We start from the raw sequence: 72,089 nt of genomic DNA on the forward strand, positions 1-72,089 counted from the left end.
AGTAAGCATAAAAGTAAGCATAGCACGCAAACAAGCATACCACGCAGACCAGGTCTGTTTGAACTACCACATAAGCTGAAAAGAATAAACGGCAGGGCGCAAGAATTACATGTACTATGTTACCATCAAGTTAGTGAAAGCCGATTTAAACACAGAATGGTCACTTATTTCGACGACCGATCGGGGAAGGTGATTCCATTGTGCCGATGTGCTGGGGATGAATGAGTTGTAAAAGTGGTTTGTTTGGCATGAAAGAATACCAACTTTATGACGATGATCGATCCGAGCTGAAACGTACCAAGGTGGCGTTATAAGTTTTCTCTTAAGGATGGGGTTATCGTAGTAAATCTTATGGAATAGACAAAGGCGGGATATATTTGTACGTTGCGACAGTAGTGGGAGTGCTGGGGATGAATGAGTTGTAAAAGTGGTTTGTTTGGCATGAAAGAATACCAACTTTATGACGATGATCGATCCGAGCTGAAACGTAGCAAGGTGGCGTTATAAGTTTTCTCTTAAGGATGGGGTTATCGTAGTAAATCTTATGGAATAGACAAAGGCGGGATATATTTGTACGTTGCGACAGTAGTGGGAGTGATAAGCTTGATTTCATGGCACTGACACTAGAGTTAAGGTGATAATTCGAGAGAATGAAACGGGCCGCACGGTTCTGTATAGATTCGAGTTGGGATATTAGTGTCTCTTGATAGGGGTCCCAGATAGATGCAGCATATTCTAGTTTACTACGAACCAAGGACTTGTAGAGAAGCAGTTTTACGGAGCTAGAAGAAAGATTAAAGTTACGGCGTATGTAGCCCAGCATGCGGTTAGCGTTATTGCTTACATAGTCTATGTGTACTTTCCAAGAAAGATTATGGGAAATGAAGACACCTAAATATTTGTAAAAAGGCACAGACTCAAGGCTGCAAGTATTAAGGCGATATGAAGGCAATGTGGTGTTACGACGAGAAACCCGCATGTACTTGCACTTCTTTATGTTTAGTTCCATGTTCCATTTGTTAGTCCATTCAAGAGCATGATCAATATCCGATTGAAGAAGAGCTATATTAGAGTCACTGTTAATTTCGCGGTATATGACGCAGTCATCAGCAAAAAGATTTATTGTTGAACATAGATTGTCAGGTAAGTCATTGATATATATATAAGAAAAAGCAGAGGCCCTTGAACAGAGCCTTGTGGTACTCCAGATCCAACTGGAGAAGTGAAGGAAGAAGCATTATTAGCGGTGACAAATTGTGAACGATTAGTGAGAAACGAATGCAGCCACCTAAGAACGTTAGGGTCGAGGTTAAGTTTACTAAGTTTAAAAAAAGCAGTTGATGAGAGACCTTGTCAAACGCCTTTGAGAAATCGAGAAATATGCAGTCGAGAACGGAACCCCTGTCGAGGAATGAGTTTAGATCATGTGTGAAGGTTAAAAGCTGTTTCGCAAGAAAACCACTCCCGAAATCCATGTTGACTGTCCGTAAAAAAGGCATTTGAATCAAGGAACGATGCAAGGTGAGAGTAAATAACATGCTCCATGATTTTACATTTTACACGGAATGGTGGTAAGTGAGATGGGTCGATAATTATGCGGGGAAAGTTGATCGCCAGATTTATGCAAGGGAATCACCTTCCCAACCTTCCAGTCATCAGGTATACATGCTGTTTCAAGAGATTGCTGAAATAGGTTAGAGAGTATTATTGCGCTCTATACTTTGGTTTTATTCAAGAACTTAGAACTAATGTTATCAACACTACATGATGAAAACACCTTTTGTTTTTCGACTATTTTTTCCACTCCAGCAGGATCAAAGACAATAGAATCCATCGGTAAAAAGTCAGCACTGTTATATGCAGGGATTACCGAACACTGATTTTTGGAAAAAGCTGAAACGAATACACTGTTTAGAACATTTGCACATTCATTAGGATGAATTACTTGGTCACTGGAGTCTTTAAGGCTGACGGATGAATTGTCTTTTTTGTTAACTACGCACCAAAATTGCCTAGGGTTATTTATCAAAAGGGAAGGTAATGTGTCATTGAAAAACAAATCTTTGGCATCCTTCAGTGCACTTTTATATTCAAGGGCCGCTGCCTGATAAGCAGTCCAACGTTCTTGGGAACCGGTTAGTTTTGCAGAGTGGAACATGCGTTTTTTCTTATTACAGAGTCGTTTTAACGATTTAGTGAACCATGGTGATTGACGGTTAGAGGTGATGACTAAGCGTGGAACATATTTTTCAGTGAGCGCAGCAACTTTTTCTTTAAACAGGCTCCAGTTAGCATTGACGCAGTGATCATGAAAGCTTAGCAAGTAATGGTCTAGAAAAACATACAGTTCAAGGTTAATAGCATAAAAATCAGCATTTTTGTAATCATGGATATATTTACAGTGGTTACGTTGATGGGGAACTGCGCAAGTCCCTCGCGCAGTGCTAATTGGTAACACGTTCGGTCGGTGGCGCGGAGGCGCTGTGGGTATCATTCGTAGGGTCCTCAGAACGGTCGGTTGGCAACGGGAAGGCGCTTGGGATTTCATGAACGGAGTCATCAGAGTAATTGTAGGAGTAGCATTGATTTTTTATGTAAAGCTTATTGAAGCGAAGCTTGATAGTGAGCGGCTGGGATTTGCCAAATTCGGCCAGTTTTTTCTAGCGTGACGGGTGGCGAAAGAAAAATCCTCGCTAAGCGTAATTTTTTCATCCTTGAGCTTAGAACAGTTAAGCAGTATTCTCTGCTTTACCTTGAAGGATGAAAATTTGGCAATAATTTGTCGACATTTTTCCGATGCGAACCCACCGAGCCTGTGCGCTCTATCGATCAAAATTTCAGAGGACGGAATTTCCAAGCAGGATGAAAGAACCTTGACTAGCTTTTCTTCTGACTGAGCCCAGGACTCTGATTGCGCGTCAGGTATGCAATAGAACAGAAGGTTATCGCGTCGCTGCCTGTCTTCAAGTTCAGAAAGGCGCGCGCGCAGCTGAGAGTTTTCACTAGAAAGTTGGTCAACTAACTGCTGAAAAGGATGTACTTCCTTCTCGGTTTCGTCAATGGTAACAGTTTTGCGCTCAACGTTAGTTAATCTTTTGTTCATTTCGCTCAAATCTTCTAACTTCAGCTGGGACTTCTTAAGATCATCAATAGACTTTATGAAAGCCTTTTGGTCCAGTTGCATTTTCGCAGTTCGCGTGTTCAAAGTCTCCAGTATTGCAAACATATCTTCCAACTGCTTAGACTGGACGTCAGGAAGAGAGTCCTGTACCTGATGCCTCGCGTTAGGCCCAGGGTTGAGCTCGACGTCCCCAGACAACGCCAGCAGTTGGTCTACAATATCAAAGCATTCACTGAACACACAAAGCAAAGCTCCCGGGCGTGGGAACAGCAACAGGCACATGCCATTAGATTTCTTAGCGTACAGGGAAGTAACAGAACTAACCTAGACGAAGAAGCAGAGCGGATTAGGTGGCCACATCCTGGTGCTGTTTTCACGCCCACTAAGGGCGCCGGGGGCCCGCCAGCTGTTCATATAGGCAGCAAATGATGTCGCTGTTGATCTGGATCTTTCATGCGATGGAGGGACGGCGATGAAAATGTGCCTGTCTTGCGGGAATGCGGCATCACAAGTGTCGTTGAAGTGGCAGGGCAGCTTGCTGATCTCATGGGTAGGTGACGATAGCGGCGCATTGCTGAACAGAGCCCATGCCGTAACCTGGACGAAGAAGCAGAATGGATTAGGTGGCCGCATCCTGGTGCTGTTCTAACGCCCACTAAGGGGGCCGGGGGCCTGCCAGCTGTTCATATAGGCAGCAAATGATGTCGCTGTTGATCTGGATCTTTCATGCGATGGGGAGACGGCGATGAAAATGTGCCTGTCTTGCGGGCATGCGGCATCACAAGTGTCGTTGAAGTGGCAGGGCAGCTTGCTGATCTCATGGGTAGGTGACGATAGCGGCGCATTGCTGAACAGAGCCCATGCCGTAACCTGGACGAAGAAGCAGAGCGGATTAGGTGGCCGCATCCTGGCGCTGTTCTCACGCCCACTAAGGGGGCCGGGGGCCTGCCAGCTGTTCATATAGGCAGCCAATGATGTCGCTGTTGATCTGGATCTTTCATGCGATGGAGGGACGGCGATGAAAATGTGCCTGTCTTGAGGGAATGCGGCATCACAAGTGTCGTTGAAGTGGCAGGGCAGCTTGCTGATCTCATGGGTAGGTGACGATAGCGGCGCATTGCTGAACAGAGCCCATGCCGTAACCTGGACGAAGAAGCAGAATGGATTAGGTGGCCGCATCCTGGTGCTGTTCTCACGCCCACTAAGGGGGCCGGGGGCCTGCCAGCTGTTCATATAGGCAGCAAATAATGTCGCTGTTGATCTGGATCTTTCATGCGATGGGGAGACGGCGATGAAAATGTGCCTGTCTTGCGGGAATGCGGCATCACAAGTGTCGTTGAAGTGGCAGGGCAGCTTGCTGATCTCATGGGTAGGTGACGATAGCGGCGCATTGCTGAACAGAGCCCATGCCGTAACCTGGACGAAGAAGCAGAGCGGATTAGGTGGCCGCATCCTGGTGCTGTTCTCACGCCCACTCTTCTTTCTCTGTTCTTTTTTTTACCTGAGAGCGGCTTGCTTGATGAACATAATTTGACTTTGTTCCTCGTTCCTTCTCTGTTTCACTTTTGAATATCCTGATCCCTCCTCCCCAGTGCTGGGTAGCCAACCGGAAGAACTGGTTAACAAACCTGCTTCCCTCTTACTCTATATATCTCTCTCTCGATATAAAACATTAGAATGCGGAAAAGAGGCATTCCACTCTGGGCTTCATCCCCAAGACACGTCAAAATTCAGCTGCATTTAAAAGTGCGCCGCAGTTATTACTGCCCATTGCTAAAAATTGAGTCAAGGAAGGCGTTCTTAAAAACCAAGAATGTCTATAGTTGCATGAAAATATTTTTCACGTGCTTCCATATTGATGCACTGTTGCTTTTTGAATGCAGTTCATTTGAAGTAGCATTCAAGTGCAACTATGAGCAGTAGTCTTGAAGAATCAAAATTCTGCACATTGTAAATTCTTAAGAAATTTAGGGCACTCACCTCTCTCACAATAAAACCCAACCGTTTTCTCTATGACGTTCATAATAACCGTGCCACTGCCACGCAGATAGCGTCATTCGCCAATTGGCCGCTGGTCACTTAAGAGAGTGCTGTGGGCAGAGGTGAGCATCCTCACGAGGGCGAAACCTTATGACGGCGTCCCTACCCTCACTTCAAAAGAATTTCATTCGGTGGGCGGAGAGTGAGGGCGGATGGGCGCATGAAAATTCGTCACGCTACCCGTCAGGTTACCCGTTACCCTTAAGGACCAGCGGTTTTCTTGCCTTCGCAGAACATGCCCTGCCGAAGCCCATTTCTTCCTCTTGATTTCGACTGGGATGTCATTAACGCGCGTTTGTTCACTCACCCACTCTGCCCGCTTCCGGTCTCTTAACGTTACACCTATCATTTTTCTTTAAGTGGCTCGCTGCGTTGTCCTTAACTTAAGCTGAATCCTTTTCGTTAGCCTTCATCTTTCTGCCTCGTAGGTGAGTACCGGTAAGATACAGCTGTTGTACATTGAGTAAAGCTGAAATTTGGGCGTGTTGGTAAGCATTCATGGTGGGTGAGCAGCGCCTTTGTTGCGCTGTTCACCCACCATGAAAGCTGTTGTACACTTTTTTCTTGATGGATATTGGTAACCTGCTATTCATGATCTGAGAGAACTTGCCATATGCGCTACTCCCCTTTTTCATGCTTCTAGTTATTTCCCTCCCATGATCCAGACCAGCTGTTACTACTTGCCCTAAGTGAACATATTCCTTTACCACTTCCAGCACCTCGCTGCCAATTTTGAACTGCTGTTCCCTTGCTAGACTGTTGAACATTACTTTGGTTTTCTGCATGTTAATTTTAAGACCCATCGTACCGCTCTGTCGGTCTATCTTATCGAGCATGATTTGCATTTCATCTCCTTAGTCACTCAGCAAGGCAATGTCATCAGCGAATTGCACATTATTTAGGTATTCTTCATTAACTCTTTTCCCCGACTGTTCCGAATTCAGGCCTCGGTATACCTCCTGTAAACAGACGGTGAATAGCTTTGGCGAAATCGTATCCTTGCCTGAATTTTATTCAGCAAGGCGGAAATTTGAGCGAGTTGGTAATTGTTCATTTTCGCTCTCAGCGCAACACGAACGGGACACAAGACGAAGGACTAGCACAAACCGGCGCTGACTATCATCTGGTTTTTTATTGAAGAACGAAAAGCGTATAAATACAAACAGTGAACTACTTATCAATCAACAAAAGTTATTTGGAAAGCATGTGGGAGGTTAGATAGCTGAATTCCTTCTCGGATAACGTTATGGAAGGGCTGCTTATACATTTTGCGCCGTTGTGGTAAATACAAAAAGCTTCCATTACTTCGCGTGTTAAATTATTGTTATGTCGGAACAGGATCCAGTGTTCTTGTAATCGGGAACACATTGGCACTTTTTGCACTGGAAAGACGCCTGGGCAAGGGGGTCCCCTTTAGCTCTCCTTTCTGCATCATCCTTTTCATGCCTGCATTGGCATTGCCTGCTGTGGGAACCTGTGTGAGCCGAGAAGAATCCGTTATCTGAGAGACCGTTATCCGAGCAGGAATTGAGCTATCTAACCTCCCACATGCCTTCCAGATAACTTTTGTTGATTGATAAGTAGTTCACTGTTTGTATTTATACGCTTTTCGTTCTTCAATAAAAAAACCAGTTGATAATCAGCAACTGTTTGTGCTAGTTCTTCGTCTTGTGTCCCGTTCGTGTTGCACTGAGAGCGAAAATGAATTTTATTGCTGTCTTTGCAATTTGATTGCTGTCTTTATGGAGGACTATTGCAGGTGTGGAGTTCCTATACAAAATTCTCGAATATTCGGAAATTCACGAATATAAATTTTCGAATACGAATACTAATCGAATATCTTCCAGTATTTAGACATAAGGCTCATCTGCACCTTGATTCCGCAATTTCTCTATGACTACTAAGGTTTCCACTCAGTCAAATGCTTCCTCGTAATCAATGAAGGCTATATATAGGGGTTAGTTATATTTTTACATTTCTCTATCACGTGATTGATGGTGTGAATATGATCTATTCTGGATTATTCTTTACGAGAGCCTGCCTGATCATTCGGGTGATTAAAGTCTAAGGTTTCCCTGACTCTATAAGCGATTACCTTAGTCAATACCTTGTAGGCATCAGGGAGCAAGCTGATCGGTCTCTAATATTTCCACTCCTTGGCTTCTCCTTTCTTATGGGATAAGATTATATTTACGTTTTTCCGAGCTTCTGTTAGAGTTGAGGTAAAAAGGTGCGTATACACGGTGGCTAGTTTTGCAAGCACAATCTCCCCTCCGTCCTTCTGCAGATGTCGGCTACCTTGCGCTTGTTTACTAACTTCGGTAGCTCTGCTAGTTCTATTCTGTCTATAAGGTTAGACGCACTCATGATTTCATGTTCCTTACCCCTACTTCTACTGTGCAGTCCGTAAATGATAGCTGTCGAATTATCGTCCATTCTAGAAATATTAAGATCGTCTTCCTGAGTTGAAGTTGAATATCTGTTCTGCAGAGATATCTGAATACCTCTATTTTCCCTCTTACCGCTAACTCGCTAATAGACTTCCTCTTCACTACCTTCGTCCCTTCCCTCTTCAAGTCTAAGCTAATTCAAAACCTTACCATTCTGTGGTCGCTACAACGCACCTTTCCGAGGACGTCCACATCCTGAACGATGCCAGGGTGAGCGCATTGTATGAAGTCGATTTCATTTTTAGTCTGGCTATTGGGGCTCTTCCAGGTCCACTTCCTGTTCTCACATTTTCAGAAGTTATTCGTGATCCTTAAATTATTTCTCTCAGCAAACTCTGCTAATCACTCACCGCTGCTATTCCTAGAACCTATCCAATAGTCTCCTACCACCTGGTCGCCAGCCTTTTTCTTGCCAACCTTCGCATTCAAATCGCCCATCAGTACAGTGTACTGTGATTTTACTTCGTTCATTAGCGATTTCACGTCTTCATAGATGCTTTCAACAGTCTGGTCATCGTGATTGGATGTAGGTGCGTAGGCATGCATCACCTTGAGCTTTTAAATCTTTTTAAGCCTAATTACGATAGCTGCTACCCTTTCGTTAATACTATAGAAAATCCTCTACGTTGCCAGCTGTAGCCTAATTAAGGAGGAATCTCACACCTAGTTCTCGCCTATCAGCTAATAAGCGATAGCACAGTATGTTCCCGTCCCTATGATATCCCATTTAATGCCCGCTAGTTCCTCGAACAGCACGCATAGGCTAGCCTCACTAGATAAGGTTCTAGCGTTAAACTTCACTAGGTGCAGATTTCAATCTCAGCCTGTCCGGAGCCAGAAATTCCTAGTCACTGGTCTGACCACCGCCTTGGACAGTCGTTCCGCAGCCGCTATGGACTGAGGGCCGAGGGTTAATTGGTTTGTTCATAGAAAGGTGTGGCCAAGTACTACACCAGGCTGGCCCATTCCTGTTCTGGTGGAAGAGTTCGTTGCTGGTTCTGGTCACCGAGATCAAGCCGCACCCCAGGTCTGCGTATGCAATTCTATCAACAGGCGGAGTTTTTTTCTTTTCGCGGCGTCGGGATTAGAGCCCCGGTACTCTTGCACGCGAGGCGGGCGCTCTATTTTTACGCCATCGCGCAATTTTGTAATAAGTAAGTCAAGTATATTAAAGCAGTATAGACGCCTAAATTTTGGATGCGTGTTTTCTTGTTCGTAATGATGCTTAAATCATTACTATACATGGATTGCCACCTGGTATTCTCCTACGACCGCTAAATAATTTATAACCACATTTCTTTCTCGGGATGTTTCGGTTTCGGTTTCAACAGCCAAATGAGCACTGTGACGTCAACGTGCACTTACAGGTCACGTGAGACATGAAAACCGTCCATATAATCGCTGCTGCCACATTCGCTTCCATTTTGGCTCTTGAGGAAGGCTGGCTTCAGCACTGCAGCAAATTAAAACGATAAAGCAGCGATTATATCGATGTTCTTATATTCTTAACGTTACGCAAAAACACTCTTTGACGTCACAGCCATCGTTGGCTGTTGAAATTGAAACAGCACGATAGGAAAAATTTGTTTATAAATTATTTAGCGGTCGTAGGAAAATATCACGTGGTTATTCAAGCGTAGTAATGTCCTCCGGATCATCATACAGAAGAAACATGCCACCAAAATTGGGTGCCTATATCCTTTTTAAGTAAGTGAAGAAGATATATTAAACCTGGCGTTGAAATTCTACATTAAGTAGTCTGCGCGACTTCACGGCATCCCGAACATGTTTTTGCTACGCAACTAAATATAGACTGGTCGCAACCTTACTGTATGTTTCGCAAGTCCATTTCCTCCTGTACAGTTTCCTTGTCCTGGAAAATGGCTCAAGTTCTTCTTTTATTCACAGCCAGTGACAAGAAAATGACATTTAATTGTAGATGCATACCATTAACCTTAGATGCGCGCAAATTTTAAAGCACTTTATTTATAGACAAATTATGAAATGCATTTTGTTGCATAAATTACAAATTATTCTTGTATTCTTAAGGGTAAGTGATGTGTTCTGTAATGTTAAAAGAACAGTGCGCGTGACTTCGAAGCCATACCCAAATAGTAAATCAAGCTGCTGAAAAGACTAAGTGACGTTACTGTGTCATGCTCTGAAGGCGGAGCTTAAATGTCCCATGAAAGTTTCCTTGTGTAGCCTGGAAGGTGAGCTTTCATGGTTCTGAAATGGATGCACACGAATTTCTTCTGGGCAACTTTAAAAAAAACTAACCAGCCAGAAGTCAACCAAATTTCGGCTGATCATGTTTAGCGATCTGACGGAAATGCGTTAGTACGCTTCTGCCTCCAGCGTTTCCCCTTCGTATTTTCCGGCCGTTGCAAGAGATGCATTAGTTTTCTGTACCGCTTCGATTCGGTTTCACCCGAAAAACGACGTCACCGTTAGTCCTCAGTTTCCACATCACACTTCAAGCGCCTGGCTTCTACTACTGTGGCTTCCACTACTAGCCAGAAGTCGCTTCCGGTCTTCTTCCGTCTCAGCTTCACGCCGCCGTCGCATAGACTTGGCCTTTTTTCGTCGATGGATTCTGGTTCGCTCATCCATCACATTCGTAGATTGAATCGCATCCATCGTTTCATTTAACCCACTACCTTCTAAAGCACTGCCAAAACCACTACGGAGCTCGCGAAACGTGTCCGCACTTTCCGAAGAGTAAAATCATCTGCTTACGCCTGATCACCGACTGTGCCCTCCTCACTCCTTCCAGCCGAGGCTTAGGCCCCTCTCCCATCTACGTCACGAGCCCTCTGCCACTGCGAACCTTCCCAGTCCACGGTTCTTCTTGTCTGACGTCGCGGAGCCTCTTCTCCTCCACCTCAGCGACATCACGAACGTCTTCATTACCTCGTTTCGATTTTGCTTTCCCCTCCTCCTGGCAACTAGAGACGGACAACTGGTTTTCGTTCGAATGAGAGTTATAATACTATTTCATTAGTAGGAACAAATGCGCTTGCGAGCACAGTCACTCGAATACGCAAGTGTTTTAGAGCGAAAGTTCTACTTCACGACCAAAGCTGCGAAAGCAGGGCCTTCGCAAACAGATCATCTTTGCTGGCTACTGCACGAGAGCATTAAGCTGGCACCACGGCTGATCCCGTCTGGTATGATGTCGTTGTTGTTGGGCTCATAAAATGGCACATGCCCACAAGGTGAATTACCTGCAACACACACTCGCGTTATGCAATGCACATCGCCATCTTCACCGACTTCCATCTGCGCGCGAACAGATCAGATCAGCTTAACCTCTGTCACAGCTTAAGCTGAGCCTAATATCATCGCCAAACGTGCCGACGGCCCAGCAAAGCAAATCCGGAAGCCAACCAGGCTGAACACATGCTTTCGCACGTCTGCTCGATCTAACCACGTTAACACGTTAGCGTTAACCCATAGAGTTTTTTAATAATTAGAAAGCATTATCAAGGGTGGCCAGATAGGCATAAACGAAGAGCCAGAAGAAAATAATCTTTTTTAGTGAAGAGCCGCATTGCAAAGAGGGGCGTAGCAATTCTTTTTTTTATTTTGGAACAAAGGTGGCGGTCACAGTGAATCCCACTCGGGTAGCAAGCGCCTTGAAGTTCGGCTCTCTTTAGAGGCTGAGATTGGGGGAGGGTGAGGGTACATACGGCAGAGAGTCACGGGCCGCTTTTTTTTCCTGAGATGCTGCAGTTTGGCCACTCCTGCATTATATGGCTCATCGGCAACGAAAACTGGAAATGTCGGCGTTGTCCAGCAGCGGTGGTCACAAAAATTTCCAAATGACGTCACCCTGGTCTGTTATGACATCAACATCAGACCGTTCGATAGTTACCGCTATACCATGGACAACAAAGGATGCACACTAGATATTGATTTCAGTTTATTTCATGGGGTTTAGCCTCCCAAAGTGACTCAGGCTATGAGAGACATCGTAGTGGGGGACTGCGGATAATTTTGACCACCTGGGGTTCTTAACCTGCACTGACATAGCACAGCACACAGGCCTCAAACATTCAGCCTCAATCGAAATGCGACCACCGCGGCCGGAATCAAACGCACGTCTTTCTGGTAAAAAGCCGAGTACCGTAACCACTAAGCCGCCACGGCGGCTTGCATGACAATATAGGCCTTTAGGGTGAAGTCCTTTAGGCTGAAGGCCTTAAGGGTAAGGTTCTTTCGGTTGAAGCCCTTGAGGGTAAAGACCTATTTACGTTGAAGGCATTTCACGAAGAAGGCCTTTAGGGTGAAGACCGTTATAGTAGAGTTTAACCTTTAGGTCAAAGTGCCTGTAGGACAACAGCCCACCATTCCCAATTGGTGGTCTGGTGCTCAAAAAAATGAAGGACACGAACACACAAGAAGGTGCAAATCAAATCTTTAATAAACCTCACTACAGAATTCGAATAAACAAAACCAACGGAATGACGCACACACAGAGAGATTGTGAACTGCGCTGGACTATGAACTGAATTTATTTCCGTGGATAGTCCAGCGTCCTGTGTGCCTCCCTGTGCATGCGTCCTTGCGCTGGTTTTATTTATTCGAACCGTGCACCAACTCGCCGAGATCGCAACTCTACGCGCCACAGAACTCGCGATGAGACATTAATGCTTTAGCATTAACAACCCGCAAGTAGACTTAAGGGCCCACCGTAACTTTTGCGAGCAGCAATGACGCTGAATCTAGATGTCTTTTGCGGGAGTGAGTCAGTGAATAACAACTTTATTGAGTGTCCGGCAGGGTTAAGCACGACCATGCCTAGGTCTCCCACGTGGGGACGTCGAGATCTTGGATGTTGTCTCTTCGCCGCCTCGAGGGCCTGCTGGACAGCCCAAAGTTGGTCATTGAGGATGAAGCTGCGCAGAGCGGCGGAACACTCCGACGAGAAGGTTTCGGGGTTAGCACAGGAATGCTGTGTTTTACACTCCCAGACTATGTGTTTAAGTATGTCCACGTCTGTCTTGCAGACTTTACAAGCGTTGGTGTTTTTTATTTATTTATTTTCGAATACTGCAAGCAGCAGCGCTGCCCACGCATGAGAGGGTGACATGTATTGCATTAACATTTCGGCAAAGATTTGCACATCTGATGATTCGGCAGCAAATGCAGGTAAACAGTTCCACTGGTGCGTTGTAAGGGGAAAATACGAATTCTGATATAGTTTGGTTCCGGAGAAATAAGGGCGTATTACCTTGGAGAGTTTCAGTCGACTTGATCTATGCGGTAGATCCTGTTGTATTGCAGCGGGTTCAGGTATGTGTTTGTTTGTAATTGCCTCCAGGCGGCTGCCTGAGCGCTGCATAATAAGTGACTAAGCGGAGGGACAAGACTAATATTTTTCGTGACCGCCATTCTCGTATCCACGGACTGGTACGTGCGTTTGGAAAATGTTGCTAATCAACTCTTGTTAGCCGCCATGATATAGTACGTCTTCTGCGCTTCAGTGTAATAATGACTGTTTTTTTTTTGAAACAGTGCATCGCGGGGTTGTGTGAGCTGGGTGTGTTTTACTGGCGTCTTGTTCTTTACTTTCAGCTGAAACGAATCTAGAAAAATTTAGTAGATAAGGTCGACATTGGACCCTGGTGTCGAGAAGCGAATACATGAAAAATGTTTTATATATTCAAGTCAAAGTATTTGATCCCCTGATAACTCCCCACTGTTGCATAAAAATTTTGTTCAAACCTTTTCCGCCATGTTGTAACTGTCGAGAATTAAGGAATAATAATAATAGGTGTTGGTGAGGCTGATATTTTGTATTCACATGCAAAATACGTACTGTACAAAAGAGGGAGATAATTTAAGGCTGAATGTTCAGCTGCCCAACTATTATTCTGCCAAAGCTACTTAGCCTACCGAGAATGCCTCTAAGCTTTGTAATGCAGAGCACGTACGTGTTTGGCGTAAAAACCTATACAACCACGGGCGCTGAAAGTCGCAAGAATATCCCAACTAACATTGACACAGCTTTAAGTGCATAACTAATACAGCTTAACCACGTTATACCGAGGTTGAAGGTGCCTGGCGATTACATCGTGATAGCCCATGTTTACCGAACTTCTAAAGGGCAATCGTGATTACTTCTTTATATCTATTATTTCGTTATTAACCGTTTCGTTATAAAGAGGTTCGACTGTAATGTATTTCCTCACATCCGCAGTCTTGTCTCCATTTATTTTACCATAAGCTGTGCGACGAGGCATTTTAATTGCAGAAAGAGAAAGCTGGAGTTCTCGTATGTTAGGCTAGTCCGCCCAAGCAGCAACATTCAGCACACTGAGGAGTCCTCTCGTATTGCATTAGCAAGAGCCAGCTTCCGCTACTTGTTTTATATGCTGCACAGCGCCGGAGGACCGTGGCCAAGGTGAAATGGTCGCTTAGCCCCTTGTCTCGGGGTGGAGTCACCATTCCCACTCGCCCCCGTTGCTTACATTGAGCAGGTTTACCCAGAACAAATATGTTATCTCAATGGTCCTGCCCCCAATGAAATGTTCAAATATTTTTATGATTCGGCAGTGTTATATCAGGAACTGCAACGCAAAATGTAAATTAGGACAGGGAAGCTTATGGAAAGCTGGCTGTGTACCAAAAGGGCGAATTGAAAGTAATTTTTCTTAAAGGTGAATTTAAAGAATTTAAAGCACGCGACAACTATGTCCTTTAACGGTCACAATAAATGCGGATTTTATTGTTTTATTCAAGGTTTCTACAAAAATAACCAAAGATGACTCTTGTGGCGGTGGCTTTCCACGATTTTCAAAAAATAATTCTATGTGCTGTAATATTAGATGGTTCGATAGAGCTCGTTGAAAAAAACTAAAAACATGCATGCAGCTTTTTGGTATAATCCGCTTCCACTTTTCTTCTAGGCTCTTAGCACTAATGAGTCAGTATACTTGTTTATGCGAAGTGACAAGAGCATGTCAAGGAACTGGACATGTGTGAATGTTACGCAGTACGAAGGACCTGAGAATCTGAAGTATTTCTTCCACATATCATACACAGACGGAAACAAAAAGTGAGTACAAGCCTTTCTTGCGAAAAATGAATGTAAAGAGCAGATTGAACGAGACAATGAATCGCAAAAGCCTTTTTTTCCTATCTCTGGATAGCTTAGGGAACGGATAAGTCCTCTAATATGGTTTAATAGATTTAGTTTCAATTAGCTCGACGATTCTTAACATGACCAGGCAAGTGAACGCACTGCAAATTTTTTTCGCATAAAAAACCGACGAAGTGACCTGAGAATGTGTTGAGCGGACGAAATTCAGAATAATGTTTTTCACAAAATCTATCGCGCCCGGAATGGCAAAAAAATGACCGAGAATGTTTACAGCTTTGTCGTCTGGGCGCGAGAACGGTTGTTTTTTTCTTTTTTTCAAAAGACTGTTTATACTGATTTTACATGCATGATGATTGAACTCAGGCATACATATCATGTCTGATTCAATTTTCTGTCTTTATTTCGTGTACAAGCAAAACACCATTTTGCTGGGATCCCATCTTGCGGTTTAGTCCTACGTAGAAGACAACGATCAGCGGTCAGTGCCCTGAGATGCAGCGCTCGCGCTACGCCAGCTGCAGACGCGCAAAATTTCCTTCAAGAAACACAGCGACACCCATTCTGATTTTTTTCCATCCCGCTCACAGTCAGTACGAAATTGAAACATTACAGGTGTTGTATAAGACTGTGCACATTAAGCCGCTGTCCCGTCTTCGATCGCGAAGTTAACAGGACCCCTGTCTTTGCGTCCTCCAATCTGTCAGCCTATATAACATTACTACTTTTCCCATTAAACATTCCTGATTCCAGCAATTAACCGCCAGTGTGTTAGCCACTCCCCCGTAGTGGGAATGTGCCAGCTTTATTTGAGGCCAACCAAACAACCAACCACGCAAGGGACAATTTTGCCCGTATGTGAACCACCAGATTAGTGCTGCGTAAAGACGGTGATAAGCGGGCAGTGCCGCGGTACGGAGCACTCGCGCTAGGCACATACACGCAGGAGACGATTTTGCTAGGCTCTTAATGCCCTGATAAGTGAGCTCTCGCTCTAAAAATGCACCCATGAGGAAGGTGATACGCTCTCTAGCTTGCCATTCTAACATTCTGCACTTCATTCTACGGAACCACACTTAAAACTTAGACACCGCCATCCCAGACTTGGTTGTCATCTGGAAACTGTCCACCGTTGTATTCGACTAAACTCCGCGTCTACCATCACCTTCCGATACCGCTTGGTCGAAACAACCAGTCCACATTGCGACAGACGCTGATGAATTGAAAATGTACCTCGCGTTTTTTTTTTTCTTTTTAGAATGGTCAGCTTCTGCTGACGAGCAAGCATATGACGAGCATCGAATGTACACTCTCCCGTAAGTTACATTATCAGTGAGCTGTGTTCCAGGTCAATCTGCCGGCCCTACGAAGCAGTGGGATGCGTTGAACATTTTCTCTGCCTTCTTGAAGGACACTATAGTCCAACTGACAAGCTAGGAAGCTTTTTGCTTGCCCTTTGATGCGCATTCGCCATGAACTGAACTTTTTTTCCGCCAGCCTGCAGGGCATTGCATTTTGAAACCTTAACGCATTTTCTTATGCAGTACATAGAACTCAATTACCACTAATGTTCAACACTTTTATTTTACACTGCTATTTTCGGCAGCCTTCTCATTCTGCATTTCTGTCCTAAAAACCTTCCCCAACGTACAGTAGCTGTCAGCGTTGTTTCCAAGCAGGCCAAACTTTCAGGATTTCATTAAATGGCTTCTCTCTCTCTCATTCTGTGCTATATTTGGGTCCACTGCTAATGTTGCATAGAGCACGTAAATGATACGCTCACCCACAGTGAACTTCTTGAATTTCTTGTAAATCGACCAACAAATTGCACTGCGAAAATTTCATATCATATCTTCTGGTACACAAAAGGTAACTGGAAAATTGAATACATATAGATATTTAGAAAATGTCTGGAGGATGCACAATGCACAGGTTTCATAAACAACGAAGCCTTGATGACAAAGGAGGAACCCGCAAACAGCTCCTGTCGATGCAGGCTTATTTTAAGCATATGACCCGTATGTGGGATGACATTTTTTTTCTACCAGGAATGTGAATACCGGCACATCTGAAATACCTCTCAGAACTATTGACCTTTACAGAATGGCGAAAGATGCCGCTTGATGTCATCTAGCAGTAATTATTGACAGAAACATAATATCATTTCATATGCTAGCAGTGGTGTCGTCAGGGGCACTAGCGCGTGATTGGGCTGTCTGGCTTCAAGTTCCTCTAACCGTCTTAAACAGCTGTGGATCTAAACACAGACATTTTATTTCAGTAATCGTTTGCAAGAGTCAAAGATTCAAATGCTCACTCTTGCGTGGTCCTCAACAGGTGGTTCGATTGGTCGGAGCGCGAATTGTAGACCCCCGAAGCAGGGCGCAGCCACGTCATGTAGCACTGTCCTATCCAACCCTAGTATTTAAATGTATTGCCGTTAGTCAAAACTAGTTTTCCGCATATATTTGCATGTACACACTCTAAGGAAGTTGAAAGAAAAGCAACACAGTGTCGTTGTCAAGAGTACAGCCCTTACAATCGAAATCTGGTCCACATGACAAGTTTTTACAAAGAGCATCTTTTATTTGTCAGAAAGGGACATGTTACTTTCCTGTGAAATATATAAGGGCGCAAACTGGCAACACGGACGAGGAAGGGAACAGGACGAGCGCTGCAATTTCAACAGGGTTTATTCAGGAAAGAGCGTATATATAGCCTCTGACCTTATTCATGTTCTTAATCTCAATTGACAAACATCTACCTTTCACAGATATGCCTCAAGAAACATCATTTCACTGTGCCGGATAATAACCGAGGTATCACTGATGCAATTGTCACCTCGTTTCTTGATATAAAAGGCTTCCACGAGCTCACGTTTGGTCTTATCTCGGCTTTTCAGTAGCACTTTGCATTCAGGCAGTCGGGGCTTGCAGACTATAGGTTTCTCTTTCGAGCATGCTTGACGGTGGTCTGGAAGATGGGCTCCTTTCTTATTCAATGAATTCTTGTGTTCAAGCAGGCGCTCATTAAGACACCGGCCGGTCTGTCCAACGTACACCTTCCCGCATGTGAGCGGGAACTATTACACCACTCCTTTCTTGCAACCAACAAGTGGCGTTCGGTGTCTGATGGCGCACTCTTGCATTTCCTTTCTCCCCATACATGAGCACATTCGGGCTAGTTTTCGCGGCGCTGAAAATACCACGTTGACGCCGTACTTACTGCCCACCTTCGTCAAATTATGAGAGGTGTGGTGTACGTAGGGTACAACATCCGGCCTTTCCAGCCTTTTTTCTTGAGGTTTGTTGTTTTCATTGCTGCCCTTCAGCTTTTTCAGCAAGGTCTGCGTCACGGAGAGAACCAGGGGAGCCGGGAAGCCTGCATTCTGCAACCTGGACACCTGAGATGCAAAGCTGGCGTGCATGGCATGGTGGCAGGACTTCTTAAGTGCGGAGGTTAGGCACTGGAAAGCGATAGCCCTCTTAACGGTCTTAGAATGGTTTGAATGAAATGGTAACAAATCTTTCTTGGCGCGTGGACAGTATCGCCAGCAAACATGTGAAGGGTGAAAGGTTAGGGTGAGGTCTAAAAACTGTAATTGGTTATTACTGCTAGGCAGTTCGTGAGTGAAGGTACTGCCTAGTTCGTGAGTGAACTGCCAAGCAGTAATAACCAATTACAGTTTTTTGACCTCACCCTAACCTTTCACCCTTCACATGTTTGCTGGCGATACTGTCTACGCGCCAAGAAAGTTTTGTTACCATTTCATTAAAACCATTCTAAGACCGTTAAGAGGGCTATCGCTTCCAAGTGCCTAGCGTCCGCACTAAAGAAGTCCTGCCACCATGCCATGCATGCCAGCTTTGCATCTCAGGTGTCCAGGTTGCAGAATGCAGGCTTCCCGGCTCCCCTGGTTCTCTCCGTGACGCAGACCTTGCTGAAAAAGCTGAAGGGCAGCAATGAAAACAACAAACCTCAAGAAAAAAGGCTGGAAAGGCCGGAAGTTGTACCCTACGTACACCACACCTCTCATAATCTGAAGAAGGTGAGCAATAAGTACGGCGTCAACGTGGTATTTTCAGCGCCGCGAAAACTAGCCGGAATGTGCTCTCGTATTGGGAGAAAGGAAATGCAAGAGTGCGCCATCAGACACCGAACGCCACTTGTTGGCTGCAAGAAAGGAGTGGTGTACGAGTTCCCGCTCACATGCGGGAAGGTGTACGTTGGACAGACCGCCCGGTGTCTTAATGAACGCCTGCTTGAACACAAGAATTCATTAAATAAGAAAGGAGCCCATCTTCCAGACCACTGTCAAGCATGCTCGAAAGAGAAACGTATAGTCTGCAAGCCCCGACTGCCTGAATGCAAAGTACTACTGAAAAGCCGAGATAAGACCGAACGTGAGCTCGTAGAAGCCTTTTATATCAAGAAACGAGGTGACAATTGCATCAGTGATACCTCGGTTATTATCCGGCACCGTGAAATGATGTTTCTTGAGGCATATCTGTGAAAGGTAGATGTTTGTCAATTGAGATTAAGAACATGAATAAGGTCAGAGGCTATATATACGCTCTTTCCTGAATAAACCCTGTCGAAAGTGCAGCGCTCGTCTTGTTTCCTTCCTCGTCCGTGTTGCCAGTTTGCGCTCTTATGTCTTTCACGAATATGCACCAACAAGCCCAGTTTCAAGTACTTCTTTGCTTTCCTGTGTTTTGCGGCTCTTATATACACCCTACCCCCCGTCAAAAGTATAAGGCCCAAGAGATTTGCTTGTGAGGCCTGCTGCATGCTTCATTGTGCTTTCTCAGCGGCCATGCCCCCTACCCTTTCGAAAGAGTAATGGCATCGCGTCCTCAGTGCCCCAAGCTTTGGACGGCTAGACATGCTAGGGAGCCCCGCTGAACAGCATAAAAGCGAAGCCTTCTGGCTATATACTTTTGACGGGGGCTGCACTTATCGGTTGGCAATATGTGTTGAGCGCACACTAAGGTAAATAAATGGTTTCTGACTAACGCCGCTGGCCGCAGCAGAAGAAGGTTGTGCTTGTTGCACAGGATTAGTGCAACAAACTATCGCCTTGCTCACAACTGTTAAAGCTCACCTGAAGACATTTTTATTTGCACAAGAATATTTTTGATAGTCTCTGATGCTGACCAGAAAGTGTATTGTTTTTCCTGGATCCGTATTACGCAAGGACATATAGTGTATGCCAACGCAAAGCACTAACAGTCTTCTCATGCGCTCTTACTTTCCAAAATCGCATAGATGAGTGTGGGAATCGCAGCTCTGATGTGGCAGAGGCCGCATTACAGAAATTCTAACGCAGTGCACGAAAATGTTTGTTTGTTTTGTTGTGAATACATAATAATTCACTGGGTCACAAGGCACCTCAAATTAAGAATACCAGCCGCGCTCAGGCCTCTTTGACCATACATCTTGAAGGGACGAAGATTGGTGTGAATGTAGTGCGCACTGTACTTGAATTCTCATTAAATCAGTCTTTCACGTCGCCATAGCTAAGAAGCTGGCTGTCGCCATCACAAATATTTTAGGAGCTACCACGACGGGTGATGAAAAGGCAGCATTTCCTGATCATAAACTTTTAGTCTCCGCAGCAGTCAAAAGAATTGAAATATAGTGCTGTTCGAGCGCCATAACACAAAGAAATGAGTAAATATCTCTTTGCGCGTCGGTGCGAAAGCGTCGATAAAATATATGAGCAAAGTGTCTCTAACCTCGTTTGACGCCTGAATGCTATCAGAAATTAATTTGTTTGAGATGTAGATGGAGCTAGTCTTGCGCGCGAGTATGAAGAGATGTTTTACTTATGTGCATGCAATCTAAAAATTCGGCAGTGACCGTATAGCCACAAATTATTGCGCCATAACGCACAAATTGAACTTAAAAAATGAAAGCAAAATACTAGACAATAGAGCACAAAAAAGTTCACTCGAGAAAAATATTGGTTACATATGGCTGCAAAGAAACTAGGACGTCCATAGCCCAGTGCACGAAAGCTCATTTGTCTTCCTGTCGCGCCGCTGCCACCCAGGCATGCCAGGATAGAGAAGTAATTTTGTGAACCTACGTAGAAGGTTTCATGGCGACGAAGAGGTAGAGGAAACGCTCGAGATTGGCATACAGAACATTCTGCTACTTCTTGTTAGGTCAAATTATCAATTCCGAACTGAGACAGACGAGATTATAGAGAGGCAAAAAGCAGGAACATCTTTTCAGAATGATTTCGCTTCACTTTGATGAAACCCAGTCGACTTAAAATTATTTCCGAACCCTCCTCCACCGCTTGCTTCATAGCCAGCGCTTGGTTGCGCAGGAAAATGGAGGTATTATTGACAATAATTTTTTCCCTCACAAGTGTAAAAAGTGCAAACACTTAGTGTACAATAGCATTGTATCTTTGGCGTGCCAGGCGAACACAGCGTTGCTACAAAGCGTCGCAGTGCGTAACTGAGCTGCCGCAGCCTCACGCACGCTGAAGCGCTGACCCCCCTTCTGATCGCAATCTGGATGGAGCTGGAGTCGCCGACATATCGACAAAGCGCTGTGCGCTTGCATTTGCGACGCTACGACCTCCACTCCTAAGCACGATTCTTTCAAACTGGTGTCGCGGCGGCGGAAAGGAGGACAACCTCGCAGAAAGTTACAGTTTGAGAGCGTAAATTACACACCCAGAACGGTTATAAAGTGAGAGCGCCCCGCCCGTAGTGAGCTTGCGCTTTGCATGATATGACATAAAAGCCATGTGGTCGTGTGCAATTATCGTTCTGTGGTTAAGTGATGCCTCTAGTAATCTTACGAGTCATGTAGTATCGCGATGGAAAGAAACGCGAACAGCAACGCGGCGCCCACACGCTCCACTGTTGGAATTTCTTTTCACTGCTCTTTTACTTCGGTGGTAAGAAAAAGGCGCTATATTCGTCCGTGATGCATTCCAGGACGACTCTAGCGTGGTTTAAGTACCACAAAGGGAAAAGCGCAATGGAAAGAAATTCGGACAGCGGATCATGTGGGCGCCGCGTTGTTCGCGTTTCTTTCCATCGCGATACTACAGCTCACTTTAGTTTCTGCCCACGCCTGTTTCCACTGTACACCCACATGCTTCCAGTGTCTGAAAAACCGCGAAAAGCACTCGACGGCAAGTAGCTGGCAGATCAGAAACAAACCCTGAAGGTCGTGGAGGAGCCCGAGTTAGATGTCCCCCAATTATAATCTCCTGTCTCCGGCGGTCGAAGCCCGTTGCGTTTGTGGGTGGTCGGGTATCCCGTGAGTGGAGCCGCACCACTGGGCAATCTTGACGCCCTCCCTGTCCTGTCCAGGCAGGCCACTAATGGAGCCGAGATATATGAAGGATCAGAGCAAAAGACTCGCTGTCCCCATTTCTATAACCCATTTCACCTATTCCTCTCCGCTACGTCCCAGGGAGATCAGGGGCGTCTCCCCGGGCCCGCTACCCTGGCTGTGGGTCGCTATGTAGCTTTTAGCCCCCCCCCCCCTTTTCTTTTCATTTTTCTCACCTACATGTGGTAAAACTACCTTTGCGTTCAGGCTTTTTCATTTATCTGCAAATTGGATTAAACTTAAGGCTTTTATACGCAGATGGTGCAGGCAGGGTCTTATTATTTTTCATTTCTTTAGGTTGCCCTACCTAATAAATGGGCATCCAACACCGTCCACGACAAAACCATCCCTTAAGGCGTCGACAGCAAAATAAGCCCAGATGGAAAAAATAACAGCGAAGGGGACAGGAGCGGTTATTCTAGTGGCGCCTTTCAGGAAAAGTTTTCACCACTTTATATTTTTTATATTAACCAAAATCTCAGCATTCTCAGTATCCCGTAATTATCTAGTGCTTGCTCAAGTTCACCTTTCTTGTTTTTTCTTGTTTATTTTCTCACAGAACCACTACTATGATCTGCATCTGTGAAAGGTGTTTTTTTTTATCACTGTGATGCTGTTTCTACCGCCGTCCGTGTATAACAGCGCGCAGTGTTTTGAACCCTCGGCCCTCTCAGGTTCAGAATCGAATTTAATGAATGAAATGACAATTATATTTTACAGACGTCACACCAGATACACTGGAACTCTGGGAGAAGGAACGGAGCAAGATCTCAACGCGACTTTGGCCATGAGCCCACTCTATGGTAAGCTACACTTCAGTACAGCAGAAATATCTTTAGTGTACCCGGGCAGTTACAGATCTGTTTGCTAAAAGACTGCAAGCAAGCCCTCTGTCAGATTATTTTGAATGCGGCAGCCATGTTTTCCGCTAAGCTGCCCTGAATGTAATATTATACGGCAGCTGCTCTCCCCGGGTTTTCCACTTCGGCGCAATTGCGTAATGCCAGAGCAGCTACCTTATAACGTCTTTGATAAAAGCAATAATGCAATGGGAGTTATTTCTCAGCATTGTAACGGAGATTTTGCGGCACTTCCTAAGCTCTAAACCTGCGTAAGATAAGATAAACTCTTGTACTCACATTTAGACACCGTTTATCTTTAAAGGGTGTCGCCAGGACCCCTTATCTGGCTGAGAAGCAAATCCTGTTGCCTGGTCAGTTTTGACAAATTAAGCCTGTGATAAGCGGCTTAAGCATAGCAGGGTAGCTAGAATTCAATGGGAAAGGCCTTTGTCCTGTAGCATATGTAGTTAGGCTGACGATGATTACTTATGAACTACCTGACTCGCCTTAACGCATGCCGACAGGACTTTCGAGATCTTTTTTTTAACTAAATAGCGTTAGAGTTGTCAAACGAAAACACGCCAACCTCAGGAAACTCATTGAATGGCGAAGAGACGCCACGTGACCTCGGATTGGCATCACAACCGTCATAGGGACAAGTCACCTGATAACAAAACCCCGCCGATTTCCGGTAGCATAAAATTATTTGGTCGGTCGAAAGAAGTCACGTGGGTTTATGACGTTATCAAAACCTGACCACCAGATTGTGAGCTAGCTCTCTACCGTGACAGGTGATAATTGAATTAATTATTGGTCGAGAGTTGTCACCTGACCTTGCGACGCCATCGCAAGCTGTCCAGCATGTTTTCAGCAATCGGTTTTCTACTGCCGCTAACTGTCCAAATATAGTACCTGACGGAGCGAAAACTGCATAGAAACTGACACAAACACACACAGAGGTTGCAACCGAATTACGTGAAATCTAATGTTGTCGCATTCTACTCTTAAGCGGACTTAAACATCCTCGTCGTTTTTTCTTTGTAGGATTTCTGTGGTTTGGTACCGAAGAGAAACTACACGTCTCTTTCTGGCCACTATTTTGTTCACAGTGTTTCGATGCTTTCTAAAGAACAAGCGCGTCAGTGGACTGGCCAAGATTTTTGATACCCCACCGTTTGTGAAATATTCGGCATTTGAAGAAACCTTCATAAGCAAACAGAGAACGTGCTTAAATGCCGCGAAGCGGCAGCTGTGCCGTCGTTCTTACCCGACGGCCCTGTGTACTCCCCAAATTTCAAACGTGATAGTTGAATTTCTCAGCCGTAATCTCCTTCTAGACTTAAACGAGAAGTCAGACTGACGTGACTAACTTCACCTTCTTTTTGTCCTGAGAGTCCTGCAGTACTTCTGGGTTCGGTAAAGTTTTCTGTCTCTCTCTCTCTCTCTGCCTATGTGTTTGTTTTGCTGCATTACAGTCTGCGCATGAGGGCAGCCAGACACCAGCACCTCTATGGTACGGTCCAACCCTATTGCTGACTTACCTGCAGCAAAAAGAGGGCTAGGTTTTATCTCCTGGTACTATGTTGTCCTTAGCGACACAACATACAGGTAGCTTCTGTGCATTCGGCATACGGCACAAAAATTCCTGTTTTGGCTCTTGTGGGCCGTGTTAATATATAAAACAAATTGAATGCTGAAATGCCCCATACTGACTTCGCCACACAAGTCTCATCAACGGTGATGTGGGCTTGCCGTGTGTAGACGCTACAGCTTAGTACCACTGGGCATTTAGTATTATCGGTCACTTTTCCGATATGCGATCGCGCACCGCGGTATCAATAGAAATTATTTTTGCGACTTGTCATTGTGAAGCAATAAAAGCAGGAATGGATACAGGTAGGACCTCTGCTTCTGTCTTAAGGATCAGGACCGGGAATAAATTCATGCCGCCTGTTATCTCTGATCTACTTGTTAGGTTTGATTTATAGCTTGGGTTTAACGTTCCAAAGCGACTCAGGCTATGAGGGACGCCGTAGTGAAGGTTTCCGGAAATTTCGACCACCTGGGGATCTTTAACGTGCCCAGACATCGCACAGTACACGGGCCTCTAGCATTTCGCCTCCATCGAAATTCGACCGCCGAGGCCGGGATGCGAACCCGCGTCTTTCGAGCCGGCAGCCGAGCGCCATAACCAATCAGCAACCGCGGCGGCTTGATCTACTTGTAACAGTGCGTTTTGCTTAGGGGTCATATCGCATATTTCAAATGAATTGTAGGCGTGCCAATGCACGTACCCAATATAAACTTATGTTTATTGTTTCCTTGAGCGCTCTTCCTGTCTGCTGCTGGTCGTTTTTTTTGCATTGCTTAGCCGTATGAATATTAACCCACTCGGCCGACTAAAAATTTTATGTTTACTGCACTCGCGAACTTAACCTGTTAAAGACGGGGGCTATCTGCTCAACAATCGCACAAATCGTTACCATTACCGACCACTCCCATTTGAAACCAAACATCGAACACATCCATGCCCATCCATGAACATTAAAAAAGACAATGTTCGAATCACACTTTTCTCTTAAATCTTCCTGACGGGGCACTTGAGGTACAATAAAAAATTACTTGCCGAAATGAAAATACTGCAGGTGATTATGAATTTCAAGGATATATTCTTACTTAACGCAAGCAATCAAATAAATGAAGTGAGCCTTTTAACTAAACGCTACTAATGATTTTTATCACACGTTAGAGCAAACCTTCGTGCACTGTTTCATCCTAAAAACCACTTGCTATCACTTCTAATATATTCTTCTTTCCAGGTGTGGGAAAGGAGAGAACGTATACATTACGTTATTGGAACCAGACAGAGAAGTGCTTTCTTCTAACATTCTCGGACGGAAATGGTAATACTTAGATTGGCTGCGAATTCCCCCATACGAATTAGCTGCCTTTTTTCCGCCAGTTCAAGAAGGTCCAAATTGAAAATTTTCGTTCAGAATTGATATACTTCTCAGTACATCTCACGCAATAAAAGCGTTTCTCATCGAGACAAATGGCTTGCCCCAAAGACTGTGCCAACAAAAAACTGGCGGTGGTTTACCTCTGGTTAAACCTGGAGTAACGCTATGGCTAAAGCTGGCCGAGTGGAACTTGCTCACTTGAGAAAGAAAGAAAGAAGGAAAGAAGTTTATTGGTCCCAAAATTTATACAAAAGATCATATGTGTACAGACGGGGGTCCCATAGTCAAAGACTGTACCGAAACCCTCGATAGATCAATAATACATGAAATAATTGCAGCAACAGTTAGCGCATAATAATAAAATATAGAAAATAACAAATGAATACTTCACCACAAAACAGTGTAAAAGCACAAAACGCAGGTAATATACATGAAAATAGAATAAAACATCAGAATTCCGACAAAAATACCTTGAGGTTATTCTTGAATGCAGGCAAGGAAATTGATGTTTTTAGAGTGGGCGGAAATGTATTCCGAAATGAAATTGCTTGAGAAGACGACGTCGTTTTACCGTTGTTGGTATGGACTTTGGGGAGAAGAAAATTGTTTTTTGCAGCAAATCTGGTAGGGTTGTGACTGATCAGGAGGATGGAGTCTACAAACTGAACGTGTTGGGTGCCATGTAGTAGATTAAAGAACATGATGCCCAGGGGATATTGTAAAAGCTGCGGACTGGTAAAATATTGTGCTCATGCAATAAAGAACGAGCATTAGTAGAGAAAGGGCAACGGGTAATAATGCGGATGTCCTGGTTTTGTAAGTGTTGCAGAGATGACAAAAGCCAATGATAAGTATTTCCCCATGCACTAATCCCATAAGTGATGTGAGTGTGTATGAAGCCATAATACAAAGATAGGAGTAGGCTGCGTGGAAAATAGGGCGCGCCTTAATTAGCGCTTTAATGCCAAACATAGATCTTTTTTTTTATGAGCGATACGAACGGAAAATTTAAGAGCTGAATCAAGAATAACGCCGAGAAAGTTGGTGTTATCAGAAGCCGAAACATTAAAAGAACCAAGGGTTAACGTGGGAGGACACGAAAGAATTTTCTGGCTGCTTTTGAAGACTGTGAATTTTGTTTTAGTAGGATTAATTACTAGCTGATTATCGGTACACCATTTGGCTACATCACTTAGAACGGCATTCAATTCGAGAGTCAGATCATCTATGGACGTATTAGATTATGACACTGTAATGTCATCAGCATATAAGACACAGTGAGTTGGGCTAATAGAATTAAGAAGTTCATTATTATATAGTAGGAATAGTACGCGACTTAAAAAGGAGCCCTGAGGGACACCTTGGTTAATAGGTTTAGCTTGTGAGATTGTTCCCCCAGTATTGATGTTTGTTGGCCATCTTGCAAATGGCTTTTCAGCAGTCGCGACACGGGACCTGTAATTCCACAGAATTTGAGTTTTTACGCAATATGGAGTGATTAATCATATCAAAAGCTTTTATTAAATCTAAAAAGAGAGCGCCCGAAAATTTGCCGTTATCTATACCTTTCTTGATAAAATCTGTCAAGAGATTAGAGCTAAGTTAGTGGAGCTGCCAAATCGAAAACCAAACTGGTGGGGTAGAAATTATACTAAATTTATCTAGGTAATCGTTTAAGCGTTGAACTATCAGTTTCTCAATTATCTTACTCAGAGAAGATAAAATAAATATGGGTCGATAGTTAGAAATTAGTCGTCTGACTTCTTTCTTGAACACTGGGATTACATTAGCTGTTTTGAGGCAAGCCGGAAAAACACCCGTCTTTAGGATGAGATTAATAACATGAAAAAGTGGTTCAGAAACCAGATTGGCTACAAGTTTAAGGTGGTGGGAGGATATCTTATCTAATCCAGCGCTAGTGTCCTTGAGGCTAGTAATCAGCAGTTCGATTTCCCGAGGGGAAACAGGAAAAAGAAAAAAAAAGATTGTTTACAACGCTTTATGTTTATTTTGGAACTAAGTGGACGACTATTATTAGGCGCAGAAAGGAAGTCACTAAAGGCATTCCCAATGTCGTATGGCTCAGTGTAGACTTTACCATTGAAAATAATTTCAGTAAGGGGGCTGTTTGCGCTGGGTAATCTGAGGAAGTCACTCAAAATTTTTCACTGCTTTTTAGTGTTATCATTTTAATACATTTCTAGCTCATAGTAAGATTTTCTCGAATGTTTCAGTAGGCTACTTAGGACAGTAGCGTACTTTTTGTAGCATGCAGCTAAAGAAACATTAAAAGGCAGCTTCTTAGTTTTTTTGTATAAGTTTTGTGTCGCATATAGTTTAATAAACTATCAGTCAGCCATGGATTGTGGGGAAATATATAATTCTTTCTACATTTTACTGATGTTGCACTCTCGGATACACAGGTGGAAAAAAGGTGGCAAATCATTCCAATGCTCGCTGTGAATCACTTGATGCAAAGCACGGAGACCAATTTATATTACTGATTACACCAACAAATTCTTCGCTATTAAACCTGGAAGTGTAGAAAACTGAACGTGAGGAACGGGAAACCACCGTGCGTAATAAAAATAGGAAAGTGATCCGTTATGTCAAGCTCAATAACACTTCAATAGGGTGAGGGGGAAATATTGGTAAGAACTTGGTCGATTAACGACGAAGATCCATTGGGGGTGCACCTGGTTGCAGCATTTATGATACATTCGTACCCGAAACCACCTAAAAAGAAAATATAGGAAGAAAAATAACAGTTTTCCGTATCTAGAAGAATAATATTAATGTCTCCAATAATTATAACATTCTTGTTGTCGAAATATAATTTATTTAATGTGCCATCTAGCGCTAACAGAAACTCGGGAAGAGATGATGAAGGGGAACGATAGATGCAGTCTAGTGCCAACCTACGACAGTCAGCGCAAAAAAAGTGAATGATTGCGTTCAATCTAAACAGAATCGCATCGCGTTGCATTCAGAGCGAGGTCTGGTCTACGCTGGTATGATATTTCTGCTGAAATGAAAATTTCAGCAACCCCACTGATGCTGGATGTGCGATTGAAGTATTCTGGTATATAAGACGAAAAGCCAAATAGGTTTCTCTCAGAAATGGAGAGCCAAGTTTCAGAAATGCAAATGAAAGAAAACGAGTGCTGAAGTGAAGTGATAAATTTATCAGTAAATAAATTCATGGGTTTTCCTGAAGCTGCGTGCGTTGAAATGGATAAGAGAATGAGTACTGCTTTGCAATGATATGTTGAAGCTTATCAGGAGATAGTGGAATGCTCAAGAGAGACTCAGCTGAGTCAGAAGCCATGCAGTGGCAAAACTAGGTAGGTACCTAAGGGTTTGTTTCCGAGCTGCTGCGGAAGACCCGAAGCTCTGTATCCGAACTTATGCGGAAGACCGTGCTTTCGTCAGTATTACGCGGAAGAATGCGACAGTTGTCAGTTCTGAGATGCTTCCAATTCATTTCCTTCTTGAGAAGCTTAGCCCTGGCTAAGAGTTTGTTGTTGTCATAGGTGAAGTGCTCACTCACATATACTGATGCAGATGAAGTTACAGGGAAGACAATTTGGTCCGTTGTGGGGTGAGCTTTACGTGCCTTGCACACGAATTCGTTTTTCTTTTCGCAACACACAAAGCGAGCAATGATTGTTTTTTCAGTTTTGTTTTTGGTGGCAACACGATGGAATATGTCAAAGTCAGCAGAGCCGATAGGACACTCAGTGATATTACCAGTGCTCTCCAACACCTTTTTAACAAGCTCACCTTTAATCACAAGAACTTCCTTTGTATCCACATTGTTCATCCTTGAGTATTGTTCGAGATCTACAACGCTTTTGTGCAGCTTTTCATTTCCATCTGCCAACAACTTGCTGGCAGCATTCAGCTCATACTGCTTTGCTTTCATTGTCTCAAATTCGTAATTTATAAATTCAATATGCTCAGCAACAAAGCATTGTCGTCCCCATCAGGAGCTTTCAGTTTCCAAAGAACTTGTGCAGTGATCTCTGTCACCACTTCCTCAAGTTTTCCTTTAAGTAACAATTCTAACTCATCAACTCCTTTTGCGAGTTCGACATTCGTGGGCATTGCAAACGGGTTTGACGAGCAAAAAAAAGTACAACGGTAGCTGGCAGCCCTTTCGGCAAGAATAAAGAGGCAAAAAACAGAAAAATAAAATGAACTAACCTGTGAAGCAAGTTCAAAGATATAGCGAACCTTGTAGAAACCGGAAATGCTGCCGAAAGTGGTGAAAAGCCGGAGACCGGTCCTATATAGCTGAGCTTTCGGCTGGAGCAAGCCGCGTATTCATCGATGCGATGAAACACTTCACGATATGGTTGCGCAGGCGTGGATGAGGGAGAGTGAAATCCAGAAAACAGCTCGATAATGGTCGCTTAGCCTTCAGGGCCAACAGCGAAGCAAGTCAGTCGACCAGCAAATCTGTGAAGCAAGTTCAAAAATTTAGCGAAGCTTGCACAAACCGCAAATGCTGCCAGAAACGGCAAAGTCAGTCTTTCGCCGCTGCGTTTCTCTGGGCGTTCCTTCATCTTCGTCCCACTTGACACGGCGCATGCGCACAACTGTTGCAGCTCGGTTTCGCCGGCTCGCCGCGCCGCCGGCAGCAGCAACTGCTCCGCATGACGTGACCAGCCACGGCGCCGCGCCGCCGGCAGCTGCTCCGCACCACGTGACCAACCACGTGACAGCGTGGCGGTGCAGCCACAGGGTGGCGGCACCGCCACGCTGAAGGCTCGCAATGCTACCGTAATGTAGCTATCGCTACAAAACGTGGTCAAGGAACTTAACAAAGAACTCAGTGCGTCATCATGATCATGAGCCGAGTTACATCAACAGCAGGAAAAAGTACTCTCCTATTGACTTCCAAAAAACCTGTCTTGCGCCAGCTGTTACCACATCACCTTGTAAACTTCCTGGTATATTCAACCGTCCTGACGTCTTGCCACGTCCTGCTACGTCTTCCTCCTTTTTGAACTCATTACGTTTACTTTAGAGACCGTACTAATCACGCGATGAGTATAGGTCATACGAACGGAGTGCAAGCACAAAGTTCCAGAGAAATATGGACCGATTACTACTATATCCTACACCCGGTGATTCGACCACGCACGTTTCTGGTTTAATATTAAATGTCAGTCACAATTCAATGAAGGTAGCGCAAATGGGGATTTCATAACCTATATAAAAAAGATAATTTATGCGGCATTTTTGATGGCGTGTGCATAAGCCTGGCAGTATAACAGAGCACCTGCGGCGAAGCTCAGACCAGCTGTAGTGGGTTTACTCACGCTAAAGGCAGTCAGGAAGTATTTGCAAAAGCTGCCCTAGTCACGAACAACAACACTTAGAGGATACCTAGCATATTTTTTATCTTAATTTATTTTCTTTTCCGCGTATGAAACGAGCCCGGTATATGGGGTAGTAAATTAAGAAAATTTTGTCGCTAAAAACAGCGACAGTTCGAAATAATGAACAACACCTAGTGCTATTAGAAGGTTTATGCAGATGTACGAACTCGTCTACTTCGCTTCTAGCACAGAAGTTGAAAATCACCCTGTATGCGAATCTAAAAGTGATGGCTTCATTCTCATAGTGTAACGTAAGAACAAAATTCCTTATAAAACAAAGGATCACAAAACCTCGGCGAACCAATGTTGGATGAGTGCCGATGAAGTGCGAAAAGAATTCCTATAGCAAATGCATCGGCATGTTGTGATCCACGTGTCCCTGATTTCACAAATTGGTTTCGCTGAAAACAAACACCTACATAACACTCAGTCTACTGGCTTTTCATTCTGTTCCAATAAAATGCGGCTCTTGTTAATAATCCACGCTTTTTTTTTGTTTCCAGGGAGAGTCAAATGCGAGGTGTACCAATGGGATGAAAAGATTGACGACCGCTGTGCGCCCTACTTTGCCCGCATAAAGGCTGATCGGCGTTGCACTTATCGTGTCTGCGAAACTGAGTTCTATAAATACTGCCGTCACCCAGATCCTGAGATAGTATATTCTGCGCCAAAATGTAAGAATGAAAATCCAACTTTCGCACAGTAGAAACAGTGCGCGGAGACCATGCCATTTTTGTTGCGTATGAAGGCCAGTGAATATAATAAACAGTTTTCACTTCCCAAGTCTGTACATAATGAGTGGCATCATATTATCACGTGGTGGTTTCGGCAGTCCGGCAGCAAGGAATTAGCTGAAGTCTTTCAATCTGTGCCCTAAAACCTGCGCTCTAAGAAAAAACTAAAGTCACCGCCGGCGGTAGCAGCAAGTTCACTGAGAGGCCGTCAATGATAAGACAGCCCATCGCTGTGTGCCGCCCTCAATTTAAAACTTGACAACTAACGCCTTCACATAACCTGCGATAATCTCGAACATCGTAGAAATAGCTTGTACAATGACTTCAGAGGAATCTGGCTGCCACTGGCGACACGAAACAAACGATGAGGCGCATGTCGGTGGCTTTCAAAAATAAAAAAAACAAAAACTTTAAACGTTTCGCAGCTTTAGCCCCTTGTAAGGAGCATCAGCTGAATGCTGAAAATGAAAAAGACAACATAAAAGAAAAAATAGCAACATTAGCACTCATTAGCGTTGCTAACTGGGTTTCAACCGCAGAATAAGCAATCCTTATGGACGTAGCTGGCGTCACTGGTATGCCGCATCTCCGTCTAGAAGAATTTCGTTGTCAAGTTCGCTAGGTCGACGAAGAACCTTGTAGGCACCAAAGAGGTGGTGGAAAAGTCCTGATGCTGGAATGCATTTAACGGCATATTTTTTCACCTCTCCTTGTCAACAAATTTTTGTTCGGGTGTCCGTCTGTCCCTACTCATCCCAAGAAAATAGATATCTCCAACTAAGTCACTTTAACTGCCGTGAAGAAACAGATATTAAAGAAGACAATGCACGAATATGGGCACCATGCAAACAACGTCCGTGGTTGCTGCAGGAACAAATAGCCCTAATATCCCCGTCCTTTCACTTGAGTGCAGGTAGCAGTAGCATATGCAAAGAGAATTAGCTCATGTTATAACCAGCTTGCATTTAGTATGGCATTAAAAGAGCGCTGAAAAACCTTTCCTCTAATTCAGCACACACGAAGAAAAGCAGGCATTCATATCAAGGACACCATACGACAGCAGAATTTTATCCCCTTACGAACGCATCATATTGTCACCCAGAAATGGTTGACGTAAGTAAGTCTGGTTTACTTGCGTTACTTGGACGCACAAAACGGTGCTGGGACGCGCAAGACAGAAGTAAGCACGAGAGATGAAGACGGCAAATCATCTAGCCCCGAAATGGCTCAAGGCTTGCCAACTGCCACCAAAAGCAGTTTAGATGCAGTATGGCGCCACTAGAGGAGTTAGTAGTGTGGCATTGCTCCCCCTCTCTAAAAGACACCGACTCGGTGTAGTAGCAATGGGAGGCAAGACCAGAAGGGTAGTCGGACGTGTCTGGCGTGTGGTGTAGACAAGCGCGAGGGGCTAGCGGGCGTGGTACGACATCATCCGGGCGACGTGGACCACTTCGGAGGCCGGCCGTCTAGAAGAGCGAACGGCTCCCTGGGGGAGAACTTCGTGGGTAACTTGACTGAGCTGGCGGAGCACCTCGTAGGGGCCAAAGTATCTGCGTAGAAGCTTCTCAGATCGTCCTCGCATGCGGTTTGGGCTCAACATCCAGACATGTTCGCCGGGCAAGTACGCGCATTTCGGTGGCGGAGGTTATAGCGCCGAGCGTCGTGAACTTGCTGGTGCCGGATGCGCTCTCGAGCGAGTTGGCGGGCGGCCTCAGCGTCACGAACAAATTGGGCAGCACCCATAACAGAGCGGGTAGCGCTAGCGGGAAGCAACTCTGCATCTAGCATGGTTGTGGCTTCGCGACCATGTACTAAACGAAATGGAGTGAATCGTGTCGTTTCCTGGACTACAGTATTATATGCAAAGGTGACGTAAGGTAGTATGGCGTCCCAATTTCGGTGGTCCGTGTCAACATACATGGAAATCATGTAGGCGACCGTCTTTTTGAGCCGTTCGGTGAGACCGTTCCTTTGAGGGTGGTAAGCGGTCGTTTTGCGGTGACTGTCGCCGCTCAGGCGCATAACCTCCTGCGTAAGGGCCGAGGTGAACGCTGTTCCCAAGTCAATTAAAACGATGGTGGGTGCACAGTGACGAAGCACAATGTTTTGAATGAAAAAGTTCGCAATTTCGTCAGTGGTACCACGAGGGGGAGCTTTAGATCCACAGTACCATCTGAGGTATTCGGTGGCGACCACAATGTAGCGGTTACCCAGCGAGAACTCCGGAAGTGGGCCGAGTATGTCCATGCCGACTTGATGGAAGGGGACCTGAGGTGGATCAATAGGCTGGAGGAGGCCGGCTGGCTTAGTTGGCGGTGTCTTGCGACGTTGGCACTCACGGCAAGTTCTTACGTAACGCTTCACAACTCCAGCAACCCTGAGCCAGTAGTATTTTTGCTGTATTCGTGCCAAAGTTCGACAAAAACCCAGGTGATCAGAAGATGGGTCATCATGGATCGCCTTCAAGTCTTCGTCGCGAAGGGCCGTAGGCACGACGAGTAGACAGATAGCTTCTGTTGGCCTGTAGTTTTTTCTTATACAGGACGCCGTCTCGTAAACAGAACGACGACAGCCCGCGCGAAAAGATTCGCGGGGGAGACTGAGCGCGTCCTTCTAGGTACTCAATGAGGGGCCGTTCCTTACGGAAATGCCATATCTGGACTTATATTAAAAAAAACAGATCTGGCATATCAGGAATTGAGCAGATATGGCATATCTGGACACATCTGGGCCAGATAAAACATATCTGCCTAATTGCTGATTTAAAGTACCGGATATGGCATATCTCGTCAGGTATGTCATATTTGCCCAAATTCCTGATTTAAAGTACCAGATATGGCATATCTGGTCAGGTATGCCATATCTGCCAAATTCCTGATTTGGAGTGCCAGATATGGCATGTTTGTTCAGATATGTGCCCAATTCATGATTTAAAGTAGGAGATCTGGCCCAGATATGGCACATCTGGCCCAAAACCTACATGCTTAAATGTAGAGGATGTCCGATTTGCTGTGCCTAATATGATCTCCATGACCTTTTCTGTGTTGCACATATATCTGGGCACCATTTCTGCCCAGTGTTGACTTTCCTGCAGATGCAATATGCATATGAATACAAATCAGCAACGGCGCCATTTTTATTATATGACTATATAGGCGCCCGGGCCTGCAGTACACTGGATACAGAGTAAGCCACGCACGATAGTCACAAGAAGACGAAAGTGGCTGTAGTACAAGAAGGCTAAGTGGATACGGGGTAAGCCACGCACGATAGTCGCGATACGATGAAAGGCAGCCGTGTCAAGCTGCTTTCTCGCTACTCACGAAAGGCTGGCTTTTGGAGTTTACAATAGAGTTTATGCTGCCCTCAGGGAACCATGGTGACAGTAATCAATCGATCAAGCGGCGAGCCGTCTGCACTCAGCTGAACACTAACGGTGAGCGCTCTTACTCCCCCCTCCGTAGTGCCACAAAAGATTATCCAGGAAGCTAGCTTATTGAAGTTCTTATAAGCGTAGCAATTACCCATGCACTTAAGATAATATAGAGGGTAAATTCGGACGAAAAAGTCTTTTTTTCGACGAACGAGTACAACCCAGCACACGCGTCTTTTCCTGCTGGTCGCGTTAGTCGGCCTTAAAATGTGCGTCTCAGCAAATTTATGAGGGTATGGTTGTACCACGTAATACAGGACTGGGCCCAGCTATTTTTGGGCGTGATAAATGCTCAATAAGAAGGCGTATAGTCTCATTTTGACGACGCGCACAGATACCGGAGTCGTCGAACAACCCCCGCCTTCCTGACGGGGACACGTGCGCCGCCGTGATTGGCGCGCACGTCGTGCTCAACTGAAGATCTGAGCAAAATGTGCAGTGAAAAGCTGAAGCAGCTGTTTCCTGCACAGATAGCTGCTTTGCCTTTTCACTGCGCATTTCGCTCAGCTTCGTTCCCAAAGACTGCAAAATTATCTTCTCCGAGAATTCCCACCCCTTCTTCGCGGCCGTGGTCTTGGTGTAGGCGGAAATAGATAAAAACCACAGTTAATTAACACATGACAGATTATAAGTGCTTGTATTTTCAGTATATCTTCCTTTATATCTACTACAGCCAAATTATTCCATGCAGACATGTATCAATTTAACTGATTCTGTACAACTAAATGACTTGAACGTGCGCTTTGAAAGTAACTGCTCCAAAATAAATTATTGTATATTTGAGCTCTGTTTGTGAGCACTTATTTTTCTTCAAATGAGCAAAGAGCAACAGCACACAATATTTAATATCAGATATAGAGGCAGGGTGCTTTGATTTAAAAACATGCACATCTTCCATGGAAGTGAAGTCTATGAGCGCTCAACTAGAATTTGCTTAATGATTGGAAGTGCTTTTTTATTCTCCTGAAGTGCCAACGAGCAACACAAGTAGTGACGTGCCAGCCACAGTTTCAGTTTTCAAACGTATGGTAACACATGTGCATGAGGTTTATCGTCCCAAGGCAACTTTGGGAGGTTTTGCACCCCCAATACAAAAACCTTCACTACAGCACCTCTGATTTCCAATTTCGACTGCAATGGATTTTTTAAAGTGCACTACCACCGCGCAGTACTTTCTCAAAAATTTAAGCCCTAATATAACCTTATTATATTTGTGAAAAGTTCCTAATATGACAAGTTTCCAATTAACACATTCTAGTGCTGGATGCAGGCCACTTATCACCACAAACTTCATAATATCATCTGCCTGTCTAACTTCCTGCTACCCAAGCTGTGCTTGCCTTCATTCCCTTCAAATCCATTCCTTTACCTTAAATGTCCATGCATTGATTATTTTGACTTGGCATTGTACACCCTGCTCATTCTGTCAAATTTGAAAATATATTGATGGTGCAAACCTGTGCCAATCAATACAGATTTGCGTGTACGCTGGGCAGGCTTTGGGGAAACAGCCAGCTGGTTTGTTACAAAATGATAAACAATGCATCCCAGCAACAATTAAAGCATATCATATATCTTAGCACTCATAATCCATCTTGCTCATACAGCCAGTGAAATCAGTTAATTTGTCTCATCAGTAAACAGCAATAAATGACAAAAAAACTGTGTAGTGCACCTCCAACAATGAGCAAGGGCACCCAAAGACTAAGGCAGAAACAAGAGAGCAGCTAATTCAGCAGAAACGAAAGTCACAGATTCAAAAATGCAGGAACTCACACAAAATGGCTCTGACCGCAGCTGGCTCCAACAGTGGCCGTTGCTCATTAGGCCTGTGCGTCCCCTTGGCACGATTGCCTTTCACTGAGCAAGTCAGCAGAGCTTGCTCCGTAGACACAGCTGTCAGCAGGCCACGGGCAGTCGCTGTCGCAGTCTTCGACAGTGGTTCAATGTTTTTGACGGACAATGACGCCACAAAAACACCACATCCAGGCCCCAACTCCATTACCTGCAGAAACAAAGCACACACCAAATAAAGTTAAGTTTCATTTTCAAATCTAACCTAACAGCGGCATTAAAATTCCTTAAGGGGACATTGAGGAAAAGATAGCTTGTATCAACACGCTACTGCATTCTAATAAAAAAGAGACCACTTCTACAGCAAACTGAGTTATAATAAGTTAAAAAGAACAAAACCTACTGGAGGCCCTTAAGTCTCCTTACATTCTGAGAATGCGTAACCATTAAGTGCTACTGTTTCATTTTCTGTTGCTTTTTTTAACCAAGTTAAATGCGCTTTTGCATAGTTTTGCGTGGTTCAACATTTTATTTTAGATTCTACTCATCGAGAGTTTTTCAATGTTATATGATATGACACTGTAGCCTACAGTTCAATTGTTAATCCCAAGTAACTAATGGTTAACCAAGACCTGTAATTAGGCATGTCCAATTAAAATCGACAATAGCTATCCAATCATATATGATTTGATGCTGTAGCTTAATGTTAAATTTTTAATCATAGATAACTAATAAATGTTAATTAAGACCTACAGTTAGTTCAGTGCAGTTACACTTGAAAGAAGCTATCCAATGATATAACACTTATGCTTCACATAAGCTACACAGCCACTATTCTGTACATATACGCCGTGCACACATGAGCCATGTTTTGCATTAAAATATAGGTGTTGCCATGAGTGCCCAATTTCTCATAAAAACGAGTGTCGACATAAATTTTCAAGCCTGAATCTAAGCACCTAGGCTGTCGCAACTAGTTGTTTTCGGTGCAGGTGCATGTCTGAATCAAGTGACAGGAATATTTTGAATTGAATTTCCTCACGCATAATAATAATAAATGGTCTTTGGAAAGGAAATGGCACAGTATGTCTCATATATCTTTGGACTCTTGAAACGCACCATAAGGTAAGGGATAAAGGAGGGAGGGAAAGAAGAAAGGAAGAAAGAGGTGCCGTAGTGCGGAATAATTTCGACCACCTGGGGATCTTTAACGTGCACTGGTATCGCATAGCACACGGGTGCCTTAGCGTTTTTCCTCCATAAAAACGCTGCCGCCACGGTCGGGTTCAAAACCTAGAACTCCAGATCAGTAGCCGAGCGCTCTAGCCACTGAGCCTCCGCGGCGGGGCTATTTCATCATGCATAAATGTGTTTTAATGTGGCTAGACAAAAGTCACTACAGAAACAATTTTTACTCAGCGCAATCACTGGATAGAGTTCCCTTGATTGGTGATGGAGCAAAAGCTCTTTCACCAAGGCTGCAAATGACCCAGAAGTTGGGTGCACCATTCCAAACTACTATTCTGAGCCTCCTATTGTGTATACACATGAAAATCGGCTTCCTTTCACACTTCTTGTGCGAAACTAGAAGCTTGATAATTTCCTTCTATTCTGGCAGTGAAACGTGAAAGGAGAGAAGTGGCTTTATTAGGACCACAAGTGTCCCCAATGCTGCACCTTTTCTGCCTCAAAAAACGATAGGGCAGCCAAGGTGAAGTGCCTTTGCTATGCAGAGAAGTTGACTTGTTCAAAGGGTCTATATATTTCTTGTGAATCAAAATGATACAGCGCGCATACAGCACATGAATCTGATGAAGTTGGCATAACATCTTTTCAATTTAGGTGTATATGAGTGAGCGCGTATCTACCCAGGGTTTAATAATACTTTAAAACACCTCAATAATAAGAAGAAAAGGCTTTTTCGAGTTTCCAGAAGAAATAATAACCTTAGCACGTGGAGGAAATATTACGAAGCCGAAAAGGTTTATAACGCCCAAGTTTTTAAATCTAAGCAAACATTTTTTAACACCACTCTCCCCGGAATGTTGCGCACAAACCCTCGTCAGTTTTGGAAATGCATTAATCCTAACCCTAGCAACAGAACACTACGCGACGATGATAACACTGCAGTTGCCGAACTGTTACCGAAGTGTTTAACCAAACCTTTAGTTCTGTAATTACTCGTAAACCAGACGGTGATCTACCTGATTTTCTGTCCCTTGGTTTCCCTGTTATGCCCGATATATCATTCGAACCCCATGGTATTGTTAAAGTAATTGACTCTTTGAAACTAACCTCATCAGCAGGTATTGATGACATTAATGTTAAGGCACTAAAAAACACAAAATATGTCACAAGTGAACTGCTCTCTCATATCTTTTAGCAATCTCTTTTCTCAGGAATTATACCGTACGACTGGAAAGTGGGCAAAGTCATTCCAGTACCAAAAAAGGGCCTTCATCTTCTCGTCACTATTACCGTCCGATATCCATTACTGGCGTTGCATCAAAGCTAATAGAACACGTATTCTTCTCTCACATCATGAAATTTCTAGTTTCTCTTAATTTCATTCACGCAATCCAGCACGGCTTCATAAAGAACCTTTCTTGTGATACACAATTAGCTCTTTTTATTAATGACATAAGCGCTAAACTTGATCTCAACATTACAGTGGACACCCTCTTTTTAGACTTCGAAAAAGCCTTTGACAAAGTTCCACACAAGTGGTTTTTTTTACTCTCACATGTTAGTCTCAATTCCCTCGTTCTTGCCTGGATTCGTAACTTTCTAACTAACCGGAAACCGTTTGTTTTTGCTAATAAATGTTCATCCTCCCGCTCTTCTGTTATTTCTGGGGTACCATAAGGCACAGTTCTCGGGGACCTTCTTTTTCTCATTTATATAAACGATCTACCAATTGACATACGCTCTAACATACGCTTGTTCGCTGATGATTGCGTTGTTTACCGTCCTATACTCAGTAACAATGATCACCAGCTCCTTCAATCTGACACAGAGAACATATTATCTTGGTGTGACAAATGGCTAATGTCGCTTAACGTGAAAAAACTTCTCTACTTTCCTTCCACAGGCGTTACTCTGACCTATCTTCAAAGTACTTTATTGCTAACTCAGAAATCACTGCTGTAAGAACTTAAAAATACTTAGGTCTACTTATAACGCATGATCTTAGGTGGTCATACCATGTCACACAATTTTCAAAGGAAGCTGATCGCGTCCTCGGGTATTTTCGGCAAACGTTATGTCTAGCACCACCATCGTTGAAATCACTAGCCTATCTAACATTTGTATGGCCTACACTTCAGTACGCATGTGCTATCTGGGACCATAATCAAAATAACCTTTCTAATACGCTAGAAGCAATTCAAAACCGCGCCTCTAGGTTCATCTTCTCTGCTTATTCTTATCACGAAAGTGCCACCAAAACTAAAACGCAATGCTCATCTCTCAAGTTTAACTAGGCGACGTCGCATCGCAAGATTATGTCTGTATCACAAGTTCTATTATCATTTTCCGCACGAGTAAGTTATCATCCCAGCCTTCCGCACCTGAATCCGCACGAACCATGAAAAGACCTCCTATCCTCCGCCTTCCCCCACATCTGCTCATCTGTCCTCATTTTTTGTCCGCACCGGAAAAGACGGGAATGACTTACCCGGCCACGTCGTGCTTCATACGGATCCATCACTATTGAAGTCGACGATTGAAGCAATATTATGCCCTGTTACCTACTCCCTCATGTAATACACCTTCAATGGGGCCTTTGAGGTAGTAATAAATAAATAAATAAATGAATAAAATCATATACAAGTAAGTCTTTTCTTGCTGCGAACGAAGGGGGCATGAATATGCTCGTTTGCCCTGCACTGGTTGTTGCTTTGCTTAAGAAAGCAAGCATAGCTGTGTGCACCAGTATTTTCTGCAAGAAAGCTGGAACCTGTAATGGTGCGGAATTTGTGCACTTTATATCTCCTGGCATGAAAAGAGTTCAGGAAAGATTTGTGTCTGGCCGCATTGATCACACAGGCCATGAAAAAGGCAAAAAAAAAAACACAGCCTAGTTGCTCTATGGTTAAACAAAAACAGCTGCTGCACATCCCCAGTCATTTTCGTTTATTTTGCAGCAGTGTGGCACAAACTATCTTACAGGTGCACACAACGCCACAAGTGAGGAAAAATCAGCTACTAAAAAAAGAAATGTCCTTTCCTATGCGTGAGCATAAACGAGAAATGGATCTCTACTTGCAAAATGTGTAGGAGAGTTCACCAATGTTTCATGACAATATTCAGTAACTCTCTAGTCAAGCATGTAAACCTAAATGTATACCAGAATAATTTTTCCCCATGAACAAAGATGTAACTTGTATAAATTGTACCCTCACAATATTCATTATGCGATGCCTGAAAGGAATTACGGTGTGGCAAAGGATGTCAAGGATGAGTAGAGGTGTCTATTCATTTCGTGCTTTGTGGAAACATTTTTTTTCTTTTAGTTTGAGCTCTGTCCTGCTATTTCAACGGCATGAAAATGTCTGACTTAATTTGCTCAAAATTTTTACTACTTTTACCATGCTTTAAAAAAATGTTTGCTCACACATGACATTAGATGTTTGGATGAAACTGAAACCCGTGTTAAAGACGTACAAGAGAAGTAATAGTCGCAGATTGAAGCAAGATATCCTTAAAGAAAAAATTGGCTTTATGAAACAAGAACAAATATTTTCTATTGTGACATTTCAGTTTCAGTGAACTGTTCTTCTTTGTATGAATGGATGATTTGTATTATCATCTTATAGGCCCATCACATTTGTCACCCTTTGATGTGGTAAGGAAAGTTTTGCTGCAGTAGTCAGAGAGAAACATGAAAAGTTAAAGAATCTGAAAAGATATTTTGATAGGCACCCTGAATACAATGAAAAATTACAGGAGCACACTTAAATCTGCTTACTTGCCAAAATGTGAAAGCATTGCGTGTTCCATACATTGTTCTGTTACGAGTTCCACGTGCATTTATACTGGTAAAATTTGTAAAAAGTCAAATTTCTGGAGTAAAAGGACAAAATTTGGGGCTGGCCCACAAAATTTCGTCCCAAATTTGCAAGTCGCCACTGAGGTGGCCACACTTATATAAGGTTAGACATCAATTTCGGTCAAACTCAGGTGAAGTCAAATTTTGAAGGTCCCTATAGAGACCGAATTTCGGGGTGGGCCCACAAAAGTTGGGAGGGCACCATTGAATTGGCCATTACCTAATTAGGTTAGACATCAATTTTCGTCCAATTCTGACGAGGGCAAACTTAGAGTGTCTAGGAAAGGGGCGAAATTTTTGCGATGGCCCATCCAAATTTGGAGATGACTATTGATGTCGCCATACTCAGATTAGATTGCATACCAAATTCGGTAAAATTATCTGGCTATACAGGCTGATATGCTCTGATAACAGTTCTTACAGGCACGCTCTGTCCACAACTTAATTTGCTCCAATAATTAACGAATCATTTAAACATCTCACTAACTTAATTACTCCTACTACTTACATATTTACTTAATGAACTATTACGTTAATTATCAATGCAGTTGGTGATTGACAGTGTGCGGACAGTTCTGATGACACATTTGACGACAGGCTCTGTCCACGCCAGCCATGACCAAAAGAAATGCTTTCGCATTAAAATTACCCAATGATCCTAACAAACGGCATGCTCTGTGAGTGGCTGTTATAAAAAAAGCCTTTTCAGATGTGATGAATGATGAATGGGTGTCTAATGCGAGCATTTTTATTTAATGATGTGCAAGGTTGCTACAGTCTTGTGAGTTGCGTCGTCCTGTAGCAAAAAAACAGTGGTAACGGCTGAAATTAAATGGTGCAAATCTACCAGAATCTTGAGCAGCCACATGTCCTATGGAACCAGGCTTCTTGTCCTGAGTGTGCTTTATAATTTTACAAGATGCAGTATCAACTAGCTCAAATGTCGATTCTGCTTCACTGCCACATGATTATGACACCTTATAAACAGTGTAAATAATGCACAAGATGAATGGTGCCACACACTTGACAGTGCATGAACCCTTCTTCCGACAGGCGGAATCTCTAACTATCATATACATTATCGCTCTCACTCATGGCTTTTGGGGAGCTGGAAAAAGACTCATTTCCTTCCTATGTTTCTCCGTTGATAGAATACAGTTTAAAAATGCAAGAAACAGATGTGTTTGACTATTTTAGGATGAGCTCTTCCACACCACACCTTGCCCACTTTTGTTGCATTCTGGTCACTTCTTACAAAGGGTTGCACTGAGTGTATCTCTACAGACAAAGGGCGGGCATGTGAAAAAAATTGTTCATACAGAATTATGTAGCGGGAAGAAAACGCAATGCAAAACAGTTGAGACCTATAGGCTGGCTACCCCACAGGTTCAAATATGGCTATCTCACGGGTCGAATGCGGCAAACAGACACTGCTGGTAATGTCACACTTTCATTGAGCTCCTGCTCTGTCTGCATTTAACTGTTTAAAAATGAATCACTGGTTTCACTATAAATACTACTCCATTATACAAACAACCTTTTCTTCAAATATTGCAATATGAAAAGAGGTTGTCTCTTTTCTTATAGGGCAGTGCTGCATTTTTTTTTGCCTGATGTCAGCCCAATGAAAAAAGTGGACTTAACAGAAGTGTTTCTCTCAACTGCAACATTTTCAAAGAGCAAGAAAGGTGAAAGATCTTAATTTACTACCTACTGACAAGCTGTTTGAAAATACTGCATTGCATATTTTTTCAGTAGAGCTGTATTCCACACTTGTTTAAGCCAAGACATTTTTTGCACAGGTGTTCGTTACAGCAACAAGATACATTTATGAAGCGTGACAGATGCGTACAAAAAGGCATCAAAAATGTGTTGAAAATTCAAGAATACCAGAGAAATAACCTCCAGACAAGAGCAGAGAGTGCAAAGCCTCATGCTATAGCTATGTCCAGTACAAGACACTGCAGTGCACCTTCAGGCAGAAACATTGCACACAGAGTACTTACTCCAGGGTAGCTCCATGTGTGCCGCAGCTGTGATGACATGGTCACGTTAGAAGGTGCCGCAGCTGCGCTGACTCCAGGAGCCTGCTGTTCATTGTGTACTGGTCCCACAGCTCCTTCTCCAGGATCTTTAGCGGCCTGTGCGTCACTGTTATCATATGGTGGTAGTGTTGAAGCATCTGTTGATTCGTCTCCAGATGGCCCAGCTTCGTCCATGATGGGTAGTTGCCGAGGGCAATTTTTTTGCTCCAGTTCCTTGACGAACTTTTCAGCTCTTTTGAGGTACCCGTCGAGCCCTAGTGCAAAAACGATACCTCGCACTTTAGCAAACATTGATAGAAAGCAGTAGAAAGGAAAAAAGTTGGCAGAGGGTTCTCTTATAAATTATTTACCACAGTTAATGCAGGAAATAACACAAGTGCAAATGTACGTATACATTTTGCTCTGAACAGTCTCCTGCCAGAAAAAAGTGCAAAAATGTTCATATATTCTTGTAAAACTTTCTATAGGATAACAGTAAGCATCGAAACCATGGTTTGGGCAGGAATTTATACATTACATCGGCAAAGAATGCGACACCATAGCCAACTACAGCTATATGCCGCGCTGAAACTTAACATGCGGCTCAAGCAATCAGGTTGCTTTGTTGTTGTTGAGTGTTGGTTTTAAAGGCGCATAAGCAACTGAGGCTATCATGCACCAAACGCAAGGTTAAACGTCTGATGGGTGTATTATTGACTGCAATTGTTGTTTCCGAAAATCACTGATCTAACAAAAGAAACTTTGGTATTTTCTTACCTGCCCCTGCAAATGTTCATTTCCTTTCCTTAAATCTTTAATTTTCTTGTGCAGAATCACTTCGTGAGCTTCCTTGATAGAAGCTAGAAGGTTGTCATTTTGTTTCTTTCGGCAGTGTTGTTTGTAATGATATTAAGGAAGAAAACAATTTGAACACATCTTTGCAAATATTGCATAAAAATAGAGCTGCAAAAATTATAAAACAAGCTAGACGGCTACTGGTCATGAACTCTGAAAGCCTTACAGCCCCAAGAGATTGCAGAACACACAATAAGGTATATAGGAAAGCTTTCTTCATAGAGCGATTTTAAACTGCGTTTTTGCGACACTGAACTTGGGTGCATAGAAGAAAACAAAGAAAAATGCTTCACTGGCAGTAACAGTGCAGTCTGCCTCTAGCGCCCAGTGGCACAGGCAGAGATTTTTTTTATGTGTAAGCAATAATAGGCTCATGCCACAGAAAAGTGTCTGCTGAAAATGTGTCTGCCTGCAATCCCAAACCTGGCCTACCTGGACCCCTAGAACTGGACTTTGTCAGAATTTGACAAAGATTGGTGTCCACCTGATTTAAGTATAGCCAACTCAGTGATGACTTCAAAATTGAGGTGGTCCACCCACAAAATCTGGCCCACAAGACACCTGAAATTTGACTTCGTCCGAAGTTGACCAAAATTATAGGTGCCCAACTTAATCTGAATAAGGCCTACTTAGTGGTGACTCCCAAATGCAGGTCGGCCACCCTCAAAATTTGAAATGCTTCGCATTTTCTGGGCATGAGAGGCTATGTGCACCCTTGGAATTTTTTTTATTATTCTTGACCCCCATATACCTTATGTTATACGGGCACTTTCATTCTTAACTGAGTGCATTCTTGACTTACATTTGAATAATACTTCACATACAACACCACTTGGCAAGAAGGTAACCTGCTGTGTGTACTGGTATGCCAGTCATGTTTACCTTGAAAACTTTTTTACTGCCTGCAAGGCGGTGTTCCCTCTGCTTCTGTCTCTCCTGGCATGGTAGATGAAGTTGAATGCTATGAAAAGTACCAGTCTACGGCTGCTTTATGGAGGAAGAAAATTATTTTTCTGTGCTTTTTCACCACACAACAAACACAGTACATACATTTATTGCTAAGTGGCATGCACTGTTTTCAACCAGCAACAAAAGACACCTTAGAGCTGCCGTTGAGAAGTGCAAAAAATACTAACGCAAATGAAATTTAAATCACGTCTTAGACCTGCCCAATCACAAATGCAGTCACTGTTTTATATGTCAAAGCCTTGCTATGTGCGGTGGTCTACGAAAGCAGGGAGAATATACAGATCAGAAACAATATTTTTTATATATGCAGTACCAGTTGCTGCAGAGTGGATAATGGCGAAAAAAAATAATTGCAGGTGCCTATGCAAGCACACGCGGGCGCGCTCGCACGCAAGCGCGCACACACACACACGCACGCGCGCTTACACACACACACACACACACACACACACACACACACACACACACACACACACACACACACACAAAGCCGAGAATGTACAGCGCTACCAAGAAATAAGGAGACAGTATCATGCCTTTTTCCCAGACTCTATTCGTGCAGTCTTGCTCTGAAGTGAAACCATTTTTTCCATTTTCCGCACGAGCTTGTGTTCGTCCTCTTAAATGAACAAGAAATTTATGGTTGAGAGCAAGTACAAAATGCGCAGCACTCAATAAAGAATTATTTCTTCTTCAATGCCTACAATCCGAGACATGCAGCCCATGTATCATATTTTCCACATTGATATAAGGACTACAAAAAAAATTCCTTACTCGAATGAAAGCATTTGGATGCTGATTCGGGGCAAATGGCAGTTTAATTATTATGGCGTAAAAATTACCGCCGCAATACATCGCTGCACAATCCTTTTCCGCGAGCGCCCTTTGTTCAAATTGGCCTTGTCTAGAATCGGGAACTATACACGCACATGAAGCTGCCAGCACCAGTATTTAACTGACCACACGCATGCAGGTAATTTATAATTCCACAAACGTACGTCTTAAAGAGCGATATGAATATCAAGGCTTACCTGAAACGCCGATGAGTGTAGCAGCGAACGACCCTTCATTTAGCCACTGCACAACAACTTCGCATCCCTCGGCAAGGTCTTCGCCAGACTTGCTGCTGATGCAATTCATTTTCAAGACATCATATGTCCTCTCATCTTCAAAAAACACCACGACGTAAGGGTCAATTGTAGAAAAAAAGGCCGCGCACGGATGAAAGAAAATCCAACGTTTAGACGGTTATAATGTTGGGCAAACCTGGAGCACATTGAACGAGCGCAAATACCCAACGGCCTGAAGGGACCGTAGTCTAACCGCCAAACTGCCAGAACATGACGCGCGCTGACGCGTTTTTTTTTCTCATATAGTTTCGGTTTCAGTCATCTAAGCGCACGCGTTTTGGTCTGTTTAGGTCGCGTGCGGCATAAAATATGACTATATGAAATATGACGGGCTTGCGAAAACGAACTAAGCAGCGACCGGTTTTCTGCAGTTTTTAAGCACCGTACATACATGAGTTGAATTCGTCTGTGGTATCACAACTGCCATACGAAGATTGAAACCGAAACCAAACAACCTAAAAAATTGATTTAAGAAATGTTTATTGTTGTTTAGCGCAATCCATGTTACTTTTCGTGTTTAGTAATTTGCTGTGCATCCCCTTACATACATACTACACAACTGAAATTTGGTGTCCTTACTCCTTTATAAAGCCTTTGGCGGAGCTTTCTTCAGATGTCTTCTATCCACATCCAAATCCAAAAGGGCTTGGCGGCGTTCGGTTCTTGGTTCTAGTTCGGTTAGGGTGCCTCAATCGATGCGCGCGCCTGGCGCGCGGCCCGCGCATCGAGGAACCCTAAGTTCGGTGTGTTCGTTGCGCACAGTTGTTCCTGCGGCCAGCACAGCGATTCATGGTACTGTGTCTACGCCTGTCGGCCTGCTCAACGAACAACACTTAGAGTACGCCAGAGTGAACAACTCAGCGACGTAAGTATACATATCACCGAAATGAGCATGCTTAAGGACAGCTAGAACTTTGTGCTGCGTGACAAATAGCGAACTAACGTGCGTACCTGCTTTGTTTCTGCCACTGTGCTTGGGCTTTTATCATTCGTTTCGCTGTGCTGCAGCACATGAGCGAATGGATTATCTGTGACAGCCGCTACGTGCGTTAAAGTCTTGTATATTTTGCTCCGCCTGGCACTGCTCTAGCACAAATGACCCCACCACGTGTTCGGAAATGCATGGCACACACTACTGTTTCGTGTTTCGATTTCATGTACTGGGAGGACCAAAAGTTAACGGGACGTGCGCGTACATGCTCTATCCGCTGGCAATATCACACGGCTGTTTCGCGAGGCAGAGCTATAAACTTTTTTTTTTCTGAAAACATGCGTCCTGTAAAACTTCAATTGTGATATTACCATGCGTATGGCGTGGCAGTTTTGTTACAGAGTATGTCTGAATTTTTTCCTATCACATAATTTCATTGCTTGTTCAAGTAAAAAAACTTGCTTGTGCATGAAAGGTGTATAGATTTTACGCTCCAATGTTTTATCAAATTGTCTAGGGTACTATATGCTTGACAAACTATTTCAAACACTTTGCTCTTATTCCGTTAGGTACAAGAACTGTTGTGCTTTCGTTACCACTCAAAGATGGATCCAAGCAGAAAGCGCGGCAATTACAAAAAGTACCTGTGGAATGCAGGACAACTAGTAGTCTACACTTTTCACAAGATCTTGACTCAGTACATTGATTCAGACATGTATATAGGTAATGGTTGCTGCATGAAAGCAGACAGCTCACTAGTATACATGGGCAATGGATGCATTAACCTTCAAATCACTGTCTCATATTTAAACCAGAAATGTGTTGAACTTGCTTAGCTGCTTTAAAAAATAAATTATCACTCTGAAATGTTAGTTTCGTTCTCATTAGAAAGTTCAAGCAGAATAAAAACTGTTGATTTAAATGCTTGTTTATGATTAGTAAAATGTGCGATTGGAGGGAATACGAGGCCAAGAAAGCTATAACTGTCTGTAGTAGCAGTGAGAGGCACGCCTTCCTGTGTTGCTTTTGGCAAAAAGCTCTCTTGCATTTCATGTGAAACATTTCATGTTAAACATAGCTACATGTTTTGTCTGTTGCGTGAGTTTTGGGTGCCTTATCGCCTTCATGTTTCTGACTAATTTGGAACAGGCGACCTTCTTTGTCATTTTAGATTTCATGTAAAAGTTAACACTTTTGTTTAACTCTTCATCTGTATAAACTAAAATTTTGTAGTAGTGAAAGGAAACATCATTTTTTATGCTGTTCTCATATGTGCACTCTTTGATTCTTTATTTCTCTTAGATTGCACTGAAATCTAAATGAGGTGCAGATGGTACTAGGCTCAAATTGATTAACATGCCTTGACTCGAACTTTTGCTCCATGTGACCAGAAACATACCTTCACTTGAATCGCTCCTCGAGTTTTGGAAAGCTTGATGTCCTCAAGTTGCGCCGTTGTTAACTTGAGCGCTCCTCAATCGCTGCTCTGCTTATATGAGGGTTGATAACGGCGCTCACCTTGTACCGGTGGCAACTGTGGAACTCTGACTCGAACTATTTCATATTGCACTCGTCCGTACACTCATTCTGTTGATCAGTTCATATCAACTGAATTCATTGGCAGCTTTCTTACCAGGCCTCCTAGTACTAATTCCATGAAGAATGAGGAAGTGTCATCAGGGACTGAGATTTTGTTGTTGGAAAAACAAGCCTTGGAGAGAAGCTGACTTACAGATAGCTGCAAATTGTTTATTGCTAGAGCAACGGAGATGCTAGCGGGTTCATTTCGGCGGCTGGCACGGCAGAGCCTCAAGTGCCTCCACCTTCCCCTGGGCCGCTTTTCTGAGTGCCTGCTGGCCTGTTTCTGTACTGGGAAAGGAAGCAAATGGGAAGTGTTTTGTTGCTTGTGAAAGTTGTTTAGAAGACTCAGTATGACGAAATATATATGTTACATAGAGCGGCATTCTGATTGTGGGCCATTCACGCCACCTCGAGTGGAAGGAGATTTCTTTAGGAGGCTTTCTTCACTGAAATATTGAAATCATGAATCATGATTGACCCAAGAGTGAAGGAGCGGCTGTTTTCTCTATGTTTGTGAAAATGGTCGTAAAAGTATCTGCTGCGTTCTGTAATAGCCAGCACATTAGATTCCCAGGTATTAGCCACTGCTATGCCATAGTTAAAATGCTACACATTCCCATGCTCTGATAAAAGTGACACCAAGGTCAAATAAGGAGTTGGCTGTATTGCCGACTAATTCTATTGATAAATGATATTTTTCACTGAAAACAGAGCCTTTATAAACTACATAAAAAAGTACACATGTTACCACTACCTGCCATTTTTTTTTCAAATGAGGTGCATAAACAGCCGCACTTTTTTCGATTTATTCATATATATTAGTCCACACTGGTTTCCATTTCATTGAAGTCATTTTATGTTACCTACGTATTGGACACACACACATTACACACAATTTTATTCTTGCTAAACATCAGAGACCAGCATGTGAGCTGTGTGCAGAAGAGATGACAATAATGCACATTTTATGCTCGTGTAATGGACTGGATAAACTGAGGAAAAAACACTTCCCAGATTTTTTTTGAGAAACATATTCCATTCCATCCCAGCCTAATCTTAGGACAAGGTTCACTCGTCAATATCTCATGTGTCATTTCATTCTTGAAAGAAGCAAAGCTTTTAAAGCAGATATGATTTTTTAAACAACCCTTTTGATATCTCTCACCTATATACACACAAAACATTGCGTTTGGCGCATGATGCCCTTAGTATCCTAGTGCCATTAAACCCAGCCCAACTGAATATTGGTTTTCACTTCAGTTGTTGGTAGCTAATTTCAATAAAAAAGCAAGAATATATTTTTGTTGTTAAAAAGAGATGTGAAGAGTGCCATGAAATACCAAGAAATTTATCTCTTCTAAAAATTGCAGTTTAATCAAATTGTCCTCAGTGTGCCTTCAGGCATGGCCCTACCTGCATATCGCAACATTGTGCAGAAAGTCTTTTATGTCCCTTTTTGATTCCTTTCATTACATTACATTTCCTGTGCTTTGCCATTCTTTGCTTTGTTATCCGCTTGCTTCATATTGTTACAATTGGAGGAAAAGGTATATTGTACCATTGAGAGCATGTTAATATTGTTACAATTATAGGATAATGTATAATGTGCCATTGATAGCATGCTCACTGGGGCGCAACCAGAAGCGAGCTTGAGCATGCTCACTGGGGTGCAACCAGAAAACCAGAAGCGAGCTTGACTTGGCTTCAAGTAGGAGTACTTCAAGGAGTACAAGCCCATAATTGATTTGATACAAATTTTCGTGTGAAGTACAAACACTTATAATTTGTATTTTAGCTTCCACGGGAAACCTGCCGGCGCTGGCAAGCATTGTTTGCAGCAAACTCCAGCGAGGCTTCTGGCTTCAGTGAGACTTCTGGTTCCAGCGAGACTCCTAGCCACTGCGTTAGTGGCACTTCGTCACCCTCAGCGCTGGACGATGGACAGGGTGATATATCCAGTGCTGCCTCATGCAGTGATAGTGAGGAGGATGATCCAATGAACTGTTCCACATCTGAGATTGATTCTGCAGGTTCTGGTAACCCAATCACTTCTGGGAGCCCCGACACTACAAGCGTGCACTTTTTGAGGGCAGTGCTTTCAGCAATGTTGACGCATGCCTCATTTTATTGGTACTGTTTTTTAAGGTTAAACTAACCAGAGAGTGTTTGGACCAGATTTTGTTCAATTTTTCAGCTCTGTTGCCATCTTCCAACACATTTCCAAACACAACATTTAACTTCTTCAAGTTGTTGTCAGGATTTCAAATAGGCACAGTAGTGCAAACACACTTTTTTTGCAAAAACTGTCAGGAATATCTCGAAGTGGGCATGACAGCCTGCCCCAACGGGGATTAGAAGTGCCAAGATACGCGTGGAAGTTTTTTACATATGAGGTTGACTGACACATAACTTGAAAACGACAAAATATATAAGTATTTTATGAAAAGAGTGAGTTCAGCCAGTGATCACCCTCTAGAAGACATTGCGGATGGCGCAATGTACCAAGGCAATGCTGCCCACTCATCAGAATTTAACTTCACGCTCCTCTGGAATACTGATGGTGTACAGGTATTCAAGAGTTCCGTAAGATCCCTTCGGCCAGTCCACTGTGTTATCCCTGAACTTCCGCCTCTCATTCGAAAAAAATTTCATATCCTGACACTCTTGTGGTTTGGTGTGAAAGCATTGTTGAACACATTCCTGAAACATTTTTGTTTGGAGTTGCGTAGCCTTGCAACTAACGGGCTTACATGGAGACTCCCCGAAACAGGCGAAACTGTAACATCATATGTCTTTGCTCCTGTGTCCTCAGTTCATGCTGTGGCAAGAGCGATGCTGCAAGGAATTCGGCAATTTAATCGACTGTATGGTTGCTCATTCTGCGAGCATCCAGGAAAATTTCAACTGCTGCCAAGCAAAGGTCACGCACACGTTTACATCCCTGGGAAAACGTACACTCTAAGGAATGGTCATAGAATGAGGCGGCAAGCTGAACAAGCTGTCAGCTAAGGCCATCCGGTAAAAGGTGTTAAAGGCCCTACTATTACAAACCTCATCCCTGGTTTCGACTGCAGCACTGGCTTCGTAGTTGATTATATGCACTGTGTCCTCCTTGGGGTGGTGAGAACATTTCTCTGTCTTTGGTTTGACACTAAACATCATGGTCAGCCATGGTACATCGGGCGCCGGGTAGATCTGGTGGACAGCAATCTTCTAGCAATTAAGCCACCAGATTACATAACTATAACTCCGCGTTCCCTCAAGCACAGGTGTTACTGGAAGGCTAATGAACTGCGTGCATGGCTTCTGTTTTATTGTTTTCCTGTTCTGTCCGGCATCCTGCCAGATGCTTACCTTGAGCATTTTAGTCTCCTTGTTGGTGGAATCTATATGTTGCTGTCAGAGTCAGTTTCTTCCGAGCAGGTTGATGTGGCACAAAAATTGTTATTCAAATTTATTGATGGTGTTCATGCCTTATATGGAGCACGCCACTGCTCCTTTAATGTACACCAGCTTTTGCATCTTGCTTAATCGGTGAGAAACTGGGGGCCACTCTGGTGCACATCAGCATTTCTTTTTGAGTACAGGAATGGGCAATTGCTGCGCCTTATTAAAGGAACCCAGAGCACTGAAAAACAGATTTCACAATTAGTTGGCTTGAGCAATGCGCTGAGCACTCTCCAGAATGAGGTAAAAAAGATGTCTGATGTCGATATTGTGTTACGCAAGATTGAGTGTTCACTTCACGAAGTTGTCGTCTAATGCTGTTATTTATATGGTGCATCATGCCGACCAACTGCAGTAGCCAGAAGGGCTTTGATTTCTTTCTTTTCTTCAATGGAAATTGTCAGTGTTTATAGAAAAGTTACAGTTGGTGCACAGACATTTTCTTCTGTGCTCTATGCATAGCAGCCGAATCGAAACAATTTCACAGTTTTGTATGTAGTTGGTGAGGAGAGAACATTTGCATCAATTCAGTGCTTTGCTAAGAATGCTGGAGAACTCTATAGGCTTGTAAACAGGCTGCTTGAGCACGCCGAGCAGTACATACACAGAGGGACAGGATTCATACTGCCTCATGTTGTTTCCACATAACCAAGTAGCCAGATTGATGTGATTACAGTTCCGCCAAAGCTGAACAAATGTGTAAAGGTGCTAGATTTTGTGTGTATCTCTCCAAATTCTTACAAGGCAAACTTATAACTTACAAAGGCAGAAACCTGCATTGAACAGTGTGTTTATTAGCGAACATATTCTTAGACACAAAGTGCATGCCCTTCAGCTGTTCCTTCAGCTTTGGCAGCAGCAATAAGTCACATGGCACTACATCTGGACTATCTGGAATTTCAGATGGATACTTATCACCTGGTAGCTTACATGACAGCGCTTGGCCATGCTTGGCCGCACGTTTGAAGACAACTGCCACATTAAAGAAGGTGCAGTTGTGATATTTTATGCCTCCCAGCGTATATTCCAAACATAGTGCGATATGTGGCTCACCGCTAGTCCAAAGCTGTGTAGTAACAATTGAAAGGCAGGCCCTTTTTTTTCTGACAGTAAGCTCACCAATTCAGTGCGTAAATCTCCAGTGGCCAGCCCCATTCTTCTCTGATGGTGTACAAACACCAGTGTATCGATAATGCAAATGTTTTGTTGCTATTGTAACATAAAAAATGAACTTTTTTATTGAAGGAAAACGTTTCAAGCTTTCTTGGGATTGCGGCATCTTTGTATTTGAACAGACCAGATGTTACCGATGTTACAGACCAAGAGACCAAACTTTGTGAACGGCCCTTGTATATGTGTGATTGTATATATTTGGCTTGTTTTCCTTGAATGTTTTTGTACAATTTGTTTTATCTCCTGCACAAGGTGCAGTTGTTTCTCAGCTGCTCAACACAGAGTTCATGATAAATTTCTCAAGTACAGCCTGATTTATGCTGTGTTGGCACCTGTATGAGCTTCATGATGCCTGTGTATTGATTTGTTGTAAGGGATATTTGATATGCTGCTTAGCGGTTTTGCACACTTTCAAAATAAATATTGGGAAAATCCTTTTCGGTTTAACCTTTGCTTTATGGAAACACGTGTACGTCACACACATCTGAATATAAGTGATCAATGCTTTTCAACATGCATGGAAAGCTTCCCTTAGCTTTTTTTTCTGTGGGCAGGTTTTGGTGTGGGCAGTTAGCACATAAAAGCTCCTGTAGCTCTGACTGGGTTTTGAACTACATTTGCTGTATTGCACATCGTTGTTATCACAGTTAAGAGAAATATTTTCTTGAAAGTTCTGTCGTTGCTTAAAAATTTGCGTTCGACTGCAGATGGCTGCTGCTGTAAACAAATTGTCTTATTTGCATGCTTTATACATAGCGTTCAATATTTATCTGTCCAGGTTGCAAAAACCCCTTTGCAAACTACTGGACTCTTTGGGCTCAAATGCGACCACAAGGTACCTTGTGATAGTCTGTTTTTTGGTATGTAATTTAACGTGAACTTGCCTGCAGTTTCCACAATCGGCGAAAGATGGCAATCAGCTGAGGCAGCACTTTTCATCGTGACGAGCAGAACATCTGGTTCGCCAAGCTGCATCATCTGGCCAACTGCGAGGCCCGTCTGTGCCCTAGCTATGCGGGACACTGCAGCGCAGTTAGCCAGATGGCACAACCTGTAAAATTGGCTGCTTCTCTTGTTGACAACTTTTGACGAAAAGTCGTGCAACAGCCGACTGCAGCTTTCAGCCGATTCTGGAAAATGCAGGTGTTAAATTAATATCAGAAAATGTAGACCAAGTCAATTTGCCCGCAGTTAGCGTTTGTGTCAAAACTGTCCATTATTTTGAGCAGGGAATTTTTTGCAGCCTGGACATTAGCATGGAACACCTGGTATAATGATGTGCATGTGAAACCCAAAGTATAATTATGTCAGCATACATATATGCTTACAAGAATTATTTTGAAATATTGAGAGTCCTAGCTTCCCTAAATTCGACACAAATACATATGTCAAAACTAAGCATGTAGCTAGGCCATGCTGAATGTGTCAAAAAATTGAAGCTGGGCCGAATGATGCCAATATTGGATATGTTGCGTATACCGTAGATGAATTAAGGCTAAATGTATTGCTGCATAAGGTCCCTATGGTACCCAGATATGGCACTCATCTGGCCTTATGTCGTGATGATACCCAGATATAGCCCTGATTTGGTCGTATAAGGTCGCAATGCGCCCAGATATGGGATTGATATGGCTGTATAAGGTCGTGACAACGCCCGATAGGGCCCTGATCTGGCCATATAAGGCCGTGACGATGCCAAATATACTCCTGATCTGGCCATATAAGGTCGTGACGATGCCACATATGCCCTGATCTGGCCATATAAGGTCCCATTACCCGTTCAGATATGGATTATATGTTGCCTGTTATTATCAGATCTGAGCCATATAAGGGCAACATTTCGCACATATATGGCCATATATGGCCTGATTTTGACCTGGATCTGCACAGATATGGCTTTATTTGCTGCCTTATATATTTATATCTGGCCGCATATAAAGCACATCTGGACCAGATATGGAATTTCCGTAAGGGGTAGTACACTGTCGTCTCTTTGGTGTTGAATAAGAATGGACGTGGAGACGGCGCCAAGAAAAACAAAATCGTCGTCAGGGTCAGCTCGGTTGTCCTAGACAGGAGCACAAGAAAAACAGGCGGCATCACTGTGCTTCCTACCAGACTTATAGACGATGGTGACATCGAATTCCTGAAGTCGAAGGCTCCAGCGTGCAAACCGTCCCGAGGGATCTTTGAGGTTCGCCAGCCAACAGAGCGAGTGGTGGCCACAGACGACCCTGAAAGGGCGCTCATACAGGTACGAGCGAAATTTTGTTCCGACCCACATGATGGCTAGACATTCTTTTTCGGTGGTGGAATAGTTCGCCTCAGATCATGACAAGGTGTGGCTCGCGTATGCGATTACGCGTTAAAGACCATCCTGCCTCTGCACAAGGACCGCACCAATGCCGATGTTGCTGGCGTCTGTATGTAGTTCAGTGTCGGCTGACACGTCGCAGTGTCCAAGGATGGGCGTACTTTGCAGACGAGTGCGGAGGTCCTCAAAAGCTTGCTGTTGCTCCAGGCCCCAGAAGAACGGTTCAGAATCTTTCTTGAGTCGGGTGAGGGGCTCAGCGATCTAGGAGAAGTTCTGCACAAAACGCCAATAATAGGCGCAAAAACACAGAAAGCGGCACACACTGCGCTTATCGGTGGGCACAGGAAAAGCATCCACGGCAGCAGTCTTATCGGGATCAGGGCTATCTCCTTTAGCGCTCACGATGTGGCCCAAAAACTTCAACTCTTCTGAAGCGAAGTGACACTTTTAGGCTTCAGGGAAAGATCGGCTGACTGAATTGCTTTGAACACAGCGTGCAGGCCTCTCGGGTCCTCTTCGAACGTGTCAGAGAAGATGACAACGTCATCCAAGTACAGGAGGCAGGACTGCCATTTGATATCGGCAATAATGGTGTCCATCATCGTCTCGAAGGTTGCAGGAGCCGAGCACAGGCCGAAAGCGAGCACGCGGAATTCGTACAGACTCTCCGGTGTTATAAAGGCGGTCTTTTCCCGGTCGCGTTCGTCCACCTCGATTTGCCAATAGGCGCTTCGTAAATCTAGCGATGAGAAGTACTTGGCGTCGCGCAGGTGGTCCAGGGAGTCATCAATACGCGGGAGAGGATAAACATCATTTTTGTGACTTTGTTTAAACGTCTGTAATCAAAGCAGAACCGTAGCGTTCCATCTTTCTCTGCTACTAGAAAAACAGGCTATGCCCACGAGCTCGTCGACGGCTGTATCACGTCGTCCTGGAGCATTTCTTGAACTTGGCAGCGAATGGCATCACGCTCCTTCGAAGAGATTCCGTAAGGGGGCTGACATAACGGCCGCTGGTTGGCGTAAACTATAATTAGGTGCACTGTGAGCGGTGTCTGCCTGACCTTGAAGGTCGAGGCAAAGCAGTCGCAGACGGACTGGATAACGCTTTCCAGACAGCGTTTCTTATTAGGTGGGAGGTTTGGGTTCACGTCAGTTTTCATGGAAGTGGTCGGTTCCTCCGCTGATGCCGGGGCTCCGGACAAAGCGTGTTGTCCGGCGAATTCGCCGAATTCCTCGAAATACGGAATAGCTGTTCTCTCAGGCAAACACTGAGGTTCACAGCCAAAACTGGTCACCAAGAGTTCGGTTCGGCCATTGCTCAGTTCAACAAGTCCTCGAGCGACATAAATTTTGCGACCAAAGAGCAGCGACATGTTGGTTTCAGCGATGCCACAAATTTCGGCGCTGTTATTGCAATCTTCGGTAATAAACATGCTTAATCTTTACGGGATCAAAACGTGGTCGTCATAGACGCGTAACTTATCCCTGCGTGGCTCTCGATCACCGTCAACAGGGGGTTGATTGCAAAATGACACGACCAGGTGCTGAATGTTGATGACGGCACCGTACTCCCGAAGGAAATCCAAACCGAGTATCAGGTCTTTGTAGCACTCGGGTAGCACAGCAAAGCAACTAGGGAAAGTAGCACCGCGGATCTGTATTCGTGACGTGCAGACTCCAATTGGCGTAACCACATGGCCGCTGGCGGTGTGGATCTGCGGTCCAGACCAAGGGGTCAGAACCTTTCTGAGGGCCGTGGCTAAATGACTGTTCATTACAGAAAAATCAGTGCCGATATCCACAAGTGCGGTCACATCGCGGTTATCAGCGGTTACTGGGATTTCGGCAGACACCAGTCGGTCACAGGACAGCGTTGTCGTTGAGGGCGTCGAGTGAGGGCGTCGGTTGCATCGTAGCAGGGAATCGTCGATTTCGGCAGAAACCAGTCGGTCACAGCGTGCCGTCGTGGAGGTCGTGAGGTCAAGTAGTCGTCAGTCGGATCGTAGCCGCGGATCGTCGGGTGGAGGCTCTTCACTTGGTCCAATAGCGGTGGCCCTACCCTCGGAGGACGCCGTCTTCAGTTTCCCCGATGTGGGGACGTGCCTCTGAACTGGCCAGAAGACGACAGGCGGCTTGGCGAAGTAAACCACCTTGGGGATGGCGACCGGTACTGGCGTCGCTGCAAGGTCGATGGCTGCACATTATCGGACAGATATTGCTCGATATCCCGGGGCCGTTCTCCGTAGCGTGGTCGAGGTGCGTCAGGGGGAAACCCCCGCAAGACCATTCAGCGGTAGGGGCAGTGACGGAGGACGTGGCCGGGTTCCCCGCAGTGGTAGCAGAGTGGCCTATTGTTTGGCGTATGCAAGACATGCGCTTTGCTCATGGTGGACCGGGACTCATGCGGTACGGCGGGTACTGCTGCAATTGGATGCCGCAGTGAAGGCACAGAAGTGACGGGAGAAAAGGCTTGCACCACTGGCCCAAACGGCTTTGTACTGCTTCACTGTATGTCATCACGTAGGGCTGCGCCTGCGGAGCTGGTGGCGGCTGAACAACTCGCCGGACTTCATCCCGGACAACGTCCGGTATGGCTGCGACGCTGGCCTGCGGAGCTACGAAGCGAAGTTTCTCGAGTTCTTCGCGTACCAAGCTCCTCACAAGGTCTCGAAGCTCATCAGTGGGTAGCGACGTAGGCGCACAGCGGTGAGCGGCTGCTACACTCGCCTGAGGACCGTAGTGTGCGCCACGTTCCTGCAGAGAACGCTCCATGCTTGTTGCCTCCTTGGCAAAGTCGGCCACTGTTCTTGGCGGGTCACGTACTAGTCCAGCAAACAATTGCTACTTTACGCCGCGCATTAAGTGGCGTACCTTCTTTTCCTCGGGCATACCACGGGTCGGTGCGATTGAAAAGTCGCGTCATGTCCTCAATGAACATGGCGACGCTCTCGTTCGGCCGCAGCGACCTCGATTGCAAGGCGATTTCCGCCTTCTGATTTCTTTCGCTGGTGTTGAACGTGGCTAAGAGCTCTCGGCGAAAAAGCTCCCAGTTAGTGAAGGAAGCTTCATGGTTCTCATACCACGTCTTGACCGAGTCCTAATGTGCAATGTAGACTTTCCGTAATTTTCGCTCGCCGTCCCACTCGTTGAAGCCCGCCACACGGTCAAAGCTGGCCAACCAGTCTTCGACGTCCTCAAACCCCTCACTGTGGAATGATGGGGGCGACTAAGGTGTGTGGAGGACGAACGGTGGGACATTCCCGGAATGCTGACTTGTCTAGCTAGCCGTAGTGGGCGTCATAGCCCTCGCCAATGTTGTGAGTTGGCCGAACTCGGGTTGTAGGCCTCGCAGGCGGCGGCTCGCTTTGTGGACTGGTGTTGTAGCCACGCATTGAGAACTGACGTCAAAGATGTCCTCGAGGTCAGCGTACATGGGCCGTTACCCAGCTTCTCCACCAAATATGTCACCTAGAAACGGTGGACGTAAGCAGGGCTGATTTACTTGCGTTACTTATACGCGCAAGACGTTGTTGATACGTGCAAGGCAGCAGGCAGCACGAGAGATGAAGACGACAAAGCATCTAACCCCGAGATGACTCAAGGCTGGCCAACTGCCAGGAAATGCAGTTTAGCGATGGTATGGCGCCACTAGAGGAGTTAGTAGTGTGGCAATATCTTCGCTAGATGAGCATTGAGAACCTATTCGAAAACGTCCCAGCTTTTATTTTTTCTCCAGCTCATAGAGTGGCTTCATTTTTTAATCTGTTCTCTGCGTTCCAGCACACGTTCTTAGCCTCCCTCTCAAGTTCTCATGTCGACGCTCGCATCTGCTTGAAGTGGTCACGTTTCTCTCTTATGGTATGGTTTTTTACGTTTAGATGACTCGTCACGCGCATAAAGTAAAAAAAGCAAGGAACAGTGAAACTCTCTTAAACCTAGTTAGTAGAGCGTAAGCTCTGTGGTTAGGATTGGCTTTAAATTTAATTCCAGTTACCTAAATAACGCAAATTGATTCGGGTCGCTAAATAACACAATGCACACGACCTAAGCTTTCCAACGGTATATAACTCGGTGCTATAGCGCAAAACACGGTTCTAATAGCAATTAAATATAGCTAATTAATTAATGCGAATAAAATGGCGAGACCCGGGACTAGTACCTGGCTTATGATGGTTTAACGCGCTTAACTGTTTACAGAACGAGATGAAGATACCACACAGACCGCGAACTTACAGCCAATGATTTTAATGGAAGAAACGGGTATTCTGTTATACACAAGACGTGATCGTCATCAGTGACACACAAAGAAACGGGGGAACATATTTGTCTCAGAAATTATAAGGAGATCCATATTACAAAACACACTCATCATCACGGTAGCCTAAGCCGGTCAACTTTCTATCCGTCGGTGCCGAAAAGTGTATCAGCAATGTGTCGTTGTCTTTGTCCGAGTAATAAGTTGACCTGCTTAGGCTATCGCGATGCGTGTGTTTTGTAGTGTGGATCTGCTTCCGATTGTTGATATCAATACTTTCTCCGGTTTCTTTGTGTGCCATTGATGACAATCACGTCTTGTGTATAAAAGTATACCTGTTCCTTGCATAAGATCAGTTGTAAGTTCGCGCTCTGTGTTGTTGTGTCTTCATCTCGTTCTGTAAAAAGTTCAGCGCGTTGAACCACCACTCATTTATTTGGCCCGTTATTTAGTCAATATAAATGCATGTTTAACCAATGGTTCAAACTCATCGTCCAAAGTCATTTTCGATCATGTGACACATACTGAGACGCATAGCTCGACAGTAGCGAAATCGACAAAGCCCCTTTTGACCTTGCCTGGTCTTGAAGGTCAGAGTACCGTCAGGAGGCATTTTCCGAAGTTGTACCCCGTAAGTATAGCTACGCTCTAAAAATGACTCGAGCAACATACAGGCTCCTTTTTACATTGGAGTTTTGTGTGAATGGCACATCAACCTGAAGTTTAAAAACATTACTGCTAACACTACAATTAAAATAAAACGTGATAAAATAGTTAGCAGGAAATTCTGAGCAGAATGCACTGAACCATAAAAAGCGCTGCTCGAGTTTAAAGTGTGTTCACATGGGGAGAGTACAAGGTTTTTTACTGATGTCCCCAAGACCTCAGTTTCATACATGTTATACAGCAGTAAAAGTGATTTTTGATAAAAGCACATAGAAATAAATCATAGGCGAGTATCGCAGTTATAATATCTCGAAACGTGGCAGGATACCTGGTGATAGCGAAATCGACAGGAACGCTATTCCTATGGCTTATGGCACGTGGGAGGGCAGACTTGGTAAACGCTGTAGTAAGGCCACCACTACGGGTAAACCTGCTGTGATTGTGGAGGCGGTGCAATGTACGAAATGTCCGTGACAAAGTCAGTGTTTTTCCGTGAAGACTGAATACAGCTTTATGGAAAAAGTAAAGAAGTCCGACTGTACGACATGATTCTAAACATGCAAGTGATAGTGATAACTTTATGTTAGCCACGATGGAATGGCGTTTATAATCGCGAGGAATGAAGTGTTCTTGCACGGAGACGCTATAACAGGCCATGATTTTGAGCTGACATGTCGGACACGTTACGCCATTGTTAGTGTTTAACAGCAATGCAACGACACGACTAATTTCCTTGTGTAGTTTGTGCTTGCGTAATATCATAGCATGCAACAGCACGCACGCATTCCTGCAGCCAGGTACTTTAAGCGCCGCACGTGCTATAGACCGCTAATTTTTTAATTCAGGAGTGCCTTTAGCGGCTACATTTTCATCTTTGTCCACGCATTTTGGTCCATCCGTTCGTCGGTCCGCACTACAATAAAAAAGAGCCAGCCATACACAATGGTAAAGATGTCACTGGGATTCGAGCGTAAGCCCTTTAGCTGCTTGATAATGTCAACGTGCCGCGCAGAGGCTGTTTGCACTGGTTGGGGCAGACGGCGCTACTTATGCTCCTTTCAGCTTGTACACAGATGCCAGAAGCTTATGCAAAGGGCACTTCGTTTTGTAACACATGGCAGCAGCGGTGACAGCAAAGGTCAAGTGTTCACAGTTTTTTCTGCGAATCTTCTACGCAAGTGTGTTCACCCCCTTCAGATCAACCTGGGACACTGATGATGGGCTACGCTTGATAACAGCGCCAGTGTTATTCCAGCCGCCCCTTATAGAAGCGCCGCTGCGGGCCTACGACATCAAGCGATCATCGACAGGATTGGCGGAGTCACTAACAGCAATGCTATATAAAAGCACTGGAAAAACGAGCCGACGGTCACTATGCAGCAGCGGCGACAGCAAAGATCAACTGCTCACAGTATCTTCTGTGAATCTTCTACGCTGGTTGGTGCTGAATCTGAACCTTTTATATTTTAATTAATAAGTTCGAGCTTTTGCTGCTGCTGCTGCTGCCAGTGTTTCCTGTATTGTATTGCTTCCTGTACTGAGCGATGAGTGAGGAAATTGCCGCACTTAAGGAAGGATTAAAACAGGAGATTCGGTCTGAACTGAAGGACTCCAAGGACACTTTTGACAGGGACTTTAGAAAAGAAATGAGAGGGATCAAGGCGAGCCTGAGCTATATAAGCGACGGATATGAGGAAGTGCGGGCTGAGAACAAGGGCATGAAAGAACCTAACCAGAAACTTGAAGCACGATGCACTAACCTTGAACACCAAGTGAAAGCTCATGGAAATGGAATTATAAAGGGCTCCTCTAATAAAAACATACTTGGACAGTTAACCCGCGGGCACACTCGTGACAGCTTTCATCACAAAGCTCACCAAATACGACTATTCGGGAAAAACATTGAGTATGATTCAGAGGAATCAATGTTCGTGAACGAGAACTTATGCCCAGAACTAAAATGCCTTCTTAGTAAAGCTTCTGCGCGCAAACGCGACTTGAAATGGAAGTGCGTCTGGGTGCGCAATGGAAAAATTTTTGCACGACAAACTACACTTCTTCGGTCATCTAGATTGCATGCAATGGGGCCATTCTAAGAATGCCGAATTCACCAGAAAAATGAGCGCTGAAAATAGCTGCTGTTTGCCCTGACATGACGAACCTTGATAACAACATGCGTGATAACACAGTGCAATGCATTACGCAAGCAAAGCCTATCCGATCGCGTCCTGCCTCATAAGTTAATAGCCTGTGTAGACAAAAATTATTCTTTCACAGCGTTAGACCTTAACATTCGTTGAATGAAATATAGAAATGATATGTTTGACAGCCTCCTGAATGACCTCCCAGAATTTTTTCATTGCTATAAGTTCACGGAAACTGGTGTCAACAAGAAAGTGACTTTATTTATTTGGACCTTTTTTCAATTTTTACCGCAACAGGCGGTCCCGAGGAGGGGGCTTCGTCATACATGCAAAATCCTATAAATGTGAACTCATTGAGGAACTTTCAGCGCCGACAGAAAACTATAACATACTATCATTACGTCGTAACAAATACATATCTGCAGTCTACCGGCCTCCGAGCGGAAACTACGATCTTTTTGGCAAAATCTAAACAATTTTTTTTCAAGAAATTCAGACAAGGCAGTGTCTTGGTGCAGAGGGCAAAAGGCGAAAATCAGTCCGCCTGACAGGGCCCTAAGCACTACTCGGACACAACAGCAAGGAGCGCTTACATACGCATGCAAAATAATATAATGATCACTATGTAAATGTTTGTACAGCACAAATTCCTTATATAAACATTCATTCTATTGTTATTATTCCGAAAACAAATGTAAAAAAATCACAGAAAAGGACAACGCAAGAGAAGACCGATCAAACATATATATATATATATATATATATATATATATATATATATATATATATATATATATATATATATATATATATATATATATATATATATATATATATATATATATATATATATAGTCAAAGTTGAAAACGCTTCATTTAGCCATAGATTTATTTTGAGTCGACGTTTCGGACAGAGCATGTCCTTTCTCAAGACTGAGGTTACAGGGGTCTTCTTCCTCTTCTTAAGGAGTTGGCACTGGCACACATGTACGACACATGAACAAAAGAAACAAACGGAGGCAAAGAATACTAGAAAAGATACAGATAGAAAGTTAAAAAAGGTGAATAAAAAAGAAAAACGTGTTGTCCCCTGCCCCCCACCCCGCAGCCGCAGGGAGGCGACCCCGGACGAGAGAAAAAAAAGGAAAACACGGAGCGGGAGGGGATAATGGCTACCCATCAAGGCAACAGAGCGGCGGCGTGTAAAGTGCACAGGGGCAGACGGTGGCGGGATCGCCCTACACACAAAAGTTAAAGACGCGTGCACTCGCGTGCCCCGACCATAAAGAGTAAACAAATAAACAGCTTCCGTCATCTGGAACCACTTCGGCAGCCAGAGCCAAGGCCGAATCAGCGGCGCCGTGAGCTTAACTAGACACACGTGCACTGTGCATGAAAACACCCAGACACACAACAGTAAAACATCTGAGCTCAATCCAGTGTCGTGTGGCGGACAAATGACAATGGCGGGAGCATTTAAGCGAGTAAGGTGTACAGAAACAGACGGTGGCGGAATTGTCCAACATATATAAATTGGAGATGCGTGCACTCGCGTGACCTGGCCAGAAAAAGTAAACAAATAAACAGAATAAAATGCAGACAGGACAGGAGACCTCCGTCATCTGGAACCATTCAGGCAGCCCGAGTCAAGGTAGAATCAGCGGCGCCGTGAGCTTAACTACACACACGTGCACTGTGCCTGAAAACACCCACAAAAGAAAAAAAAGTGGAAAAACATCCGAGTTCGGGCAAGCGTTGTGTGGGAGGCAAATGTGAATGCCTTGAGCACTCAGGCAAGGGTTCTTCAATTGCACCCCGTCGGCAAGGTAATCCAACTGAGAAGATAGGGGCGGGATGGGGTAGGGAATGAAGAAATTTGTGTGAGCTTGAAAAAGATGTCGCTGGCAAGAAACGACAGAGGTATGTCAAGCTTGCTCTCGTAATGTCAGCAACGGCCCTGCAAGGGGCGGATGGAGGACAATACACCTGGACTTTCATTAATGCCGTGAGGAATTGTTTCAAATTTGTAAATGAAGTACGACTCGCGTTGTTCTCTTTCCCGGGTGTTGTGGAACCCACCCTGTAGGACTGTTAACTTAATTGCATCAAATGGGTGGTTTCGCTCATTAATGTGTTTTGACAAGGGAAGGTTGGGTTGGGATAAGATATGCGCGTGGTGGTTATTAAAGCGAATTCTTAGAGGGTTGGCGGTTTGTCCAATGTACTGCATACTGCACACACTACATTCTAGGAGGTATATTACGTTGAAGGAATCATAATCAAAGTTGCCATTGATTTTCCATTTGAAGCCTGAAGCTGTGCTTACTGCACAGCTTGATGTTTGTATGTGTTTGCAGACCTGGCCTCTACTTTTTCCACAGGGCCGGCACCCCAACACCGGCTGGTTATTTGTTTTTAGTGTACTAGGATATTTTTAATGTTTTTTTGGCCGTCTGTAGACCACGTAAGGGGGAGCAGTGAAAATTTTGGTGAGGCGCTCGCTTTGTTCGAGGATGTTGAAATGTTTTCTGAGGGTTTTGTTTACGTTAGGCGGGTTACTGGTGAAGGTAAGTACGAGATTTGCCCGGTGGTCTGTTTCCTCGTTGTAGCGACATCCCTCCAGTATTTGCTCTCGGTCGAGTTTAGATGCCTTTTCAATGGCATCGTCGACAATCGCGGGGTGGTACCGTTGCTTAATGAGGACTTCTCGCATGCGTTTGAAATTTTTTACGAAGTCCTCGTCTTGGGAACATATTCTTTTAATTCGATGTGCCTGAGAGTATGGGATGTTTGTTTTAGAGTGACGATGATGGCAGCTTTGGAAGTGTAGGTACTGTTGGCGGTCCGTCGGTTTTCTATATACACCGGTGGTAAGTGAGCCTTTGTTTACCGAAATCTCAACATCTAGAAAGTTAATTGTTTTGTTGGAGTACGTGTAAGTGAAAGATATGTTGTGGTGGACAAGGTTGAAGTTTTCAATAAAACGTATGAGTTCTTGCTCTGTGTCAGTCCATATTAAAAAGATGTCATCCAAGTAGCGTTTGTATAGGGTGGGCTTAATGGGGCAATCTTTTAGAAATTTGGATTCAATACTATTCATGAAGATATTGGCGTAGGTGGGTGCCATCCTTGTACCCATGGCTGTGCCATTAATTTGCAAATAGTGTTCATTGTTAAATTCGAAGTTGTTATATTCGAGTATGATTTTTGCCAGTATTTCTAAAACACGTGGGGTAGGGGTTTCCTCCTTTCTGTTTTGTTCATACGCTGCGACCAGAGATTAGATTTAATGCCATCGGAATGAGGAATGTTTGTGTAGAGAGAGACTACATCTAGTGTTGCGAGGAAGGCTCCTTCCGTGAGTTTGAGACCTGCTATTGCGCGAAGGAAATGGTTTGTTTCGCGTATGTATGATGCGTGTGTTGTTGGAATATGTCTAATTAGTGTGTCAATGTAACTGGAAATCGGTTCTGTAATCGTGCCGATGCCGGATACTATAGGGCGGCCAGGATTATTCTTTTTATGGATTTTCGGTAACATGTAGAATCGGCCCGGCGATGGGTGTGGTGCGTGAGGGTTTTAGATAACCGTAGGGATATGTCCCCATTCTTCGGAAGTTGACCCAGGGTTTCCGCTACAAAATTTTGGTATTGCGCAGTTGGGTCTGCTTCAAGACGTTGATAGAAACTAATGTTAGAAAGTTGTCTCAAGCTTTCTTCAATGTATTTTTCGCTGTCCATGACAAATATGCCACCTCCCTTATACGCTGCTTTATGATTATATCTGTCCTTCTGCTCAGAGCCTTCAATGCATCCCGTTCGTTTTTAGACAAGTTCTGCCTCCCTTGAGTGTGGTTCTTGTAGGCGTAAATAATGTCTTTCTGGACGGCGTTAATGTACATGTCCAAGTGTTTGTCCCTTCCTATACTAGGAGTCCAGTGGTGCTTAGTAACGACGAGTTCTCTGCTATCCGCGGTAACCCGCGCCCGATCGAAGAAGTATTCCCGGAGTCGCAACATTCGTGCAAAGTTGTCCAAATCTTTTAACACCGAGAATTCGCTGTATATACCGGTGGTAGGGCAGAATGTAATGCCTCGAGAAAGGATGGATCTTTCCTCGGTCGTTAAGGTCCTGTTTGATAGGATGCCGCCTTAGCGAACCGCTTCAATGCATACTTCATTAACCTGCCAAACACTAATTCCAATAAAGATTCGGCTCGCTGTATTGGAAGACAAGTAAGAAATTCATTGTTTGTTCAGCCTATTGACCCATCTAAAGTTTTTCTACGCTTATGACACTAAAAATTGCTCTAGCTCGAACGCTGAGAGTTTCACTGTTAAACGAATTAAATTTATTGCCGACTTTGTTGCACCATGTCTATCGCACATTTTTAACGTATCCATTTCGTCCCGTGTATTTCCAAAGAAAATTAAGCATGCGAAATTTATTATTCTTAAAAGAGGTTGCTCAATGCATGTCATGAGCGATTACTGCCCCGTGTCGATTCTACCCGTATTTTCAAAGCCATTGAAAAAGATTTTACTTAGGCAATTAGAACTCTTCTCCAATCAGCACTCGCTCATAGATCAATCTCAGTTTGGTTTTTGACCAGGCCTATCAACTGAATCTGCTCTGCTGAAACTAAAAAAAAACTCATTTTACAAATTATAGAAGAAAAACTACTAACCTTGGGCATATTTATTTAGTTCAGCAAAGCCTGTGACTGCAATAATCATCATATTCTACAAGGCAAATTGCAAAACTATGGAGTCAGGGGAAGTACGTCGCAGCTGATGACATCATATCTTGATAAACGCCAGCAGTACGTTAGCATTAACGGCTTGTGTTGATGATGGATTTTTGTGGCGCAAGGGCATCTACGGCCAAAGTGCGCCATGGCAAAAGGTATTTTTCATAACTAAAGGTGGGTTCAAAGACCCATTTCCCAAGCATTGCACCCTGTAGAAGCCGAGCACCAGACCAGGGGAAAGCTTGTACCCATTGTGTCACCGATGGGTACCCGGTGGCACTGGGGACAGAACCCCGCACCTACCGCATACGAGGTGGTTGCTCAACCACTTCGCCACCTCTGCGGTAACAGCTTGAGTTCTTCCTCTGAATATATTAAGTGTAGGGTGCCTCAAGCAAGTATACCGGGTCCCTTTTCTTCATTATAGATATTAATGACCTGGCGCAGATTACAGATATGACAAAATTTATAGTTTATGCCGACGACACTTGTTTGTTTCTTTCGAGATTATCTGCAAAAGAATTACTTCTGAAAGGAAATTCTGTTCTATAAAAAGTCCTTCAGCGGTCCATTATAAACTCATTAATAATTAACAACCCAAGATCTAAAGCGATAAATTTTCGTCCAGGAAACCACACGCTATTGCACTTACATCGCATACTCTCGGCACCAATGGTATTGAAGTCATCACCAAGCACAAAAATCTAGGAGGCATCTTTGACGAAAACATTAAGTGGTGTGACCATATTCAGCATCTTGCAAGTAACTGATAAAAAACTGAAGGTTTTAGCTATCGATGTCGCGATATACAACCTGTAGAAATTAATGAAATGATATACCATGCAATATTTCGCATCAAAATTAACTATTGCCACTTACTCTGGGGGACCGCAGCCCGTGCACATATTAACCACAATCTCATCACGCAGAAAAGGGTCGTCTGTATTATTTCATATGCCGATTACGTTGCACATACCCCATCGTTATTTATCCTACGCAATATTCTACCAGTAAACAAAAAACTAAACGACCTGCTTCTAATGAAATCCATGACCTCGCACCATAGTAAATTCGTCCTCAAACTTGCATCCTTACAAGAAAATGGACCCACCCACATATACACGTCAAAGAAAGAAATGGACGGCACATCAGGTTCGCACAAACTATGGGAGGAAAATGATGCAAATTCTTATTTCCTAACATACTTATTCAAACCAATGGTGGTGTGAAAATGCCGACTGTAAAAGAAAATGTTAATGAGAAATTTTCGCAGTCGTATGGAAGATAATGACAATTTTTTCTCTTAATTATTGTTTGTTGTACATGCTTGTACATCCTCACTGTGTCTCCTTATGAACAGAGAATTTCGCCTGCCTCTCTCTATTATCTCATAGTGAACATCTTATCTTGTACTCATGGTTATTACTTTGAACTGCTTACTAGAGTTGGGTTCTAGATATCTAATTATTATAGCATGCATTGTTCTTATTGCCTGTAATATTGTGTCATGTGGACTTTGATTTAATTGGTAAAAAACAAAACCTTACATCTTTCGTCTCTACTGCGTTTCGAAATTGCTTAGCTTATTCAAATCCACCCTGTGGTTTATTATGTTTATGAATTCCGTATGCACTCGGCTGGTTCGTAATGGGCCCCGGGTCTAATCAAGCTACTCTGAAATAGATTTTGCCCAGCGGCCTTTTTTCTCTTTTACATAAATAAAAAATATGTGTATGTAAATGCTGCGACAAAAAAAGTCCTATAAAGTGACTCGAATTTGGTACGCAGCGAGGATCAAGAAGCTAAGTGAAAATTTACATAAAATTCAACGCCCTAGTCGAATTTATTACGCTTACGAATGCATCATATCTTCGCGAGATATCTTCACCATATCGTCAGGGGACCAGAGAGAGTCCTTGAACACGTCGCAGCTTTATGCCCTTTTGGAACTCTCTTAGTCTCTTTCTGTACGATGCGTTCTCTGCCACGCTTGAGCGCGCATGCGTAGCCTCTCTTGCAAGTGCCCTTGTCCGCGCTGTCCACGTGTTATTTTCGAGTGTAATAATTTCTGTGTGTCTGGCTGGCGTGCGTAAAATATCTAGAAATAGGCCGGCCCCAAGGCTAGCGGCCACGCTCCTAGCATCAGCCCATACCTCGAACGAGTGAAACCAATGCAAAGTAAATTAAAAACAAACGATTGCTGCGAGATGCCGACAACAGGCGAATATTAGAAGCCAAGTTGTGCACACTGCGTCATCGCTGCTGCAACGCAGACACGTACAAATGACGCGAAGAAAAGTGTCCTTCTGCCGCTAAATTATTGTGTTGTCCATGTGTGCGCATGAGAAACACCATGCATGCTTTCCTGAAGAGGGTAATTGAGGTGTCGCCCGCACTGGGCTGCAGTCTGTAAAGGACTTCACCCTACACTGGAAAGCAGAGGAACTGATTTATCCAAGGCGTTGGGCTTTAAGGACAGTGAAGGGAAAGTAGATTTTAAGAGGGTAGAAGTAACCAAGCGAAGCATATCTGATTGGTGGCTAAAATCAAGAGTAAAATTTCATAAGCCATGGCTAAGTGGCTTGAGATACCACCCGATTTAAAGGATTCAGGCGTATCCATCCATCCATCCATCCATCCATGCATCCATCCATCCATCCATCCATCCATCCATCCATCCATCCATCCATCCATCCATCCATCCATCCATCCATCCATCTCTCCCTCCCTCCCTCCCTCCATCCATCCAACCATCCATACATCCATCCATCCACCCCACGCCCACTCGCCCATCCGTCCCTCCGTCCGTCCATCCGTCTGTCCGTCCATTCGTCCGTCCGTCCGTCCGTCCATCCATCCATCCATCCATCCATCCATCCGTCCATCCATCCATCCGTCCGTCCGTCCGTCCGTCCGTCCGTCCGTCCATCCATCCATCCATCCATCCGTCCGTCCGTCCGTCCGTCCGTCCGTCCGTCCGTCCATCCATCCATCCATCCATCCATCCATCCATCCATCCATCCATCCATCCATCCATCCATCCAATCTTATCCCAAAGACTGGGGCAGGAAAGCGCCATAGAATTTCGGACTAGTACGTGGAGAGAAATCTGGCGCTACCGTATATGCTAATTTCGTACGAGGGCACTGGATCCACTGTGTGAATTCAGGGTTGACGGAGTATCTTACTTGGCTTGCCTAGCGTTAACCCTATAACTTAACTGCGACTGTAAAAATGCAAATTTTGACAAAAATAATGCAACAAATCATTTATTACAGTCAGTGTGCCCTGTAATGAAATCTGCTAGCTGCACATGATAAAATTGAGCAGAAAAGCAGATAGGTGGCACCGAGCGCCAAATTTGTGAACAGTGAGAGAAGGCTTTTTCTTCCGCCAAATGTGCCTAACTGTAGAAAACATTTTTTATCGATTAACAGACATACTTTTCAGCGCGAAAATGCTTTAAAAAAATTTTACCACACATTGGAACAGTGCGCTTTGGAAGCTTCCCCCTTCGCATTGTGATAAATAGACGCGTTTAATTGCTCTAGCCTGCTATTGCGGATTCGCG

General features: G+C 44.1%; 1 pseudogene; it reads right to left on the minus strand.

Moving 5' to 3' along the window:
• Positions 1 to 2,444: 2,444 nt before the first annotated feature.
• Positions 2,445 to 47,266, minus strand: LOC144133923 (uncharacterized; annotated as a pseudogene).
• Positions 47,267 to 72,089: the final 24,823 nt, after the last annotated feature.

The sequence above is a fragment of the Amblyomma americanum genome, chromosome 5 (genome assembly GCF_052857255.1).
Source record: "Amblyomma americanum isolate KBUSLIRL-KWMA chromosome 5, ASM5285725v1, whole genome shotgun sequence".
Classification (NCBI taxonomy): Eukaryota; Metazoa; Arthropoda; class Arachnida; order Ixodida; family Ixodidae; genus Amblyomma; species Amblyomma americanum.